At 40.6% G+C, this 71,798-nt stretch overlaps 4 protein-coding genes across 6 annotated transcripts; 2 read left to right on the top strand and 2 right to left on the bottom strand.

The window, feature by feature from the left end:
* The first annotated feature begins 13,560 nt into the window (after nucleotides 1-13,560).
* Nucleotides 13,561-20,002, top strand: LOC121971288 (microtubule-associated protein TORTIFOLIA1-like). The gene is made up of 6 exons (XM_042522473.1): nucleotides 13,561-14,474; nucleotides 15,273-15,464; nucleotides 15,725-15,818; nucleotides 15,919-16,634; nucleotides 18,601-19,482; nucleotides 19,550-20,002. The coding sequence occupies exons 1-6, from the start codon at nucleotides 13,650-13,652 to the stop codon at nucleotides 19,742-19,744; spliced, it is 2,904 nt and encodes a 967-aa protein (XP_042378407.1). The 5' UTR covers nucleotides 13,561-13,649; the 3' UTR covers nucleotides 19,745-20,002.
* A 1,030-nt stretch (nucleotides 20,003-21,032) lies between these two features.
* LOC121971287 (mitochondrial pyruvate carrier 4-like) lies at nucleotides 21,033-30,177 on the bottom strand. 3 transcript variants are annotated; one of them, XM_042522471.1, is made up of 7 exons: nucleotides 30,029-30,167; nucleotides 29,541-29,661; nucleotides 29,075-29,155; nucleotides 28,075-28,173; nucleotides 27,913-27,965; nucleotides 21,653-21,726; nucleotides 21,033-21,297 (listed from the first exon to the last, which is right to left on the bottom strand). In XM_042522471.1, exons 3-7 carry the CDS (start codon nucleotides 29,127-29,129, stop codon nucleotides 21,252-21,254), a joined length of 327 nt encoding a protein of 108 aa, XP_042378405.1. In that variant the 5' UTR covers nucleotides 29,130-29,155; nucleotides 29,541-29,661; nucleotides 30,029-30,167; the 3' UTR covers nucleotides 21,033-21,251. The 3 variants fall into 3 exon arrangements, with proteins under 3 accessions (XP_042378405.1, XP_042378404.1, XP_042378406.1); XM_042522470.1 differs by lacking the exon at nucleotides 29,541-29,661 and having other exon boundaries at nucleotides 30,029-30,177; XM_042522472.1 differs by lacking the exon at nucleotides 29,541-29,661 and having other exon boundaries at nucleotides 29,075-29,158; nucleotides 30,033-30,149.
* A 1,658-nt stretch (nucleotides 30,178-31,835) lies between these two features.
* On the top strand, nucleotides 31,836-33,579 carry LOC121973689 (uncharacterized GPI-anchored protein At4g28100-like). The gene is made up of 2 exons (XM_042525077.1): nucleotides 31,836-32,876; nucleotides 33,119-33,579. Exons 1-2 carry the CDS (start codon nucleotides 32,301-32,303, stop codon nucleotides 33,479-33,481), a joined length of 939 nt encoding a protein of 312 aa, XP_042381011.1. The 5' UTR covers nucleotides 31,836-32,300; the 3' UTR covers nucleotides 33,482-33,579.
* A 234-nt stretch (nucleotides 33,580-33,813) lies between these two features.
* LOC121971286 (pentatricopeptide repeat-containing protein At1g55890, mitochondrial-like) lies at nucleotides 33,814-35,133 on the bottom strand. Its single transcript, XM_042522469.1, has one exon. It carries the CDS (start codon nucleotides 35,115-35,117, stop codon nucleotides 33,909-33,911), a length of 1,209 nt encoding a protein of 402 aa, XP_042378403.1. The 5' UTR covers nucleotides 35,118-35,133; the 3' UTR covers nucleotides 33,814-33,908.
* Nucleotides 35,134-71,798: the final 36,665 nt, after the last annotated feature.

Genomic DNA, 71,798 nt, shown 5'->3' with positions numbered 1-71,798 from the left:
GAGAATTGGGAATGTGTTTGGCTCAATAGGAAATTAGGACCCCATTATGATCAATAAGGACAATTAAAACACCAAGAGAAATTGGGAAATCAATTTGGGCAACTTGGGGACATCTCACACAAACTATAGGATTAACAAATGATTTTTGTTTGCTAGAAATGGGGTGAGATGCTAGGATCAGCCGAATTATTCAAAATGTATCATGCATCCCTTGAATAATTAGGTTGAAGAGACATAAATTGAGTATGGGGAAGACCATTACATAATTCATGTGTATTTGGTTCCTAGATCTTACTCATATATTCTAACCAAGGGAACTTGGTTGGACATTTATCTAGAAATAATGTAACTTTGGTCGATGGACTGTTTGATACATTTGAACGATACTTTTCATGATTTTGATTGAAACTAGGACAAGTCCTTGAAAGAATGATAGCAAGTTGGTTATATTTTGACAAACTTGAAACTGAACATAACATGGTCGAAAATCTCAGTTTTCAGGCCTTAAGTTGCCAGTTTCCTAAATGTCTGAAATTTTAGGGCTATAAACAAGTTCAGACCATAATTTTTAGGTAATCGTTATGCTTGTAGATCCTCCAGGTTCTAGGTTCTGAACTTGGAAGTTTTCCTAGAGAAACTTCCACGACCTATCGAACATCTCTATGAATTTCGATTCAAATTACCGGAGAGATCTAAGTATCGACACCGATCGGTCACGGACCGATCAGGTCACCGCACGCAGAGCCCGCCATCGATCACTTTCGATCGGTCTACGGACCGATCGGGAGTTCCCCGATCGGTCCCGAGACCGATCGATCAATCCGCACGCAAGGCCAGACATTCCTCGATCGGTCTCACCGACCGATCAGTTCCTGATCGGTCCGTGGACCGATCCAGAATCGATCGCCTCCTGATCGGTCTGACCGATCAGATGTTCCCGGATCGGTCCATGGACCGATCGGGGCCTGATACCTCCTGATCGGACAGCCGTCCGATCATTTCATCAATTGTACACCCATCAGAAAACCCTTAAAACTTCCCGATCCTTTCTTTTCCCTCTTCACGCGGAAGCCCTAGCCGACTCTTCTCTACACCTCACCTCTTCTCTTCTCTTTGCACGCCGGAACCCTAGCCAAAGCTCTAGCCAAAACTTCAATGGCACCAAGGTAACTCCTTACTTCTCTAGAACTTGGCATTTCGGTCTCATTTCTCACCTCTGTGGTTTTTGTTTCGGGTGGCTCCGGTGCTCGCTTACTTGCCCCATTATATCACTTTGTTAACTCTTAGAAAGAAACCAGTGGGTGAGGGGACCTCTAAGTCACCTGAGAAGTCGAAGTCTAAGGCTCCTTCCCGACCTCAACCATCTGTTTCCGGGAGATTCCCGAATCACAATTTTGAGGAAGCCTTTAGACAAAGAACCTTTAAATTACTCCCTTGTAGGTCTGTAGATCGTAGATTCATGGACGAATTTTGTCCAACTGTGTCTGAAATCATTGCCTACTACAAACTTGACTCACTTGTCTACTTAGAACGGGATATCAACTATGACTTGGTCTCTGAGTTTTATAACAACCTTCATCAGACTAATGATGTAGGTTATAAAACAAGAGTTGCTAAGCGGACTCTTGATTTCAGTTTCTCATCCTTCTTTGACTTTCTCAGTTGTCGGAGGTGTTCCGGTAATGTCTTTTCGATATTTCCTGATTTACCAGATCCCTTACCTCCACCCTTTGATATCTCATCTGACGATATTTATGAGTACTTCTTCAGACATCCTAGACCGGGTGGCCTTGATGAACTAGATGTTGACTTTCCTACTTTTGCAGCCTTGAGATTATCTCCTCAAGACTACATTCTTTTTAAAATTGTCACAAACTACCTTCTGCCTATCACATCTAAACCATTGTCTGAGATCCGACCATATCATTGCCTGATGCTTTATGGATTGCATCAGTGTCTCGACTTTGACATCATATCTAGCATCTACTCTTCGATCATCTCCTATAGTGAGCCGAGCGGCTACACTGTTTATATGCCTTATGGGCATATAATTACATATTGGCTCGAGACCCTTCAGATTGATGTCTCTAAGGGTAGAATAGTCAAGATGGTCAGACAGGATTGTAGACTTGGGAAGCGGGCATTTTCCAAGTCTGGAATCATAGGACAAAATGGGGATGTTTGGTGGAAGGATGGGAGAGCTCTAGGTGAGTTACCACGGGGACCTCCACGACAGGTTGCAGCTGCTCCTCCTGCTGCTGCCGATGGAGAGGCAGATCGCCGAGCTAGAGAGTCGCTTTGATCGGCACGATGAACTGCTGGTTGCTGAGCTTCACGGGCTGCGCGTCCGGATTGACCAGTGCTACGATGATTTACGCAGTCAGCAGCTGGTGACGCATCAGGCGATTATGGATTGGATGGCTAGATACCCACCTCCGCAGGATTTCCCGGGCTATCCATCCTCGAGCAGCGGCATGCCACCTCAGGAACCCATTCCTCCCGTTGATGATGCTAATGCTCCTCATGATGAGGCTGATTAATATACATTGTTCTATGATGTCATTTTGACTGTCTATGTTTTGGATGTTGGTTGTTGGATATGTATGTCTGTCGTGGATACTTACTGATCTCTTCTATTTATGCTGTTTATTTTCTTTCTTTATGTTTCACTCCTTATTGGTTTTTAATATGCTGTTCATATGTCATGTCTTGTATGTCTCTTATTTCTTTATCACTGTCTTATAATACATTTAGAGGGGGTTCTAGGTGAATTAAGAAAAAGACAGTATGGGTTAAGGGGGAGTTTTTTTTTAAAGTTTTCTTACCTAATTCGCACCTTTTCGGTGTTTGACAAAGGGGGAGAGAATAACTAAGTTTAGAGATAAATGAAAGTTTGGCTTTAGGGGGAGGACCTTGATTCCCCTATCCTTACATGGTGTTGTATCTGTCTTAGGGGGAGGATCTTGATTCCCCTAAAATTAGGGAAATATGGAAATATGAACATTTCTGATCTAAACTTAAATCGTGTTGTCAAACAACAAAAAGGGGGAGATTGTTGATACAGTCTGACCTGGCTGTTGTTTTGATGTTGACACTGATTTAAGTTTGTATCAGATATTAATTAAACTCAGACTGATTGATGATCAAGGATGATCATGAGGAGAGGAAAAGTCCAAGTACGGATACTTGGCACGCAAAGTCAGAGAGAGCTCGGTAGCTCGTTCTCTGAACCGGACAAAGTCGGAGAGGGCTCGGCAGCTCGTTCTCCGGACTAGGTCAGAGAGGGCTCGGTAGCTCGGTCGGAGAGGGCTCGGCAGCTCGTTCTCCGGACTAGGTCAGAGAGGGCTCGGTAGCTCGTTCTCTGGACCGGACGAAGTCGGAGAGGGCTCGGCAGCTCGTTCTCCGGACTAGGTCAGAGAGGGCTCGGTAGCTCGTTCTCTGGACCGGACGAAGTCGGAGAGGGCTCGGCAGCTCGTTCTCCGGACTAGGTCAGAGAGGGCTCGGTAGCTCGTTCTCTGAACCGGACAAAGTCGGAGAGGGCTCGGTAGCTCGTTCTCTGAACCGGACAAAGTCGGAGAGGGCTCGGCAGCTCGTTCTCGAACCGGACAAAGTCGGAGAGGGCTCGACAGCTCGTCCGGACTAGATCGGAGAGGGCTTGGTAGCTCATTCTCGAGGCGTTAGGGTTTAGGGCGGGGAGGCTCTAAAACTAACACAAGACATTGGATCGATCCGCTGACCGATCCAAAGATACCGTTGATCGATCGGCAGCGATCCAGTGATACATGAGTCACCGATCGGTCTCGTGATCGATCGCGACCACGTAAAGTCTCAGGTTATCCGATCGATCGGGGACCGATCGGGAACCTACGTACATTCTCAGGTTATCTGATCGGTCTGCACCGATCGTAAAGAAGCAATCGAAAGACGCCGACTCAAAGCGATAGGGGATCGATGCGTGGACCGATCCACCATAGGCCGATCGGTCCACGCATCGATCAGATTTCTTCGCACCGATCAGGATGAGTCCTGATCGGTCTAGAGAGCTATGGATCGGTCTGTTGACCGATCCACAACATGTCGTTTGTTTCTGCTGCTTCGCTGATTTTTCTGACTCACTTCTGATTCACCTGATCAAATCATCTGCTGTGAGATTTTTAAGTTACAGGTTGCAGGTATCGTGCCATTGGTTAATTTCAAATGAAGCTCCATCAGAAGAATAAGAACAAGTGCCCTTTATGCTGTATTTCACTGCAAGTGATGTAATTCGGGCTTCAACGTTCACTGGCCGCGATTAGTTGGATTCTTGCTCATTGGTTCGAGCTCAGAGACACCAGTGAAGACCATGGATGGTATTGGTGTGAGTTCAGAGAACCAGATGAGAAGGAAGAGTGATTGGCGACACATGAGTTGGTAGCAGCGATTCGACACAGGTGACAGTGATTCGGGACAGTGAGAAAGCAGAATAAGAAGAAGGAAGAAGAGAGGTTTGTGAAGTGACTAAAAAAAACTCTCTGTCGATCAAGAGGCTGTGTTGTTGAGCTCTTGACTGAAGACTTCCTTCTGTCTTTGCATGCGTTTTGCTTCGTGGCTGTAAGTTTCATTTGTTCATTCTGTTAGCCACAAAACTCTGTAAGTCATTGTGCTTTCTTTTCAAATCTATTCTGTGACTTTTGTGGAGAGGTTACTCCACCGAGAAGGAGAAACACTTAGCCGGATTTTGTCCGGAGTGTGATCTACCGAAAGATCAAGGGATCGTCCACCTTACGGACACGCCGAGGAGTAGGGGCAAGTTATCCCCGAACCTCGTACATCGTTTTGTTAGTGGTGGTTTGTTTTTTTCCTTGCATCAGTTTTCATTTTACTTATTTCCGCTGTGCTAACAAACTCTTGTGAGGAAATTGATTGGATTTTTAAAGGAGGCTATTCACACCCCCCTCTCTAGCCATCCGAAGGTCCTAACACCAGAAGCCTCAGTTGCAATATAAAAAGGGATGCTTTGTCCCTTACGCATGTACGCTCACTCGTCATTTCTTACCAGTCTCTCACTTTTCTTTCTGTCCTTTCTCTGTGATTTCTGGGGAAAAAGTACCTGACTTGAGCGTCGGAAGGCCTGACCCGGGGACTTTTTCCCTGATTTTTGGGTCTCTAACGACCGGTGAACTTATCTGAGTGTGTGCAGAGCAATAGCGTCGTCAACCTGATCCTTTCTCTTCGTAGAACCGCCCGCGCGAACCTCTCTAGGGGGGATACCTGGCTGACTCAGCATCTCAACGACTTTCCGTCCATAATTAGCACAGCAAGATCCGCCCTCATTTGACTCAACTTCCGGACGAGATCAATATTAAAAAAAAATCAGTTAATTACTGCAAAAACTAATCATTTAGATTGCCTCAATTGATTATTACATTATTGAAAAAAAATAAAGGGGTGACTTTTATTTTCATTATCTTCTACTCTTTATTTCATTAAATATTAAAAACGTGTTTTTTAAAAAATAATATTATTATAATATTGGCTAAAGTTATTTCGATATACTCAAAATTATTAAGTAATTATAATTAAAATTGATTTAGCTTAATTAAAATTGATAAAGAAAAACATTTTTAATCGAAATTACTATAATTAAAACAGCTTTAATAAAAGCTGCTTTAATTTGAACAGTTGGAATTAGAATATAAGACGTCCTTTTAATATTTTTAGAAAATAAAATATTTTTTTAATGATAATACAAATAAAGTACATCTGTTAGTTGATATTTTGTTATTATTATTTTTTTAATATTATGAATTTTGAAAATCCAATTTCCTCGAAAATAAATGATTTTTTTTCTAAATTATTACGCCTCATTTTACTTTTTAATCAAAATGACTGGTCTAGTTATATACATTTACTCTCCTACCCTCCAGGGTCGTATTCATTATTAACTCCTACTTAAATCTCTATCTAAATTCTGATTCAATTTGACGTGTTATGATAGCTATGAAATCATGATTGTTATATATATTATAGTAGTTATAAATTTGTAACTATTGCAATATAAATATTAAGTGAGTAAGTCAAATTTATATTGTAGTAATTATAAAATCATAATGATTACAATATGAATGTTAGATAACTAAAATGAAATTCACATTATAATAATTACGAAATCGTAGAATGTTTTCAACCTGTTAAATATGAATTGTCTACAATATAAATATTTTTGAACAAATTAAGTATGCATTGTAGTAACTAGTTACTACAACACGTCCAACTAATTTAGAATTTAAATGGAAGATTTAGGTGATAAATAATAATGAGAATAGTACTAGAGAGTAGGAGGATAAATATATACAATTGAATAATAATAAAAAAGGTATCTTGTTTACATGTGCTCATCTAATTTCTATCTTTGTAAAATAGCATAATAGAAAAGGGGGGAAAATACTAAATATAAATATTTTTTAAAAAATAGTTCAATTCAAGAAATAATTTATTAAAGTGACAATAATAATTGAGTTGAGAGAATGATTAAAAACGAGATATGATCTAACTCTTTTGAGAGGGAGTAGTGGAAAATTGTCTACAATATGTGAAAGTTTAATATTATAACAAAAGTTGATTATATTCATATTAAATGTCACTCAGAGTTCATTTATAAATTATCTGAAAGAAGGTAAATACAGGGTTGATTAACTAAAAGGTAAAAAGAATTTTTTGTTTTCTCAAAAAAGATATGTGGTCATCGAAAATTAATGTTTTACCCATTATAGCAAAGTGTGAAAGCCTCATGTTGCAGTGTCGCGTGGGCAGTGATTTTTTGTTTCTCAAAAACAAAAGAAGCGATGATGATATATGTGAATAGGTTATATTCAAATTGGGTCCAGACTGAACATGCGGGTCATATCTAGGTGATCTATCGACGTGGGGCCCACCTCGTACCTAACTTAACCCACAAATTGATCCACCCTCACTTAGTCGTGCAAAGCACATCTCAAATTGGGCCCCAACGTAGGTAATCTTCCCCTATTACCTACCACATAAACTCTCTCAATCTTTATCTATATTTTTCTAAGCCTATAAACAATTTTTTCTAAAAAAAAAAATCCTAAATTATGGCTCGTTAATTACAGTTGTGGTCATACCAGTTCGTAGTATTTTTAGTCAATTACAGGTGTAGCTAATATTGTTTTTTTAATTCCATTAATTCAATAAATGAGAAGTTGACACTTTTGTGCCAAGGTGAAAGTCTGCCTTTATTATTATTAGTTTTTTATAATTCAAGTATTTAAATTTCTTTTGAATCGTTGTCCTATTATGACCTTGTGCGCTAGGCCGACGCCCGATAACAGTATCCTATCAAGTCTCGACCTTCTCTATCTGTGTGTTCCTAGTGGCTCAAGGATAACAAGGAAATTTGGTTGACCGGATTCTCTGATCTTAACCTTTGATAGTCCCTAATGTAAAATTGACTCTAGCAAACGTATCTACTTTGAAAGCGACATCAGACTAACGATCAGACAATATCAAGAGTACCAATGCTATCACCCCTAGAGCAATGGTCTACTCGTGTGGCTAGCCAGCGAAAGGTGCTTTGCTCGTGTGGTCGTCCACGCAGCCCACCTAGGGCTCGTGTGGCATCTTATGTGCACTTTCTACCTCCATAGTTATATAAGGGCCTGCGAAGATAAGTAAAAGTATGATTTTCTTCTCTCACGTAAAGGCTAATCTTCTCCGCCTTTTTCTTTGAGCTCTTTCACTCTCTCATGCATGCGAACCTCCCATCTCATCCCATCATTGACTTAATCGTTAGAAGGGTCATGCTAGCAACTTCGGTCTCCGATTGACGAGCTTTGATCAAGACATTAGAAGTAGACGCACTAATATACCAATATTGACTGCAATTCTGAAAGGAAAGGAGGATCCCGAGTCGATGAAGAAAGACACCATCAATGAAGATATACAATCTTCTCTCCCAATTCATCCATCAAATAAATTCTAAATACAACTTATACACATTTAAACATAGACTTCTAGACAAGTGAATGCATTGTATCTTTTTGAGATGAGCATATATATGGATTTGGGAGGCAGTACATTCGGATTTTTCGCCGATCAAGTGGGTATTGCATATTTGAGACCTCATACTTGCGATTACTAGGTTGGCGGCATGTGCTATACAAAGGTTGGCAGATTGGTTCGAATATGATGGAGGAATGGCTAGGGTATATGATTTTTTTAGGCGTCCTAGTCCTAAAAAACCATGATGGAGGAATGGCTAGGGTATATGACTTTTTTAGGCGTCCCAGTCCTAAAAAACCATGAGTGTAGACAGTATAGAAGTCTTACATACAACCTAGCTATGCTGTTACACTCTAGATGCTAGCTTAGAGACGACTTCCGACTAGAGATAAGAAAATATACTTAGAGGGTCAATGTTATATATTCTATAAGTGAGAGATGGAAACACATATCTATCTATGAAACAGGAGATGTCTATCTATCGGCAGATACTAAGTCAAATCTTGACTAAAACCAAACATCTTATCTATCGGCAGATACTAAGTCAAATCTTGACTAAAACCAAACATCTTGTAATATCAGTTTTAATACACCTTTTATAGAGAGCTATGAAGATTTTATTTTTTCATCTATTAAATAAATCCTAAATACAACTTATATACACTTAAAAATAGACTTCTAGACAACTGAGTACATCATATCTATCTCATTATATCTATCTGAGATGAGCATACATATGGATTTGGGAGGTAGTACTACATTCAGATTTTTCGCCGATCAAGTGGGTATTACATATTCGATTGTGCAAAAAGGCGGGTCCCGCCGCCCAGCGGCCCCCTAGGCCTGGCCCCACAGGAATCCTAGGAGGAAGTAAATCAGCGATGAATGCTGGCCCTGTTAAAGCGTGGTGTCTCCAGAATTTAACGCAGCCGACCCAGATTATTCATCCAGTGCGCGTATGTGGACTTTCGACCCTACAACCCATTGTGCAAGAATGTCATGCCTTAACCGGTTGATCCAGCCCGCGGGGGCGGGTATTACATATTCGAGACCTCATACTAGGTTGGCGGCATGTGCTATATAAAGGTTGGCAGATTGGTTCAAATAGGATGGAGGAATGACCAGGGTATATGACTTTTTTATGCATCCCAGTCTTAAAAAACCATGAGTGTGGACAGTATGGAAGCTTTGCATACAACCTAGCTATGTTATTACACTTTAGATGCTAGCTTAGAGATGACTTCCTACTAGAGATAAGAAAATATACTTAGAGGATCAGTGTTATATATTCTATAAGTGAGAGATGGAAACATAGGTACACCTATTCTTTGGGGTACCCTCTTGTGACAGTATTATGGAGAAGCATTATAGAGTGATTACATATGAGGCAGGAGATGTCTATCTACCGACAGATACTAAGTCAAATCTTGACTAAAGCCAAACATCTTGTAATGTCAGTTTTGATACACCTTTTATAGAGAACTATGAAGATGTTTTTTTTTATCCCGGGATAAGATTGAGTTGGCTAGTATGGAACAGAGTTGTTATTATATTGTTAGTGTTCGAATCTCGGTAAAATTGAGGAAAAAAACTCTTCTCCGCACTAGTCAAATTATAACTCTCTGATTTACCTCCTCACATATAGTTGTTGGGCCAACGATATAAGACTATTGGAATGATAGATACACATCAATATTTATCGCATATTGAAAGTATTATCTGATTAACATTACATAAATTATGAGATGCTATTAATCTCTGAATATTATACTGTGTCTTATTTTGATATATACAGTTTACTCATCCAACAAAAAGACAGACTTCTAGCTAGAATATTCATCTATATTGAAATTCATCTCTATTCTCTTATTTGTTTTCTTATATGTTTTATTATTATACCAGATCTTTTTATTATCATTAAATGCGTGATTTGTTTTTTTAAAATATTAAAAAAAAAATATCTAAAAATATTTTTTATTTCAACATTGTTATAATAGTTTTGATTCAATCTGTTCCATATTTTTAAAATTATTAAGTACATAGCCAAGTGTTTTAAAATTGATTAAAATTATTTAAATATTAATACAAATTATTCTAATTTAATTATGATAAAAAATAATTAAATATTATTTAAAAAATTTTAAATAAAATTATTATAATTGAAATAATTTTATTGTAATATTTTTTGAATAAGGATATTTATTACCAAGTGTATTATATATATATATTTAAAAAATAGAAGTAATTTGAATGATAATAATTTTTGGGTTTTTTTTTTTACTTTTTACTATTATGTATTTAAATTTTAATAAAAAAAGATTAATAGCAAGGTTTAGAGATTTTTTTAATTTAACTCCGTAAATTTACGTATGTTTTTAAAATGCCCTCTATAGTATGAAAATCATCAAAATGCCGCTACCATTTAGATTTTTGTATCATTTTATTTTCACTCAAATATCGCACCACAGCGGCAAACTAAACAATATTAGAATCGGATCTAAGAATATTGATCATTTTGATGAGCCTCTATGCACAGCCATAATTTTCATGAGGTCAGAGAGGCAACCGCCTCATGATCCAGCCCAATGAAGGGCCTTTTTTTTTTTTTTTAATTATACCCCCAAAAAATAAGAGGCAAGGACTTTAAATGGTCGCTAAACCTATTCTCACAACTCCGAGGCACACACCGACACATGACTCTTCTTTACATGTAATTTCTTCTTACGTGTTGCTCTTCTTTACATGTGATTTCTTCTATAGTGTTCTTTCTACCAAGGCATGGATCAACTAAACAAGAGGTCATCCTAATCTTATTCTTCGACCATCTTATTCATCTTGCAATACGTGACACCAATTGTATCCTAATTGTGCAACAATAGTCGTTTGTGCAACATAATCGTGTTGATTCTCACGGTAGTTGTCTCACGCGACGCGGGTCGACGGTTGGCCTCTTCTCGCGTGATCTAATTACGCAGAGCGGTGGCTATCACACACTACCCTAGTCGCTCATACGAACTACGACCTAATTGCATGGTGATTACTGCTTATCACTTTACTACTACTGATACGGATATAATATGAGGGGGTAGAGGAGGAATAAGAAAAGGGAGGCAGGAGCATTCTAGGGATATTACTGTAGTAGTCCTTTTTAGGGTACTGTTCACCCGGAGAGAAAGGGGGGCTGCTGGTTCGTGCAGAGGGGGGCGCCGCCACAGGATTTCCTCCTCCCTCTCGCGCTGTTCGCCGGCGTCGGCCGCCCACCTCGCTTCCTCTCCCTCTTCTCCCCGAGCCGCAACCGGCTTTCTTCCTCCTCTCTTCTCCCGCTGCAAGCGTAGCTAACAGGACCATCTTCTTGTTGGGTCCTCGAGCTCCTCGCCAACGACGCCGCCCGGTGGCGATTCCCCTCCTCTTCATCCGGCGGTCATTGCCTCCTCCTCTCCCTGCTTACACACGCTGCCCCTCCCTCACGCTCTCTCGCCTTCGTCGCCACCCTCGTTCAGCGCCGCCTCGCAGGAGAAGCTCGCAGCCACCTCGCCCTCCTTCTTCCCCTCGCCGGCAACGACCGCCCTTCTTCTTCTTTCTTCTCTTCGCGACGCTGCCACTGAGCAGTAGCACAGCGCCGCCATCCTCCTTTCGCCGTTGCCGCCGGACAGACTGGCCACTGGTCCCCTTGTCCTCCTCACGGTGCCCGTCGCAGCCCCCTCTGCTGTTGGCCATCGTCGGCACAGCGCATGCTGCCGTAGACTCGTACATCTCTTAGCCCCTATGTTGCTGGTCGATGCCATCCACAGCCAGGTGGCACCGTCTCCGACGGTTGACGATGTCCTCCGGACCGTCCTCATCAGTGTGTGTCCCTCCTATCCATCCGGTTATACATGTTTGATTACGATCCAGCATACAGTGTGGTTCCTTTCATTTAGATTGTGTTACTGTGTTCGGGTCTTCGCGCCTATCTAGCTTGTGCACTATGTTGCAGTGTATGTGTTGATCTCGTCTGTGTATCGTTTCCCGGCCTGCCTGCTGATATTATTTCCTGGCCTGCGTGCTGATATTATTTCCCGGCCTGCGTGCCAGTGCTTTATCCCGGTATGCGTGCCGGTGCCCTGTCTCGGTCTGCGTGCCGACATTATATCCCGACCTGCAGCTCGTCTTCCGGGTCTACACCTCGTTCAGCTTCTCGTCGTCAGATCCATCTCTCCATCCTGATTGTGCGTCGTCCACTCTTCCGGGTCCCGACAACTCGCACCGCGTCCCATCCGAGGGCGCCCCCTGGGTCAGGGTACGTTCCTCGTTCATATTTCATATGTATTTTCATTATTTCATGTCTTAGTCTTGTACTCATATATTCGTTGGATCTGCCTCGAACACCGGGGTACCGGGGGCCGGGTCATCCCGGTCGCTGGCTGCAGGTAGCGTTGACCAGAGGACTTCTGAAGACTTGGTCAATACGGGAGCCATCTCAGCACACCCCCTCCGGGACTTCGCGACTTCGTCAACATTCTCTCCACCTCACCCGACAGTCCGTCTGACTCAGCTTTCGGACCGGATCAACTACCTATAGCCACCGCATTGACCTTAGTATCATAGGATACACTAAATGGACTAGCAATGTCATCAATTGAGAAATAAATAGTCTGACAATTGGATTATGTGAATCTGATAATTATTTTTACCTCTAAAACAGCTAAACAAGTAGTGTTTATATAATTATTTTAAATATTTATTAACTTATTATGTAATGTATTATTTTTAGTTTATTTATGTATTTAGTATATATATTATTTGTAAATTAAATTTTATCATTATTAATCATAGTAAAAGAGTACTTTTTAACATGTGCTTCATTCCCGTCAAACATAGGTATGACTATGTCTCTATGAATACTTTTAGATTTATCTTATAGTGGATGAAAAATTATTATAAAATTAGATCGATGATATTCCAAATTAATCAGTTTAAAAATTGAATATTTACGTTAAAAAAAAAAGTTAAGTTGAGGATAAAATGGTAAGAATATTAGCATTTTGACCATTTAAAAATTTGAATGATATTTCTGAAAAATAAAAAAATTCTTAATTGGCTATTAGGAAATTAAAAAAAAACATAATTAAAAAAATAAGATAAAAAATTAAATAGCGAAATGAAAGAGACATCTTTAATTATTAAAATAGTTTAAAAAAAATTAGTCTATAATATATTCTCAAAAAAATTATATATAAAACTTATTTATTTATTATTTACTCATTTTAATTAAAATTATTTAAATTATAAGGGAAATGTATAAGGGTAAAATTATTACCAAATCATGAGTTCGTGGAAAAAACATAACGTTAAAATTGTCAGATAAAAATAGATCTGGATTCAGTTCACCCTTCTTGACACTCCGTGCTAACTAACTTCGTGCACCGAATGGCCGAAATATTTTTTTAATTAAAAATATTTAAATTATAATAACAAAATTACAAGAGTAAATATATGTCAAGAAGATATCTAATTATTAAAATTAAGGTTTTACTTATATTTTTATATCTATACACTGGCCTTCAGCCCTTCACTATTTCTTTTCTTCTAAATCCTCCAAATCCACATTTGTAGATCTCCTCCTGTTCTTCTCGTTCGCTTCTTCAAGATCCAATCTTTGGCCTCCAATGGCCGCATCCAAACCCTCGAAGCTCTCCAAGTCCGCTTCCACAAACCTAAACAGCTCCATTTCCTCCAAAACTCAACCTTCCTCTTCCCTCTCCTCCCATCTCGCAATGGTAGAACTCAAGTCCCGGATCCTGGCGGCGCTCGCCAAGCTCTCTGACCGCGACACCTACCAGATCGCCGTGGAGGACCTTGAGAAGATGATCCGCGGCCTCTCCGCCGACGGCGTGCCGATGGTGCTCAATGCCCTCGTTCACGACTCCTCCTTCCCTTCGCATGGTCTGCAAGATCCCGCCGGCTCGAAGAACGCATCTTTCCTCATCGCCCGCCGCGAGACGCTACGCCTCCTGGCATTCCTTTGCGCCGCCCACACCGACGCGGCGTCTGCCCACCTGCCGAAGATCATCGCCCACATTGCTCGCCGAGTGAAGGATCCGGCTTCCGACTCCTCCGTCCGCGACGCGTGCCGTGATGCTTCCGGCTCGCTCGCCGATCTCTACCTCCGGCCCCTGTTGGCGACGGCTGCGCAGGAGGACGCCGCTGGTGCCACTGGTGGGTCGTCTCCCGTGGTGACGCTGTTCGTAAAACCTCTAATCGAAGCAATGGGGGAACAGAACAAGGCGGTACAGGGAGGGGCGGCAATGTGCCTCGCGAAGGTGGTCGAGTGTGCCCGCTGTGCTGGTGGGGAGGGGGAAGAGGAGGGAATGATTGCGTCGGCAGGCGGTGCGATGTTTCAGAGGTTGTGCCCTAGGATCTGTAAGCTTCTTGGTAGTCAAAGCTTTCTAGCAAAGGGAGCCTTGCTTTCAGTTCTCTCTAGCTTGGCCAAGGTCAGTCTTTGGACTGTTCTGGTTTGTCGGCAGAACACATTCTTGTTGAGTGTTTTGTTTTACAAGGCATCACTCTCCATAAGCCTAATAATCTCATTTAATTGGAGAAGAATCATCACTATACCATCCAAAATGGAGATCAAATCCATGAGATAAACTTTCATCTTTTAGTTTTCTTCTTTTTATCTAACAGAACGTACAATGTTTCTCAGCTCTTAGCTTAGTAGATGAGCAGAAGCTTATATCAGCTATTATAGTAAAATAGTTTCTCAATTAAATCCTAATTAGTTGTATATGGAGAAATCTTCTTTGTAGGTAAGAGTAGTGTGAGTGGGTTTTTATTTAAGCTTATGCACATTGCTCTATTGTTTCTGTTAGTTTTCCTTTTTTTTTTTCCAATAAGGTGTTGTTCAATCCTGCTGCTTGTGTAGTTACTTATATTTTACAGTACGGAGATTCGGATAATCATATATAATTTTTTAGTGCATATTGATGTATATTAAAGTGAGTGATATGTGTTCTTATCTATAAGATTATGGGTTTGGCTATTTGAATATGCCAGTAGAAATCTTTTGCCTGAGCTCTAAGTATATAGTTTGCTGTGACTTTATGTAAATATCTAATTGACTGACACTGGTTGATAGTGTCTGAATTGTATCAATTTCTTTTTTCTTCATTACATAATGAAAGAGTATAACATTTTGGTCAGACAAAAGTCATAACTTTCACTTTGTACATCCGACGAAGAGGCTTGAGTTTAAAATTTTGAAAGGAATATCTAATCAATGTTTTTCTCAGGTTGGGGCAATTAGTATGCAGAGCATGCAACAAGTGCTGCAAAGTGTTTGTGAATGTCTTGAGAGTAGTGATTGGGCTACCCGTAAAGCTGCTGCTGACTGTCTGTGTGTTATAGCCTCACACTCGAGCCATTTGATTTCCGATGGGACTCCAGCAACGATAGCTGTTCTTGAGGCTTGCCGTTTTGATAAGGTTACTTCTCTTAGTTCATTCAAATTTGATCATTTGTGCCTGCCTCTGGCATAACACACAAATATTTAGGTAAATAAAGTATCGAAACATGATCTTCAAGTCAAATATTCATGCTTGGCTGCTATTATCATTGTTTTTGCGTCTGATGAGGCACATACCGAATCGAACAGAGTCAACTCAACATGATCTCTAACAACAAATTGTCAAAGATTATATTGCTTCTTTTGCTAGGTTTGCCAATACATTGGCTCATCTTTCAGGTAAAACCAGTCAGAGATAGTATGACGGAGGCATTACAGGCATGGACGAATATCGCAGGACAAATTGAGAATGTAGTATCAGGAGATGCAAAAGGCATGCGCATTGAACTTCAACTTTTTAACACCGCCATATTTATTAAATTCCCTTACCTTATGACACTAGTTGTACTTTTTGGTGGTGAACATTACTGCAGATTCTAGAAATCCTGATGTATCTGCTAAAGACGAGACAACGTATCATAAAAGGTCCAGCCCTAGAAAAGAATCAGAATCCAAAAGCACATCTGCTGGTTCTCCACCAACTGAAAACGATTCTATATCCAAGGGAAAAAGTACTAACATACCAGAGAAAGCAGTGGTAATGTTGAAGAAAAAGGCACCATCTTTAAGTGATAAAGAATTGAACCCAGAATTCTTCCAAAAGCTCGAGAGAAGGAGTCAAAATGACTTTCCAGTAGAAGTAGTGGTGCCTCGTAAGTTCTTACAATCTTCTGATTCACATAATGAAGACAGGTCAAAAGCAACTTATATTAATCCAATGGGAACGTCTAATGGCACTGGAGCAATGTTTCAGGAATCAGGTGACACTAATGCACATAACAATTTAAATTATCAGAATTCAGTGAAACGTATAAGGGATCACAATAAGTTGCAAGACTTGCTCGATCTTGCTCAAGACACTGGGACAGATCAAAGAGGATTCATTGAAAAAGAATCAAAAGCAAGACCTATCTCTGATGTTGATAGATCAGAAGTTGTTGGGGATCCCTCTCTTGGCCGTGTTAATGTTACAAGACCTGATGTGCATGCTGAAGGATCCTTTATGGGCAACAAATCAAATTGGTCTGCGATACAGAGGCAGCTTACCCAATTAGAGAGGCAACAATCAAGTCTTATGAATATGTTACAGGTTTGTCTGCTGATAAACGATGTTATTCTTTACCTTGCTTCTTTGTCTGAGATGCGATTAAATATTTTTCCTTCTGTCAATGCATACACAAATGTCTTACAGAACCATTCAATTTTTGTTGATTTCTTTTGGCAGGTTGTCAAGTGCATATTCTTTGAGTATCAGTTGCAGTGTTTTTAAGGGTGCTAGGTACAACTACTCACTAAGTGGTCATAGGGTTTAGGGTCAAGGTCCATGCCTGCACCTAAGAGAGGCGAGGCATATATTGTCTAAATATCAAAATTTATCTTGAAAAGGTGATATGACAGCGCTGAGAATGCTAAGATGGATGTGTGAACTTACTAGAAAGGATAAAGTAAAAAAATTCTATTATTTTAGAGTGATATGGGCAACTTCAATAGTTGAAAATAAGAGAAAATAGGTTAACATGGTATGAGCATATTCAAAAATGATTAATAGATGGTATCTACACATGGAATAAGAGTAATAGTATTACATAGAGTAATACAGTTCATGTAACCAATCAAAGCAGTTATTACATACACCGCCGCTTTAAGATGAGATGATGATTTATGCATGTTTAAATATGACGACGCTTCATATAGCACAAATTCACACTAAGTTAACTCATCAATTCATCTATTAGTAAGTAAATAAAAAATCATCCTGAAAAAAATAAAATATATACTGCACTATTGTAAATTTAAGATCATATGCCAGTAAGTAAATTAATCTATAAAAATTCAATTTAATCAAAGTTTATTCTAATAGTATGACTGTGTCCACAAGATATGATATTATATTATTAGTCAAAGTATCAATATCACTATCACCAGCATTCAGGTATATGATATTATAAATTTAAATTATCCAAAGAACACAATTATCATCTTCATCTAGGAAAAGTTTGGAGTCGTTGTTCAAACTTTTTTTCCCCTTTTTTCTTGCTTTTGCTATAGACCATGGAGAACATACCAACTCATTCATACAACAGTGCAGGCAAACATAGAAAAGTTACAAGTTAGTGCCATTTATTACCTTTCACCTAGGTAAGCTCACCTCATATCAACTCCTAAAAGAGCCCAGGGCATGGCATTAGTTTAGTACCTTTGATACTAGGCAGATCTTTTCGTCACTGATATATTAACTCACAAGATCACTCTCCTTTTAAGTTGATTGACTATAAGAGCAGTTTACCATGGATACTGCATATGCTGATATCTTTCTTCTTGCAAACAATTATGATTGTTTCTTCATTAGGGATAATGTTTATCAATTTTTTTTCTCATCTTTAAATATGACTGAAATTTCTTCACTTAATTGCATAGCTTGTGATATGGTATTGTTGCTTCCCCTGAATCAAAGGCTATATCTTTTAGTCTGACATAGTTCTTTCAGCTGTGTATTTTTCTGATGATGCCTTGATTGTTCCTTAATTGTGCCACAATACTCCAAGGTGAGATCTACAAGATGGATCTTTTCCTACAATTTTGTCATGCTGCTTCAGAAAAAATATAGCTCGTCTATTCTCCTGTGAACTCCAAATACTAATTAACTCTGTTCAATCTACTTTTAGTTTGTAATTTTTTTACTATTTTATTTCTTTGACATTGGAAGGACCAAATATGCTGATACACAAGTTGGTATTTTTGGTTGGTTTCTGATTCTCAAGCATCCATTGAATTCCTGTGTGCCGACTGAATTTTAAGCTCAATGTCTTGAAGTAATCTTGGCATCTACACTCCTATGAACGATTTTCTCTGTCTCTTTTTGCATATCGTCGGCTTAATTGGTGGTTTAATTTGCACTTTACAAGCCTGTATACTATTTTGGTTATTTAAACCATATAAGATCCAGACAAAACTATACAAGGATCACCGACTTTAGTAGGGGTCCTACATTCATACTGTTGTATTTGCTTGTCTTTGAGATCGCCCACTTCTCATGCATATCTTCTTTAATGCAGGACTTTATGGGAGGCTCCCATGATAGCATGGTAACTCTGGAAAATCGAGTCAGAGGTCTGGAGCGAGTTGTCGAAGAAATGGCTCGTGATTTGACATTCTCATCTGGAAAAAGAGGTGGAAACATGATGCATGGGTTTGACAGGTCTCCGGGCAGGTCATTGGGCAAGTTCAATGGTCTGTATGATTTTTCCAGCTCAAAGTTTGGCAGGGCTGGCGAGGGGCGCCTTCCTTTCTCCGAACGGTTTTATCAATCAGACAATGTTGCTTCTGGAATGAAGGGAAGAAGTTTCTCATGGAGGTCAGAATCTGAAGCATGGGATTCATATGGTCAGCCGCGAAATGGTCCTATGAACTCTAGAAGAGGTTATGGTACTGCTCCGGGGGATAATCGGGTACCGAGAACTGATCATGAGACGAATCAATTCAGTGGCAGGCGGGGTTGGGAAAAGGGATCTGGGCCATTTAGGCTCGGCGAAGGGCCTTCGGCAAGAAGTGTTTGGCAAGCTTCAAAGGATGAGGCTACTTTAGAAGCTATACGGGTAGCTGGAGAAGACAACGGAACTTCTAGAACTGCAGCAAGAGTAGCTGTTCCGGAACTAGAGGCTGAGGCTTTAACCGATGAAAATCCGGGGCCAGACAAAGGTCCACTTTGGGCATCTTGGACTCAAGCTATGGATTCACTTCATGCTGGTGATGTCGATTCAGCTTATGCAGAGATTTTGTCTACCGACGATGCCTTGCTACTTGTAAAGCTGATGGATAAATCTGGTCCTGTTTTTGATCAGCTCTGTGGTGAAATTGCGATTGAAGTCTTGCACGCAATTGGGCAGTTTATAACAGAAGAAACCTTGTTCGATATTGCTTTAAGCTGGCTCCAACAGGTATTGGTATTCAACACATCTATTACATCAGCTCCACATAGTTAACAATTCTTTGTTTAAGTTGCAGTTACTGGACCTCCTTGTCGAGAACGGAGCTGACTTTCTCAACATTCCTCTCGACTGGAAGAGAGAGATCTTGTTGAATCTCCATGAAGCTTCTGCTCTAGAACCACCAGAGGACTGGGAAGGGGCATCACCAGATCAACTAATGACGCATTTGGCTTCTGTCTGGGGTCTCAACTTGCAACAGCTTATCAAGTAGAGCATGCAAAAGCAGTATGTCAACGTGATCAACAAATCTTTCTTCCAAGTCCTGGCCAGTTTGGTCAAGTACAATCATGTTAAATATGCGATTGAATCTGAAAGAGAAATGTAGCCTTCTATTGCACATAAGCAACAACTTTTCGTAGGATGATGATTGTGCTAGTGTTTTTTTTTTGCCGAGTTCCTACACTTTTTATGTTCAAACAGCAAAGCAAATATATTCTCTAATATGTGAATTTATTAATTTTGTTTTGAATTCCTTATTATTTGAATTCGAAGTAAAGGTATGGAACTCGAGTTGGATATACAAAATCACATTCAGTACAAATAGATTCACAAGAAAGAGTGCAGATGCTATAAATGCAATTGAAATGACAATGTAGTTATGTATTCTCATCTCAGTCTTCCATTGACGGGATAAATACTGTCAAGCTCATTCAACTCTATTCTCTGCTGGATTCTGAATAACTGTCTGAATCAAACAACTCAGTATGATTCATGAGCTTTGCTAGCATTGTCCCTTCCGATGGGTCTAGTGGTTAATACATGAGATGTTGTCATTATGAAATCTGAGGTTTGAATTTCGGTAAAGTAAATATCTCCCTTATGTGCTAGGTACTATTCCAAAGGCTAGTAGCCGTTCATGATTTACCTCCTTCGTATTAGTCTTGGGACGAATTGACAAGGACGCTGGGGGCGAATGTATTCGTCTTTTATCATCATAAACCTTGCTAGCATTTATCACCTTTTGGATAAGTGTAAGAGGAGATTGAGCATTATGGATTTGTATAAACATCTATGCCCACATTGAATTAAAGTTAATGGGAATCATTTTTACCTATTCCATTTGAAATCATTTTAAGGTAGAGCAAAAAAAGAATATTTCAAATATTAGATTACCAATTGAATACTATTTCAATAATCTTTTTTTTTCAATCTTTAATTTTATGCTTATTTTATTTTATTTTAGCAAAAAATTTAAAAAAAACCTAACTATATATTATCAAAAAGGAGTCCCTCATTAAAATTATGAAAGATTCATTTTTATAACATCCCACTATCATGGAGTATATATAGGATTTTAATTAAATTGTACTTTAAACCCTAACCTTGTTTTTGCTTTTAGACAAAGAAATAGAAATAAACATCATGATCGTCTACAAGCATTCGCAGTCCGAACATATAACCAACAGTTACCAAACTCGATGAGTCCAATATTATTATTATCTATAGTTTCCACTGTTTCAAGAACTTGGGTGGTTGGTTATATTGAATTACCCTTAACATGAAGAAGTGAAATCAAACATTGAAAAGTTTGAGACATACTGTTTTTCATGAATCCTTATAGTATTCGAAAATGACCTTATTCAAGAGAGTTCCTCCAAACACATTTATGTGGAAAGACTTCAGAGCTAAAGCATATTTCGATTACAGATCTCCGACGAAACATTGAACTGTCAGTTAATTGCTGTAATAGCAAAGAAAATCTTCTGATCATAATATCTTCATTCCTTGAGAGGTTCCTTTTCTTCCCCAGAGAAGTAATCTTGCCTGAAATGTCAAAAAAAAAAAAAAAAATCTGATTCAGCACTTGTTTGATTGTTTTGACAAGGATAAACTAGATAAAACTAGAATTATATCGACTTAATAATGAAGCTAGCCGAGATAAATTAAGCAGCTAAAGAAAAATATGCTAAATGTGCTCTTTCTTTCCTACTAGAGAACAATGTTAACACAAGTAACGGTTGGTTGGTATAGTGGTAGACGAGCTAGATCCAAAAGAGCGTGGGGGATATATGAGGAATCTAACAGTGTCGCTCTGGCCTGTATAAGAAATAGTCTCAATGTGGTGTGAGACATCTTGTGGTTAAGAAAAAAAAAAGGAGGGAGAAATATGTTAATGTACCTGATTTTGCGAGACAGTTGATAAAGGCCAGTTCCAGCCATTGCGACATTTACACTAAACAAGTTCCAGTTCTTCTGCAATCTCAAGCAAAAAACATAGATCAGCACTAGTTTTTTTCCCCAAATGAAATCGATGTAACAATTTGTATTATTTTTAAGGTTGCTTGGCATGGGAAAAAAGCACAAGTTAATCGACCAATCAACTCAAACTCAGTATATTGTTCCTTGTGAAACAATGATAGATCATGCATATGATAGAATTACATGTTTTGTGTTTGATAATAAATAGATGTTGTCAAGAAGTAATTTCCTTAATGATACGACGAGTAAAGTAGGACCCTCGAAGTTGGGTTCTATGTTAAGTCGGCTGATGTGGTGATCAAAGTCAAGAAGTGGTGAACTCTCGAATCATATTGATGCCATGCCGAAATAAGCCCAGTGTCACCGCCGAGTGCTCTAGATTGGACCAAAAGGTCGGTCGGACACGCTAGGTACATCACTCGGTTGAACCGAACTCTATATTCAAGTATAGCAACCAAGTGCAAAATAAACCCTCGATATAAAGTCTGATCGGACATACTGTCCAAGAGGATTCCAAATCCCCAGTACAAACCCGGTCAGCTCAAATGCTGGTCAGAACTTAAGGTCTTAGCTCCCCACTTCACCAAATGCAAGGTTCTCAACTTATATCCGCTCGATCCCCGAACCGGTCGGACTTCTAGGGCTTAGCTTCCCACTCATGGGCACGACCCTTAGCTTACATCCGCCCGACCCTAGTGTCGATCGGACATTTGGGCCCATTTTCCCACATGAGCATGACTCCTAGTCTACAACCGATCGGCCCAAAGCCGGTGACTCTCTCTAGAGGACATCATTGTCAGAGAATCATAACAACTTGTCAAGAAATATGTCATTACTCTATGTATGCAATGGAGCCTTCCTCTACCTATAGGAAGGCGATCATACATATTCCACCACCCAACATACTCTAACACGACATTCTCTGCCGCCTCATTAATGCGGAGATTATGAGCAGCGGTATAAAAAGGAGTCCGCTTCGTTGGCCAGCTACGCGCATGAATGCATGCGCATCCACACACTCGCGCATTTACATTATTGTTCTACTGTTCATCGTCTTCTCCACTTTTCCTTGGGCTACTATTCTGACTTGAGCGTCGGAGTGCCTGCGTCAGGGACCCTTCCTTGGTTCTCGCTCTAACGTTCCCGTTGGCTTTGTCTGTGTTGTGCGCAGGTTCGCAGCTCTTAGCTCCAAGACCACTTAATGTTGTCTCCTTCTAGCTCAGAGTCTTCTCCCAGTCAGTATAAAAGCCACCTGGATGCTACCCCTAGTCGGCGCACCATTTCCCTCGCTTTTAGACAAAATCAAATTTGGATTCTCCCAGTCAGTATACAAGCCACCTGGATGCTACCCCTAGTCGGCGCACCATTTCCCTCGCTTTCAGACAAGATCAAATTTGGTGCTGTATGTGGGAACTTTGCCTAAATTTGAAACACGGAGATGGAAGAGACTGGAAGACTCACTACCGTTACCTTATCACAAGAAGACTTAGAGCTGTTAATAACAGCCTGAGCACAAAAGTTACTGCAACAGCAACAACAAGTAGTATCTAGGGGGTTCTTTAACGAACGACTCAATTGCATCGATGACGAGCCCTCAAACCGAACGAGCGACCTGAGTAAAATGTTCCGACCGGTTCCTCCACCAATGGCTGGCTTCAGATGAGCACTTGCACAGCTGATCAGTCTTCCGCACATGCCCTCATCTTTGATAGCATACCACTGGGCCATGTTCTGTACGCCTTTTGAGGGTGTGGGTCAAGCAAAGAGGCCCCAAGGATAATCTTCAAAAAATGCATCCACTCGAGACATCCGAAGGGGGAAAGCTCCGATGGCTAGCAGCTCCCCCGAGCGGATAAATGTCATTTTCCCAAGAAATTTTGGGAGATAAGTTACCGAGTCATTTCCGACCATTAGCCATTGGAGAGTATGGAGGAGCGGCCGACCCAAAGGACCATCTACTCAAATTCAAGAACGTATCCATCCTCTAAATGGAGTTAAGTGCCAAGTCTTTCTTACCACCCTTTCTGGCTCGGCACAAAGATGGTTCAGCCGACTCCTGGCTGAGTCTATTTGTTGCTTCAAAGATTTTCGCAAAGCATTCCTGCATCACTTTGCCAGTAGCAGGAGGTATCAAAAGACCAACATGAGTTTGTTCACGCTCAAGCAAGGGGCCAAAAAAATCCATACGAGTATACATCAGGCAATTCAACCAAGTGACGCTAGATCTTCCGTCAGCCACTTCCGAGATATTAATAAGCGTTTTTTCCTAAGGCCTTTTAGAAGGAGAATTTTTCCGAGTCCTCGTCAGAAAGCCTCCAAAGGACTTCGACTATTTGCTGGGGAAAGCGATCAAATACGTTAATATAGAAGAAGCCTAAGCTGCCCGGAAAGAGGTGATTGTCTCAGCTCCGATCGGTCAAGTCGATCGAAAATCACCACCACCTCCGGAAAGTCCCAGATAGAAACTCCCGCCCGAATCTTCTACTAATCCTAGAAGAAAGAGCAATGCGGTCACTGCCTAAAAGGCACAGACATTTTTGTGACTATCATCAATCTCCTCATCATGCTACTAGTGAATGTCATCAGTATGCTAAGAGGCTCCGTCGAATGATTGAGTTAGGAGAAATAAATAAAGGATCATCCTCGCTCTCCTTCCAACGATCTCCTTCAAGAACATAGTAGGGAGGGCCTAGCAGACGCTCAGATCAGACATCCAATCGGCATTTGCATATAAAGTTTGATCGAAATCTCAAGTAGGAGCCGATTGACAATTAAAAGCTGAGTGGCAAATTCAATTGGCAGCTTGGCCACATCGAGCGGTTCATCCATCCCCACGCGGTAGCTTGAGAGTATCCGCTCATACCAGTTTGACAGATAAGTCTAAAATTAGGATTTTATATTTTAAAGTTCAAAATATATCCCTATTTTTAGCAATACAGAAATCTCAGACTCTTGTGTCGACTGATTGAGTTATAAGCGAGTCTGCTCTCGCACTTGTCCCATACTCGTGCCGACTGACCGAGTTATAAATGACAATGCCCTCGCGCTCATGTTCCAAGGCATTCAGGTGGTGCACTGTGCCTCCACTCTCCAAGGCATTCGTATACACTGTGCCTCTAAACTCTCGTGCTGATCGATTGAGTTATAAGTGAGCTTGCTCTCTCGCCTGTTTTAGACTCTCGTGCCGACCGACCGTGTTATAAGCAAGCTTGCACTCACGCCTGTCCCAGACTCTCATGCCAACCGACCGAGTTATAAGTGAACATGACCTCGCGCCCATGTTCGAAGGCATTTAGGTCATATACTATGCTTCCACTCTCTAAGGTATTCGAGTCATACACCGTGCCTCCAGACTCTTGTGTCGACTGGTCGAGTTATAAACGAGTCTGCTCTCGTGCTTGTCCCAAACTCTCGTACCGATCAACTGAGTTATAAGCAAGTCTGCCCTCGCGCCTGCCCCAGACTCTCGGGCTAACTAGCCGAGTTACAAGCGAACATGCTCTCGCGCCGATGTTCCAAGACGTTTAGGTCATACACTGTCTCCACTCTCCAAGGCATTCAGGTCATACACCCTGCCTCCTCAGCTCTCTAAGGCATTCGAGTCATACACCGTGTCTTCCAGACTATCGTGTCATCCAACCGGGTTAAAAGCCAGCCTGCCCTCGCGCTTGTGTTCCAGACTCTCGTGCCGCTAGGCCGAGTTATAAGTGAGTCTACTCTCGCGCCTGTCCCAGACTCTCATGCCGCTCGACCGACTTATAAGCGAGCCTGCTCTTGCACCCAAGTCCCAGACTCTCGTACCGACCGACTGAGTTATAAGCGAGCCTGCCCTCGCGCCTGTGTTCCAGACTCTCGTGCCGCTCGGTCGAGTTATAAGCGAGCATGCTCTCGACTCTATCCCAGACTCTCGTGTCGCTCGGTGAGTTATAAGCGACTCTGCCCTCGCGCCTATCCCAAACTCTCATGCCGCTCGACCGAGTTATAAACGAGTTTGCTCTCGCGCCCAAGTTCTAGACTCTCGTGCCGACTAACCGAGTTATAAGCAAGCTTGCCCTTGCACCCAAGTTTCAAATTCTCGTGCCGCTCAACCGAGTTATAAGCAGGCTTGCTCTCACGTCTGTTCTCAACTCTTACCACAACTGCGAACTATTTGAATGGGCAATGCTCCTAGCATAAAACTCGAACGATAGAAATACAACCAAACGTCCAAGCCAATAACACTAAAGAACACAAGTGTCTAGTCAGTCGAGCTTGCAGCCTCCTTCGACTAGATTTGAAGGGGAGGCTAGTGATACAACGAGTAAGGTAAGACCCCCGAAGTTGGGTTTGACCTTAAGAAAGTTGGTTGATGTGGCAATCAAAGTCAAGAAGGGGTCAACTCTCGGGTCGTATCGATGTCATGTCGAAATAAGTCCAATGTCATCGCCGAGAGCTCGGGCACGCTAGGCACATCGCTCGGCTAAACCGAACTCTATATTCAAGTATAGCGGCCGAGTGCAAAATAAACCCCCCGACATAAGTTCTGACCAGACATACTATCTAAGCGGATTTTGAATCCTTAGCATAAACTCGGTTGACTCAAAGGTCAGTCGAACCTTAAGGGCCCAACTCCCAACTTCTTCAAATGCAAGACTCTCAACTTACATCTGCTCGACCTCAGAGTCGGTCGAACCTTCGGGGCTCAGCTTCCCACTAATGGGCATGACCCTTAGCTTACAACCGCCTGACCCTAGTGTCAGTTGGACATCTGGGGCAGTTTCCCACATGAGCATGACTCTTAGTCTACAGTCGGTTGACCCAGAACCAACCGGACTCTCTCTAGGAGACAACATTGTAAGAATCGTAACAACCTATTAGGGAATATGTCATTACTCTGACATATGCATACAATGGAGCCTTCCTCCGCTTATAAGAAGCTCCACCACCCGACATACTCGGACATCAGACATTCTCTATTGCCTTATTAATACGGAGATTATGAGAGGCAGTATAAAATGGAGGTCCTTTCCGTTGGCCAGGTACGCGCATGAATGCATACGCATTCACACACTCGCGCATGTATATTATTGGCCTACTGTCCATTGTCTTCTCTACTTTTCGCTGGCTACTATTCCCCTTCTCTGGTTCTCGCTCTAACGTTCGTGTTGCCTCTGTCTGTGTTGTGCGCAGGTTCACAACTCTTAGCTCTAGGACCGCTTAGCACCGTCTCCTTCCAAGTCCCAACTCAGAGTCTTCTCCGAGTCAGCATACAAGCCACCTCAACGCCACCCTTAGCTAACGTGCCATCTCCCCCACTTTCAGACAAGATGCAGTAAAACTAATTAGGCAAAAATCAAAGGGCATCCCAAATTTTACAAACCATCAAAAATGATCCCCTTTTTCCAAAACAAAAAAAAAAATAAATAAATAAATCAAATGGGTACTCCTCCCATGATTCCATCCCGAAAACACCTCAGAATCCAATACTGTTATAATTATAGAATTAGAATTTAGGATTTATATCATGTAAAAGTTACTCAGTAGCTACTACAATGTATTTAGTGTGAGTTTAGGGTTTAGGATCTCAGAACACTATTATATCAAAATACTATTTGCCAATTTTTTCAAATTATTTAAACTTCATCAAAATTACTAAAAACAGTTGCTACAATCCTAAATCCTAAACCATAAACTCACCCCAAACATGTTGTAGCAATTACTAAGTAGCTTCTACACGTAACAACTACTTAGTGTAAATCCTAAACCTCAAATCATAAACTCATTTTAAGAAGCTACCAGGTAATTTCTACAACAATGTTGGATGTACGGGTATTTTCGAAATAAAATCATGGGAGGGGCGCCTATTTACTTAATTTGGAGCGCCCTTTTAATTTTTGCCCAAACTAATTAGGCACTAAATTATTTTTTTTCCCTTTTCATAATTGAAATAAATGCGTCAATTTGCAGATTTTCACTGATGCTAAGCCAATGACATTTTGTTGAGCGAAAAAGATGTATTCAACTAGAGGTGCATTTTAGAATTGACCAGAATCATCACAACCATTTACATGTGAATGGACACTATCTTGCTGTATTAGATGTACATTTAATGCAGAAATGAAATTATAATATAGCGATATAGACAAGCTAGAGCGTAAACAAATGGAAAAGTTTTCAGCAGTATAATACAAAAGGGCATACCGGTGTAATGACTGTACTGTATCTGGACCAGATTACACCGGTGCAAGTAACAGCTGAGCACCAACGAAATTTGAGAAGACTATGTTACAATGTAACCATGGAATCGAAGATAAGATATGCATGTTTGAATACAGTACAATTAGTTAAGTGCCTGAGACATACCGGCTTGCTGAGGATAAGAGATCTTTTCAGGTGGCTTGGAGAAGTCAGCAATGTTGGCAATGCTAATGCCCCATTTAAAAGTTGGAGCCCAGAAATGAACTAACAAGAGAATAAGATTAATGATCTGACAAATTTATACTACAAATTATAATAACCAAAGAATTAAACGAAGATCTACTGTATTTTATTGGATCTTTCAAAAATGAAATGCGGATAAGAAATTACTTTTTTATGATATCATTTTTTTTTCTCTTTTTCTGAAGAGGAAAGAAAGGTGAAGACCAGACACGATATGTTAGTAGAACATTAATTATTGAGAGGGACCAGATGTTACAACTCCTACTTTGGTTTTATTGATTCAGACAGTTATCTCACAAACATCTAATGTAGATAAACATTTGCATGGCAATATTCTGATCGGTTTTGATCCCCAATGGTTTACATTCATAAAGACATGGAACTATGAAAGATGTCGCCATGTCCATTCTCATATCTATATCACCAAGTGCTGTGGATTTCACCACGTTCATAATCATATATCTACATGTCCAATCAACATGCTACTATTTCAAACAAATTGAGTTTTTTTTTTAACTTTAATAGCAACACGAAATTGAAACTCAAATGCCCATTTATGCTGCTATTTGTACCTGTCACAAACATGAGTAACTTTTCATATTTCTAGTTTCCGAAACCTAATAAACTAGTTGTCCGGGTGAACTTGTAAGCAGGCTATTTTGAATGCAAATATACTGATAAAATTGTTGGCATCCCTAGGTTAAATTTTGGAAATTCTTCTGCTAGAATTATATCCGGCAACTGAGTTATAATATCAGAACTCAAAACCATCCAGATTCCAACCATTTACTATGATCATCGAGGATTCAATTCTTATATTTACTGGATCAAGCAGTGAGATAAAACAAAAATAAAGAACTGTTTATAAATCTAGAGAACAATATATATAGAGAGAACAGGCAAGAGGAAAATGAAAACTAACTAGTTTTCGGTCCTGCAGGGTGATTCCATAAGGCTTGAATCTTTGAGGCAGCCATAAGATGCTTCCTGCTCCTCCTAGATTCTGCCATCAAGTAAAGGAACGTCAGAATGACATAAAGATGATTTCCAAATTCCAATTATTATCTTGCAAGGAAAAATAGTTTTTTTTAGACCAGCAAGGAGACAATCGATAATAAGGCAGCAAACTTGACCATGGGTATATATCATTCTTGAATGGGAAAAATTATGGAAAGAAGGGGAAAACACCAAAAAGAGATAGACATTCCCAACTCAAATGCTAAAAGGGGAAAAAAATAGTTGAAGATTTAGCATTGTAAGTAGTTAATAATAATCTACAAAAAAAAATTATGACAACAAACACCTCTAAAATTTATAATGTTTTCCTCGACATCGGAAAAATCAAGTTTCTACATAAAGATGCAACAAGCACTAGTCAAACAACTCACTGCTCTATGATTGCAGCTTTACTTTTCCTGAATCTCGCTTAGAGCAACCAAAGGGACAAGATCGAGGTTGTTATTGCCTCAAATTAGGTCATACGCATGACTCCATAACATGGGAAAATATCTGAAACAAGTAAGAGGTTATCACTTGACCTATTTCTTCATTATCATCCTCGTGACTTACAATTTAACTTCCTTTCAATCCAACAAACAAATAACTGTATGAAAGAAGCTTTTTTTTTTCATCCATCGATCCATTTCTTCGAGAAAGTCGATCTTAATCTTGTAATGGATTCAAGTTTATTACAATATAAATCTCAATTTGCTATGGATGAGAAATCAAAAAGGGCCTTGACCGGCGGAATCTGGTAGCATCAAAACGAAGACCGAAACGGAAACCAAAAAACAATAAAAAATAAAAGAGGAATAATACGATTGAAAACGCCTGTCAAGACAGAAGATTGTTACGCAAGGGATTCCAAAGTTAATACCTGAAAAAAAAATGAGAAGCAAAAGATCTGCTTTCCTCCCCGATTCGATGGAAGAAGGAGAAGGCAAAAAGAGGAAGCAAGACGCCGCTGGTCCGTTTCTTAATATAAAACGGAGAGAAGGTGACCGCTTTGATGCTATCCAACCAAAAGCCACGATTAAATATGGAAATGATAAACAGGAATCACAGTTCACTTCGCCCCTCGAAGTTTACTATTCTTCAATTTTACACATGTTCTATCTCAATTGTTTTTGGCTGCTCAATTTATTTGATAGGCTAGAGACATTTGAGTTCGAATTTCAAAATTATATATTCGAATTTAAATTAGAAAATATTTGGTTTTATTTTTATTTTCTGAAAAATATGTATTTTTTTCTTTAGAAAATGACTGGTCTCTTTTTCTTAAAAAAACTAAATGCCTAAATTATCAACCAAATAATATTTTCTTTTTTCTTAAAAAATAAAAATAAAAATAACTAAACCAATTCAATTTGGATGGTTAAAACTTCAATTCAAGTCGAATCTATCATTTAAAATGACTTAAATTTAAATTTGATTCCTATTATTTGAATCTTAATTTAAATATATTTAAATTAAAATAGTATAAAATTAATCAGAGTTTATGAACTCAATCGAATAAAAACATTATGAATTTAAATTTGACTAAAAAAATTATTAAATTCGATAATTTAAAATACGAATGAAATAATTTTTTAAGCCAGTTCGATTTATCTCTACCCCTTACCCTCTGTTTGGATGGAGTGAGGGAAGGTTCATTAACAGAAAGGGAAGGGAGAGGAAGGAAGGGGAAGTAAAGTATTTAACTTCTCCTTGTTTGGGAGGGGTGGAAGGTTCATTATCGTAACATGTGTTACTTTGTTTGGAGGAAAGGAAGGGGAATCAAGATTAAATAGATAAAATTACAAAATACCCTTATTTTTTAAATTAGAAAATTTTCATAATATTATATTTATTTTATAAATATAAATTAGATATTTTTAATAATAAAATTAATTTTTTATATTATTGTTTAAATTAGTTATTTTTTTAATAAAAAATTAATTTTTTATACTATTCATAACAAAACAATGAATTACCCATAATCAAGTAATTAAATAAGAAATAATGAAAATAATGATTTTAGAAATCTTAAATAAAAAAATTTGAAAGATAACGCTGATAAAGAGAATTCCTATTCTTTAAAAACTTATTAAATTTTGATGGAAAAATTAAAAAAATAGTAGATATCCTCTTAAATTTTGACGATAAAAATAATTTCTCCCTTCAATTCAGTTAGAAGATGTGTCGAATCCCCTTCTCTAATAATCTGGTAGCAAGTATGAAGAAGGCAAGGAAATTGAACTCCAGCGACATAGTAAAATTAGAAATTAAAATATTTCTTAAACTATTAAGAACAAGGATAGAATTGAAATAAAAAATATTTTGTTTTCCCTTCTCCTTCCTACTCTTTTCATGGGTAACAAAGGTTAAAGGTTACCTTCCTTATCTTTCCTTTCTTTTCCTCACTCCTTCCCCAACAAGATTCAAAATTTTCCTTTCCCTTACTTTTCTTTCCTTCCTCTTCCCTCATCTCCTCCCAAACAGATCATTAGGAGTAGGCATGTGACAATCTACTCCTCTTATCTTGCACGCGTATCGAATTAGTCAAGCCCACGCTCAACTAGCCCAAAGCTGCTATTGTTTCATTCGAATTATCAATTTGAACCGTTCGATCTAGTTCGACTTTAAAGAAATAGATTCCCATGGTTTGTCCCTATACTCCCCACACTATGCGGTTCCTCCTGTCCCACTCTTCTGTCCTCCTCCTGTCCTTCACCAAGCACGGTGGAATATTGAAGAACAAGACCACAAGAGGATGGAGATGCCCGAAACAAACGTCTTCCACGTGAAAGGCCGTCAAATCTCTCTGCCTCCTTTTGCCAAGTTCGTGTTTTGATCGATCGGCGCAAAAGACCAGAAACCCCAAAGATTCGATCTGAGATCAGAAATGGATCCGTTCGCCAAACTCTCTGCCGGGTGATGCTCTTCCGTTCATCATCTGTTCTGTCGCAGTTTGCAAGCAGAAGGATAAAGGAGGAAGAACAAAATGGCGAAACCAGACAAGGAAGAATGGTCTAAATCGAGGACAGCCCACAAATCGAGCTTTACTCATCTTTTTTCCTACATTTCTTCCACCTGCTCGTCGTTTGTTGGCTATAAAAATCACGCCTTGCGGTCTCTTGGTTCGTAGAAGAGGCAGAGGAGGAAGGAGAATGGAGGCGAGGTCAGTGGATTTGTTGTGCATTGTCGCGTTTGTTGTAGGCGCCGCAATGGTGGACGCCGGAGATGGAGATATGACAGCCTCTCCCGTTCTGAGGGGAAACGGTGGGCAGAGGGGCTGCCGGTTGGATCTGTCGAACGAGCTCTTCGGTGGGGTGGGCGACGCCTGCGTCCGTGGAGGGCTCGACCGGAGCCGGTGCTGCCCGGTGCTGGCCGCCTGGCTCTTCGCCGCGCACGCGCGCTCTGCGCTGGAGATTCCGGCGGAGCAGGAGGAGGACGACGACGGGGCGCCGATGATGCCGGAGGACAACCAGCAGTGCGTGAAGTCGCTGCAGAGCGCTCTGGAGAAGCGCGGCATACGGCTGCCGCAGCCCAACGCCACCTGCGACACCGTGCTCTGCTTCTGCGGCATCCGCCTCCACCGCATCGGCCCACTCCGGTGCCCAGCGGCGTTCAATCTCAGCAGCGGCGCCTCCGCCATTCCAACCGCTGCGGTCCAGCGGCTGGGGCGGGATTGCCGGAACGCGTCGTACGCCGGTTGTTCCCGCTGTCTTCGTTCCCTCGACAAGGTTCAATTTTTTCCTTGCACGATCGATTCTCCATCATGTCGAATTCGTAATTATTCGATTAGATTACAGAATTCTACTCATTTCTTAATTTTTGGATTCGCTAATCAATGATCTGTTCCGAAGCAGAACAAAACAGGCCTCGTCATCTCCCTGTCCAACTTCATTAATGAACACTGCAATCGTTTCCTTTCCGCTTAGTTTAATGCAACAAAGCATAGTACGCTTCAATTACTTCTACGCAGGTGCAGAACGGGAACGGCGGCGGCGTCAGCGACGGCGGTGAACGGGCGGCGAGGATGTTCGCGCGCGACTGTGAGCTGATGGGCCTGACGTGGCTGCTGGTGAGGAACAAGACGGCGTACATACCCACGGTGTCGGCCGTCCTCCGGGCGATGCTCTACACAGCCCGCCCGGCCTCCAGCAGCGGAAGGTGCAGCCGGGACCTGGACAACATGCCGCTCGCCGTCGACTCCATCCAACTCCAACACTTCGGTGGAGACGACGTTATCTCCGCCGCCGCCTTCTCTGCTGGTCGGCCCCTTGACGTCCTCTTACTTACTTCCTTCGCCACGACAATAGCCCTAGCTGGACTACCCTTTCTCTAGGCCGGCGCCGGCGACTCATACCGCCGGTGAATTCTCTAAAGATGACTCATTTTGATAAGACGCAAGAGATTTTGTTAAACTAATTCAGGAGTTCAATACGATTGTTGTTTAGAAAAAAAATTAAATAATGTGGGAAGAGGTGGTTCACTCGGAGTCCCCACCAACCAGTGCCCGCACACCAACTCGTCCTAGGAGGTAAATCAGTCTAAGGTAAGATTAGGAAAAAAAAATAATGAACTAATACAGAGGAAATAATTAAAGTGTTGATCAACATCTCATGTCATAACATCGTATATCTTAATCATCGCATGCATCATCCCGAAGAAAAAAAATAATGAATCATATCTGAGTAACATTTGATGATTTGAATAAGATTGATTATCATAACTTGAGATAGATTATCCAATAGCTTGAGATTTATCTCTAATTATACAACCAAACTCTGACTAGACTCGGGCATCTGGAGACTTTTCTTGGAGTAGTTGTTCCTCCGGCCAGCCTCCACCAGCTTCTTCGCCTCCTCCACCCTCGAGTTCTTCACCAGCGCATCCACCACCCCCTGTAAAAATGACGCTCTCACATAGCACCGCCTGCTCATGCCATCGTAACAGCACCTCACCGCCCAATCGAGCTCACCGGCCTCGGAAAGGTATGGGATAAGAATTTCAAACGTCTGATGATTCGGTGAACACTCGTTCTTTGTGAAATCGAGGAACAGCTTCTCTGCCTCCTCCAAGTTCCCATCTTGGATATGGCCTTTGAGCAAGGCATTGAAGGTGAAAGCATCGGGCTTCGGTCCGTTGCGCTTCATCTGGTCCACGAGCTCGACGGCTTCTTGAGTTCTTCTTTCGGCGACCAGCCAACGCAGCTTCCCGTTGAAGCTCCTTGAATCGGGTTCGATGTTGTTCTCTCGCATCATCGCCCAAATTTTGTCCGCTTCAGAAGGTTTGTTGTTGTAGAAAGAGTGTAGAAGGATGTTGCAGGTGATCAGATCGGGGGAGATTGCGTTCGTGTTCATTAGGTCGACCGTGCGCATAGCCGCCTCAAGGTCGCCCTTTGCACAGAGAGCACCGATGAGGATGTTGTAGGAGATGTAATTAGGGGTGATCGAGGCGGGTATATCGCGGAAGGCCTCATCGAGGCCGTTGAGGTCGCCGGCTTGGGCGTAGGCGGTGAGGAGAGCGTTGAAGGACTTGACGGTGCGGGGGGAGCCCAGATCAGGGAGCTGCCGAAACGTGGCGGCTGCATGAGCGGGCATCCCGGCCTTTCCGTAGAGGGATATGAGGCGGATGGCCAAGCCCTCGCGAGCGAGGTCGGAGGAGAAACTCTTGTGGTGCTCGAGGATGGCCTCCACAGCGTCGAGGCGGCCGTACTTGGCGAGGCGGCGGACGGAGATCTCGTAGATGCGGTGGCTGCAGCGGAAGCGGTAGGAGGAGGAGGCGGCGGCGATGAAGGCGGCGGCAAGCTTGTCGGGGTCGCGCTCGTTGAAGAGCATGTTGATGGTGGTGGAGAGCGGCAAGGAGGGCGTTGGAGGGTTAGTCTTATCGGTAGCTACCGACGAGGTAGCAATGGCGGCGGTGGTGGAGGAGAGGCGGCGGTGGAGGAGGAAGAGACAGCTAATGCGATTGGTCATCATTTTAGAAATCTTCGGTTGCCCTAACGGCGGCGAAGATAGAAGAGGGTTTTATGGAACCATTTGTTTTTGCAATTTGGTACCTCAATTTGTATAAATGATATAAAGAACAAGGGCCTTTATATACACTTTTGAAAAAATGGGCAAAATTCATCTCACTTTAATTCATCATCCAAAAATACTCTTCAAAAATATTAGTCAAAATTACTCAATTAAAATTACGTCTATATTCGTCCAAACTATTCTAGTCAAACTGCCCTAATTTAACTAAAATTATTATTATATAAAATATTTTTAATTAAAATTATTCCAAATCATTAAAATTGGTCCAATTTCACTATTATAGTTTTATAGCCAGACTAATTTTAATTAAAATTAATCTAAACAATTTTAATTATAATTACTCTAATATTAATTAAAAGTATTCTACCATTAATCAAAACTATAAATTTTTAGCATACAACATCATTTTCACGATAAAGCATTCTTTTAATATCTTTTTAACCTATGATACTTTATAATGATAATAAAAACAAAAGGATATGCCTTTAATTTTTACCACCCAAAAATATATTTCACTTCCAAAGCTTTAAATAAAATGGATCGTAAAAATTTAAAAGGATAAAAAAAACCCCTCGATTTTATTATTGGAATTATGAATTATAGCTACTGCTATATAATATAGATGAGGATTGATAAAAAAAAATAAATGGTTTATATTATAGTAATTATGATTCCTAATTATTAGGGCTAGAAGTATTAGTTAATTAAACTGGTTCTTTTGATATTGATAAAGTTTAAAGTTAAGGGTTATTATAATCTAACAAATTCAACTAAGTGTGCAGGAAAATTTTAATTGAGGCTAGATAAAAAGGTCTTAGTCAAGTGAATTGAGCAAGAAGTATTGATCAAGTGGATTGGATAAAGAAGTCTTAGTTAGATGGATTGGACAGAAGTCTTAACAGATCGAAGACATTGGGCAGAAGCCCTAGGGTCACAGATATAGGTAGAAGTCTAAGCAGGTCGAGAATCAGATGTTTAGCGGGAAGTCTCAAAGTCAAGATCGGATGCTGAGTAAAAGTTCAAACAGGTCAGAAAGATCAAATGTTCGGCAACAGGTAAACTCTTCTGAGAGAAGTAGTTGAAGACGTGTTCCCCGTTGAGGGAACAATTTACGTTAATCTGACCTAATGTTTCAACGAAATCCAAAAGTCAGGACCAGACAGTCCCCAGACTATCTAAAATATTTTTATACATATATTATGTATGTTGTGCTAACTCTATGATGCAGAAAATCAAAGTTAGAGTTAAGACATTCTAGACACTCGGAAAAGATCCAAGCGATCGAATGTCCGACGACTAGAGAGGATCCAAGCGCTCAGAATGACCCGAATCTAGCCACGCAAGCATCTGAGTTGGTACACCTTCGTTAGTTGGCACAATTCAGACTCTAGATGACTGGAAGGGATCTAAGCGCCCAGGAATATAGGTTTGTCAAGGTGTAGTCACATCAATAACAAAGCACCCGAAAGGGATCTATACTCCCAGAGACGGATAAACGTCGACAAAGGCGAATCAGATCAGGTCCACCCCAGGAGCTCAGAAGAGATCCAGGTGCCCAGAATGCCCTATAAAAGGAGGCTTCGACTAGAAACTCAATACAATAATTCTCTACAACCTTTGTATTTGCGTGCTACTCCGAAAAGTTCTCTACAATGCTGAAATACTACTCCAACAACCAATGCTCAAGTTTTTACTCTACTCTATTGTTGGTATAATTTTCTTTATTATCAATCACCTTGTATTTAGTTCAATTGTATACTTATTGAGTATTAGTGGATTACCTATCGAAAGCAGTCAACGAGTGTGAGCCTTGGACTAGCAATCGCCAAACTGTGAAATACGTAAAAACAAAGCTTGTAAGCATTGAGTTTATTTCTTTTTCTTTTTCACTGCATTATCTCTCAAAGTTCTAAAGTGAAAAAGCGACGAGCTCTATTCACCCCTCCCCTAATGCTTTCTCCCATCCTACAATTGGTATTAGAACGAGATCGCTCTGAATCGGTGCAACCACCTTTTTGAGCATTTTTTTCTTGTTGTTTTCATTTTTTTGTTAATCAGAATTGGTGCAATCACCCATTCTAATAAATTCTCTTTATCATTCATGGTTTTTCATTTTTCAAAATTGGTGCAACACAACTTAAGTTTAATTTGTTTTTTGCATTACTATTCTTCTGTACTACTAATCCAAGATCTAGTCATGGTACATTCTATTGTCGTTTCTATTTTTATGAGAGTTATTCAAAATGACCCATCAAGTAGGCTACAGTACCGCTCATCCACGTCTCTTCTTTGGCGAGAGCTTCGGCTACTGGAAAGGTCGGATGGAGTACCACCTCAAAACTCAGTAGAGATATGGATCGTGATCAATAACGGATTCACACTCCCCATTAAAAATGGAGTACCCATTCCCTACGATAAATGGGAAGCACTAACGAAGAAGAAGATTGAAGTCGATGTTGGATCGTTGGCGGCCCACTAGAGGGGGGAATAGCCTTGTTAAAAGTTACAACCAATCCTTACTTTTGAACTTGGCAAAAAATGCAATATTATTTAATCAATTATGTTAAAAGTTAAAACGAATCCTTAATTTTGAACTTGACAAAAATGTAATATTATTTAATCAATTAAAGACATAAAATAAAAGTAAGAAGGCTAAAGATTTTTTACTTGGTTACCGTCTATATGGTTATTAATTCAAGGCAGTTAAAAGCTCCACTAAAAAATAACTCCATTGTGAAGGTGGAGTAGCCTCATACAGTCTTTGAAAGTTCAAAAATAGCTAAGAAAATTGATACAGTGATTGTTGTTAAACTCTTAGCTCCAGGGTGCTATTTATAGCATTCTGGGAAAAGTTACTGTTGATGACGTGACTGTAAAATACCGAAAAATAGGCAAATAATCGTAAGAGAATTTTTCAGAATTTTTGAAAATTTTTCGGAGCTTGTACGGGCAAGTTAACGGAGATAAAAAAAAAGGGACCCGGGAAAACCTGTTTAGGTTACCCCGTTTTAGTGAGGAAATGTCTGTTTTCTAAATTCTTTTTCTTTTCTTTTCTTTTTTTTCCTTATTTTCTTTCTTCTCCCGTTTTCTTTTTCCCTCCCGCGAGCCGTGCTGTGCCCTAACCTCCCGACCCCGACGCTTTTCCTCCCAAACCGCCCGACTCCTCCGAGCCCTAACCGCCGGAGCTCTAACCGCCGGCCGCGACGATTTTCCTCCATTCCTCGTGCTTAAGTCGTGACCAAGGGGAGAAGCCGACGCCTTCCTCCTCTCCTCTGCCGCCATTTCGAGCCCTAGGTGCCGAGCGCCACCGACCACCGCAGCACCGCCGCACCTTTTACCCTAGCGTCGACCAGTCGAACCTTAGTTTCCTCGACGCTGATCGCCATAGAGAGACCACCGGCGGCAACTTTTCTTTTTGCTCTAGCTCAGGTATCTTTTCTTCTTACCGTGCCCTAGTTGTGGATTTTGGGCATTTGAGCTCTGTGTGGTGTTGATTTAGGAGTTTTTGGTGTCCGAAGGTAGAAGATTAGCTAGATTACAGCCACCACGACACTGTGGGCTGGAGTTTTCCTTCGCCAGATTGTTCATCATCTCCGACCAGTGGAGAGAAAGAGGTAGGATGAATAGATGTATATGGAATTAGGTTGTCTTGTTGATTCTGGATTTACTTTTCTTGAAGTTGGCCAGCGAAGTGTCCAATAAGGAGGTTGGACTCTGTGGAGGGTTTTGGTTCTGGCAGCTATTCCCCTAGCAGCCCATCTTCTTATCAACAACAACACTTCCTGCTGTGAATCAACAAACAGGGCTGTGATTTGAGGTAAGATGTATAATTTGTTCTGGTCTTAGGAGCATACTTGGGAGAAATCAAGTTTATTTAGGTTTAGACCTAAAGCAAGTTGATTATGTGATGTTGATTAGGGTTCTTGATTTAATAGGAATTTGATTTAGCTACTGAATATATATAGTAATTAGCTAAATCCGGATATGTTTGATACCACAGGATTTTGACGCGAGACGAGCATCTCGATGTCGGATTTGGACATTCCTATTGGAGGCGGGTACTTTTGACTTTATGTCTTTGATATGCATAGTAGTAAATTTAACAAGTAGCAATAATTATGTTCTCTTATTTGTTTCGGTTAATCACTACCCGATACCTGTTACATGATTGGTTGATTGCTTGTTTTACATCTTATGTATTCCTTACCTGTTAATACATGCTTATAGAGGTAGTGATATACCATGCTTCACCATATTCAGGACCTAGGTTGTATACCTTATCTGATCTGTGTACCGTTGTTTGATTCATTGACTTATGGTGCACCTTATGTATGTATATGGATTAGTTCAGGATATTTTGTGGTTGTTGACATGCACCATTTACATGATTGCATGTTGTCCGATAGTCCGCTCCATTATTATTGAGCACATCGCTAGTTACATGGATCTGCACACACCACCACTAATGGCTTAATGATCGATTCAGGCAGTGTGTGTTGCAGCAGGGACTTTGTTTGGCTCCGTTGGTCCGCACATGGGTAGCGTGATGCAACGTGTTAGCCGGCAGAGATTCCTCCCTGTTATCGTGTACCGGGAGTTGAGAGCATTGCGCTCCCCTATTTATGATTTGGGGTAGGAGAATAGGTGTACTCCGACAGCATCCCGTCCACTCGGTCACTCATCAGGAGTAGTGACGACAGAGTGCACGATTGTCACAGCCCTACCCACTCGGCCTCACTATTGTGTGTGAGGTGATCGACTGGCGTCAGGGGTGACCAGGACACATCATTGGCATCATATGCATGATGCATTTATTGTTTGTGTTTGTGCTTGTTGCATTTATATGCTGTATATTGTTTGGACGCCTATGTTTGACATGCATACAGGATTTCTAGGCCACTCGGACTGTTTGTCCTTATACCCAGGTCCTGGTTAGTACAGTTTTTCTCCTGTTTACTTCAGTTGCATTTCATCCTTTTATATCAGGAGACTATACGCATGATTAGTGCTAGATGTTATTTCCCTACTTTGCATATCAGTTGTACCTGCTGAGTGTTGGACTCACCCCGCCTCCATTGTTGTTATTTTTCAGGTTGATGTTGTCAGGAGAGAGTTCCAGTTGCTAGTCCCCTACAGACCACGAGGATTTATTGACCTTTTAGTGTTTCTTTTTATTTGACTATGTTTAGATTGGTTTATTTTGATACTTGGATAATGTATAGATTATATTTGTCGATGGATTTTTTTTATTCGATATGTTTTACTACATACCTTCCTGGACAACAGATGAGGTGAGTTTGTTGGATTTGTGTTTTATGAGTGTAGTGGAGTAGAAAAAATCAGATTTGAGCTTTATGGGTGTAGTGGAGTAGGGTTGTTTTCGAGTCATCTTATTACTGCTCTGTTTGTCTACTATTAAACTGCGTGGGTGATTGTTTATTTACTGTTATTATTCCAGCCGCATGTGACTGAGGTATATGGATATGTAGAAAGTTTCATATTGTCCGCCGTACAGGGGAGATGCTGTCGAAATTTCTTTGGACAGGGACTCCTCCGGGGCGTGACAATTTATTTGGTATCAGAGCCAGGTTGCGAGTTAAACTGGGCATTTCCGGATTTTTGTTATGGTTATGTTTCGGATTTTTGTTTCGGATTTATATGGATTTTCGGCGATTTTCTCGTTCAGAATTTTGAGGTCAAATTGGGGACTGGACAGCGACGGAACATCTCCAGACGACATCAGCTGTACGCGAAGTTCAGCAAGTGTGCATTCTGGTTATCCTCAGTCGGTTTTCTGGGACATGTGGTCTCGAGCAGAGGTATTTCAGTAGATCCTCAGAAGATCGAGGCTGTCACCAGTTGGGAGCAGCAGAAATCAGTACAGGAGATCCGCAGTTTTCTGGGACTAGCAGGATATTACAGACGATTCATCGAGGGTTTCTCGTGTATTGCTATGCCGCTGACACGCCTTACCAGGAAAGGTGTGAAGTTTATATGGTCCGAGGATTGCGAAACCAACTTTCAGGAGCTGAAGCGGAGATTAGTGTCGGCTCCAGTTTTGGTTTTACCTTCTGGAGAGGACAGATTTGTACTCTACACCGATGCGTCTCTTCAGGGTTTGGGCGCTGTTCTGATGCAGCACGGCAGAGTAGTCTCTTATGCTTCTCGTCAGCTGAAGGAGCATGAGAAGAACTACCCAGTTCATGACTTGGAGTTGGCTGCCATCATCTTTGCTCTGAAGCTTTGGCGGCATCATTTATACGGTATTACATTTGAGATTCTCACTGATCATAAGAGTCTCAAATATATTTTCACTCAGAAGGAGCTTAATCTCCGACAGAGGAGATGGATGGAGTTTCTGAAGGACTACGATTGTACCATTAGCTACCACCCGGGGAAAGCTAATGTGGTTGCAGATGCACTCAGCAGGAAGTCCAGAGGGACTTTGGCTTGCCACTGAGTTTCAGTTACAGACTTGATTCAGGGTTTCTCTGAGTTAGATCTCGAGGAGCAGGGATCGACAGAGCAGGGTATTCTAGTTACCATGGTTGCTCAGTCGTCGATTAGGACGAGGATCCAAGAGGCCCAGGCTGGTGATCAACATTTGCAGTTCATTAGCAGTCAGATAGCTTCTAGGCAGCAGACCGAGTTTACACGCGACGAGCAGGGTATTATATACTTCCGAGGCAGATTATGCGTACCTCAGTCTCATCCGGTCTTACAAGAGCTACTCCAGGAGGCACACCGCTCTCGATTTACGATCCATCTAGGCGGGACCCGCATGTATCGAGACTTGAGGCGTTCTTATTGGTGGAACGACATGAAGAAAGACATCGCGAATTTCGTAGCTAGATGTCTTGTTTGTCAGCAGGTGAAGGCTGAGCACCAGAGACCTGCATGATTACTTCAGCGGATTCCTATTCCTGAGAGGAAGTGGGATCACATTACCATGGACTTTGTGGTGGGTTTGCCGAGGACACGACGAGGTCATGACACGATTTGGGTAATCGTTGATCGATTAACCAAATCCACGCACTTTTTAGCGATTCGGAGGACTGATCCCCTGGATTGATTGACAGATCTGTATTGTCGGGAGATCATCAGACTACATGGTGTTCCGTTGAGTATCATTTCGGATAGAGATCCACGGTTCACGTCTCGTTTCTGGCAGAGTCTGCAGTAGGCCTTGGGCACACAACTTCGTTTTAGTACAGCTTTCCATCCACAGACAGATGGACAGTCAGAGCGGACCATTCAGACTTTAGAGGATCTGCTGAGGTCATGTGTTATGGATCTCGGAGGAAGTTGGGAGGACCATCTGCCGTTAGTAGAGTTTGCTTACAACAACAACTTTCATTCGGCTATCCAGATGGCACCGTTTGAGGCGTTGTATGGTAGACCTTGTCGGACACCCGTCCTTTGGGATGAGGTTGGAGAGGCCCAGTTGTTGGGACCTCATAGAGTTCAGCAGGATGCAGAGTTGGTCCGTACTATCAGACGGAGGATGTCAGAGGTGCAGGACCGCCAGAAGAGTTATGCTGATCGGAGACGCAGACCACTAGAGTTCTCTGTTGGCGACCATGTATTTCTACGGGTTTCACCCACGAAAAGGGTGAAGAGATTTGGCCTCAGAGGTAAGTTAGCTCTGTGGTACATTGGCCCTTTCGAGATCTTGGAGAGGATCGGAGCGGTAGCTTACCGACTGGCACTACCACCGTCCCTGTCAGGCGTGCACGATGTATTCCACGTATCTATGCTGAGGAGATACGTACCTGACCCGACACATGTACTGGCAGATATCCCAGTTCTAGTTCAGCCTGACATTACTTATGAGGAGGTTCCGGTACGGATTCTCGACCGGAAGGAGCGTCAGTTGCGGAACAAGACTATCCGGCTGGTTAAAGTTGGATGACAGCATCATTCGGACGAGGAGGCTACTTGGGAGCTCGAGGATACTATCTGAGCTTGATATCCCATCTTTTTACGTGAGGTATGTGATTCAGTTTACCGTTCAACATTTATACTTTCTGTTTGTTATTAGTACTTGTTGATGGTAGATAATGAAATTTGGGGACCAAATTTTTATTAGTGGAGGAGAATGTAAAATACCAAAAAATAGGTAAATAATCGTAAGGAAATTTTTCAGAATTTTTGGGAATTTTTCGGGAATTTTTCGGAGCTCGTACGGACAAGTTAACGGAGATAAAAAAAAGGGACACGGGAAAACCTGTTTAGGTTACCCCGTTTTAGCGAGGAAATGTCTGTTATATAAATTCTTTTTCTTTTCTTTTTCTTTTCCTTATTTTCTTTCTTCTCCCGTTTTCTTTTTCCCTCCCGCGAGCCGTGTCGTGCCCTAACCTCCCGACCCCGACGCCTTTCCTCCCAAACCGCCCGACTCCTCCGAGCCCTAACCGTCGGAGCTCTAACCGTCGGTCGCGACGGTTTTCCTCCATTCCTCGTGCTTAAGTTGTGACCAAGGGGAGAAGCCGACGCCTTCCTCCTCTCCTTTGCCGCCATTTCGAGCCCTAGGTGCCGAGCGCCACCGACCACCGCTGCACCTTTTACCCTAGCGCTGGCCAGTTGAACCTTAGTTGCCTCGACGCTGATCGCCACAGAGAGACCACCGGCGGCAACTTTTCTTTCTGCTCTAGCTCAGGTATCTTTTCTTCTTACCGTGCCCTAGTTGTGGATTTTGGGCATTTGAGCTCTGTGTGGTGTTGATTTAGGAGTTTTTGGTGTCCGAAGGTAGAAGATTAGCTAGATTGCAGCCACCACGACACTGTGGGCTGGAGTTTTCCTTCGCCAGATTGTTCATTATCTCCGACCAGTGGAGAGAAAGAGGTAGGATGAATAGATGTATATGGAATTAGGTTGTCTTGTTGATTCTGGATTTACTTTTCTTGATGTTGGTCAGCGAAGTGTCCAATAAGGAGGTTGGACTCTGTGGAGGGTTTTGGTTATGGCAGCTATTCCCCTAGCAGCCCATCTTCTTATCAACAGCAACACTTCCTGCTGTGAATCAACAAACAGGGCTGTGATTTGAGGTAAGGTGTATAATTTGTTCTGGTCTTAGGAGCATACTTGGGAGAAATCAAGTTTATTTAGGTTTAGACCTAAAGCAAGTTGATTATGTGATGTTGATTAGGGTTCTTGATTTAATAGGAATTTGATTTAGCTACTGAATATATATAGTAATTAGCTAAATCCGGATATGTTTGATACCACAGGATTTTGACGCGAGACGAGCATCTCGATGTCAGATTTGGACATTCCTATTGGAGGCGGGTACTTTTGACTTTATGTCTTTGATATGCATAGTAGTAAATTTAACAAGTAGCAATAATTATGTTCTCTTATTTGTTTCGGTTAATACTACCTGATACCTGTTACATGATTGGTTGATTGCTTGTTTTGCATCTCATGTATTCCTTATCTGTTGATACATGCTTATAGAGGTAGTGATATACCATGCTTCACCATGTTCAGGACCTAGGTTGTATACCTTATCTGATCTGTGTACCGTTGTTTGATTCATTGACTTATGGTGCACCTTATGTATGTATATGGATTAGTTCAGGATATTTTGTGGTTGTTGACATGCATCATTTGCATGATTGCATGCTGTGCGATAGTCCGCTCCATTATTGTTGAGCACATCGCTAGTTACATGGATCTGCACACACCACCACTAATGGCTTTGTGGTCGATTCAGGCAGTGTGTGTTGCAGCAGGAACTTTGTTTGACTCCGTTGGTCCGCACATGGGTAGCGTGATGCAACGTGTTAGCCGGTAGGGATTCCTCCCTGTCATCGTGTACCGGGAGTTGAGAGCATTGCGCTCCCCCATTTATGATTTGGGGTAGGAGGATAGGTGTACTCCGACAACATCCCGTCCACTCGGTCACTCATCAGGAGTAGTGACGACAGAGTACACGGCTGTCACAGCCCTACCCACTCGGCCTCACTATTGTGTGTGAGGTGATCGACTGACGTCAGGGGTGACCAGGGCGCATCATTGGCATCATATCCATGATGCATTTATTGCTTGTATTTGTGCTTGCTGCATTTATATGTTGTATATTGGTTGGACGCCTATGTTTGACATGCATACAGGATTTCTATGCCACTCGGACTGTTTGTCCTTATACCCAGGTCCTGGTTAGTACAGTTTTTCTCCTGTTTACTTCAGTTGCATTTCATCCTTTTATATCAGGAGACTGTACGCATGATTAGTGCTAGATGTTATTTCCCTACTTTGCATATCAGTTGTACCCGCTGAGTGTTGGACTCACCCCACCTCCATTGTTGTTATTTTTCAGGTTGATGCTGTCAGGAGAGAGTTCCAGTTGCTGGTCCCCTGCAGACCACGAGGATTTATTGACCTTTTAGTGTTTCTTTTTATTTGACTATGTTTAGAATTGTTTTATTTTGATATTTGGATAATGTATGGATTGTATTTGTCGATGGATTTTTTTTATTCGATATGTTTTACTACATACCTGCCTGGACGGCAGAAGAGGTGAGTTTGTTGGATTTGTGTTTTATGAGTGTAGTGGAGTAGGAAAAATCGGATTTGAGCTTTATGGGTGTAGTGGAGTAGGGTTGTTTCCGAGTCATCTTATTACTGCTATGTTTGTCTACTATTAAACTGCGTGGGTGATTGTTTATTTTCTGTTATTATTCTAGCCGCATGTGGTTGAGGTATATGGATATGTAGAAAGTTTCAGATTGTCCGCCGTACAGGGGAGATGCTGCCGAAATTTCTTTGGACAGGGACTCCTCCGGGGCGTGACAGTGACATTGGAAGCGCCTCGGATTAATTGGAGGCATCTCCAGCAAGATAAAATTTTATCCACTATGCAATGATCAACAAGATACAACTAAAACAAGAAGTCAATAAACAAGAATACAAATAAAACCTTCTTCTTGCTTGATCTTGTTGATGTAGATTGCCTCTTGATGCTCGAAAATGTAGCAGCACTTTGCTCCAAGCAACTTCAAGAATTGGTCGTAGAATGGGGAAGAAAAGTTGTTTCATTTGAACTCACCATCACCTTTATATTTGTGCTTCTAGGATTCCTAATCGATTGGACTTTTTTCCAATTGATTGCACGTCAGATTCTAACGATCACAGTCGTCTAAAACTCACAATCAGCATAATGATCATATCCAATTAATCGGCTGATTTATTGGGTACAGCTGGAACGATCGGCTGATCGATCCAGAAGCCTTCTCTGCTCTCGTAGAAGACTTCAAAATTGATTGACCAATCGATTCTGGCTACCTCACATCATCGTTAGAAAACCTACTCCAATCAATAGGCTGATCAATTGGAGTAGCCCAATTGATTGACTGATCGATTGGAGTAGCCCAATCAATCAACTGATTAATTGGGGAGTACACTGTGCTCTCGCAATTTCCACCCAGTTGATCAACCATTCGATTGAGCTCCTTGCATCAAAAGCACTACCTAATCGATCAATTGATCAATTGGTGCAACTCTCAATTGATCGCCTGGTCGATTGGGCTACCTTTGCTAGCAGCATTCTCCCAACTGATCAATTGAACTTTGGTTCAATCGATCACCTAATCGATTGGCCAACCCTAACTTATTTTACTCAAGTCTAGGGTTCCCTTGCTTAACATTTGATCAACCATGACCTGTTGGGACTTCCTCATGCATAACATCTAGTCAACCTTAACTTGTTAGAACTTTATCACCAAGTGTCTAGTTAATTTTTTGACCCACTTGAACTTTTCTCCCCGTGCCATGTGTCCGGTCAACCTTGACCCACTTGGACTTATCATCTCATGCCAAGTGTTTGATCCTCTATGATCCACTTGGACTTCCAAACACCATGTATCCGATCAACCTTGACCCACTTAGGTTTTTACATGCTTGCTTCACTCACTAGGACTTCTTCACTGCCTAGTTTCACTCGCTAGGGCTTTCACCTGACTTCATTCACTAGGATTTTCATTTGCCTAGCTTCATTCACTAGGGCTTTCACCTAGCTTCACTCACCAAGATTTTCCAACTGCTTGTTTTCACTCACCAGGACTTTCACATGATTTCACTCACCAGGATTTTCATCTTCGTAGCTTCACTCACTAGGGTTTTCACCTGGCTTCACTCACCAGGATTTTTCAACTTCCTGGCTTTACTCACCTGGACTTTCACACCAAGTGTCTGTAAGTACCCCGAGGTAGTTTTGATATGGTCAATTGAGTTAAGTTAGGTTTTATGTGTGTTTGATACCTTGTGTCTAAGTGTTTAGGAACTTAGGAGGGTAAGAGGTCGAGTGGAATATGTGGATGATGAGAAAGATGACATGAGAATCGAGACGACAGATTCGGTGCATCCGAGGGACGAGGAGCTGCGAAAGAGTATACCGATGGACAAGAAGGACGTGCACAGCGTTCAAAGGATGAGAAACTTGGGAGGAAGTCTGCTCGAGGAGAAGGTTGAAGTTGGGTTTGGGTGAGCTCAACTCCGATTAGATGGAGCATCACCCAAGCGAAGAGATCAGCTACTGAGCTGATTTGCCTTGTGGAAGGCACCTTCAATGCTTTATGGAAGGTGTCTTCCAGCCTATGGAAGACGCTTACACTAGCCATTACCCGAGAATAAAGTTTTATCCTTGACGGATAAAATCTACCCGATGGAAGACGTCTTGGACAACCTTGAAGGCACCTTGAAGTTGCGGATAACATTTTCCAAGAGCTATAAAAAGATCCTTGGACTTAGAAAATAGACAACAACTCCTGTATTCATTGCCTAGCATATTTCTGAGTATTCAACGTGTGTAAGAGACTTCTCCGCCTTTAACAGAGACTTTTTAGTACTTTCATTTCCCTTGGATTAACAACCACCTAAGTTGTAACCAAGTAATTTTCTGCCTCTTTTTATTTTATTAGTTGTTCATTTAAGTTATTATAATTGTGTTACTAATCTGAGTCGAAAGATTAGGAAAAGGTTAATTTTTTACGCAATTCACCCCTCTTGTCGGTCGCACTAGGACTAACAGTGTTTGGTCAACACCGACCCACCTGGATTTTCATCTTCTGCCAACTTTCCTGTTAGACTTTTCCTTACCTAACCTCTAGTTAAGACTTCTCAGTCAAGTATCTGGTCAACCTTGACCTTGACCTACTTAACTCTTCTACACATCAAACTAGTCAACCTTGACCAGAGAGGAATTACACCAACAATCTCTCCAAATGGATAATTGCACCAGCAATCTTCGTAAGCACATCTCGTCAAATATCTGACCAGCTATGACATATTTGACTACTTCCTCTTATATTGTCAAACATTGAAATCCAAGCTCAAGCCAATTTGAGCTTAGTCAATCTGGTCAACATTGACCTAGGGAAATTACACCAACATTCTCGTCCCTCGGATGTGTTGTGCACGTCCTTCTCGTCCACTTATGTATTCTTCCTTAGCCTCTCATCATTCAGATGCACTGAGCCTGTCGACTCGATATCTGAGTCATCATTCTCGCTTGCTACGTCTTCCTAAGGATGACAATGGGACGGGTTACCCGCCTAATTCGGGACATGTTTAAACACAGTCAAACGGGTTACGGAGCGGGTCTAAACCCGTTGACCGAGTTTAGAAGCGGGTTACGAGTTTCAATGAACCCACTCCAGATATATAATAATAATAATAATAATAATAATTTATATTTATATTATATAATATAAAATGAAAAATGGTACGTTAAAGGAAAGAATCTCAATGAAATGCTCAAGGATAGACACATAAAATGATGGAGCCCACAAAAAGTAAAATAATGGGTCATGAATTTATGTGTCTATCCTTAAGCATTTCATTGAGATTTTTCCTTGAACGTATCATAGCTCATATAAAATATACAATAATAATAACTTATTATTGAATTGTATTTTTTTTTTAAAGTTTAGCAGGTTGGCAGGTCCAACCAACTATGGACTCGCGAAGTTTTGAGTGGGGTCGGGCAGGTTGGAAAACTTGGTAGGGTGGGTCGGGATTCAGATCCATTTTTTTTACGAGGAGGGTTCTAGGATTGGCAAAACTCAGCCTGAATCCGTCCCGTTGCCATTTCTACGTCTTCAGCTCGACTTCTTATGTTCATAAGTCTCTACACACTCAGACACAAGACATTAAATACATAGGATCTAACTTAACATAGTTGATTATATCAAAACTATCTCAGGGTATTTACAATCTCCTCATTTTGGATGTACATCGAAGAGTTAAGATTAAGGTAAAGTAAACAATAAAATAATTCATGTTTAAAAAAAGAACATGAAATATTGAAATTTAGTACAAGAAATAAATTTTTAATAAATAAAATAATGTAAACACAAATTTTGCAATCTTAACTAAACTCCTATAATTTCACTTCTTTGATCACATAAAAATAAAAAATAATAGAAGAAAATATGAGAAAATTTTTTAGGGTTTGTTTGCAAAGTATCTAATTTTCTTTATTTCTACTAAATTTTTTTCATTGAAAATATTTTTTAATAAATGATTTTTTTTGTAAAAAAAAATTAAAAATAATTTTTAAGTTATGAAAAATCATGAACTTTCTTTAATATTATACAAAAATATTTGTATCAGAATAAAAATTTTAAATGTAAATACTAATTTTTTTTATTATCAAAATAAATATTTTGAGACAGAAATATAAATTTTTGAAATTCAATGATTAAAAATATATTTTGACTTTGAAAAATCTTGCTAATTTTTTGAGTATATATAAAAAATGTTTATCCATATAAAATTAAGTTTTTCAAAAATAAATATTTAAGAATTTTTAATTTTAAAAATATAATTTTTGTTAATAAATTTATAAAAATAATAGGATGGTCAAAAAAAATTTAAATTTTTGTTTCTATTAGCAGATAATATCTTCATTTTTCATAATTTTTTTTTAAAAAAAAATTGAGTTGAAAGTTTATGAAATAATTACTTTTACTAAAAATATTAATAAATTAAAACAATTCAAATTTCTAAATAACTATATATAAAAATCTAACATGTCAAGATGAATTTTGGAACCCAAAATAAGTTCTTAACTACTTGATTTATAAAGTATTTTCTAGAAATGTAATTGTCACGCCCCGGGGGAGTCCCTGTCTGAAGAAATTTCGACAGCACCTCCCCTGTACGGGTGACAATTTGAAACATTTCTACAGGCACAATATACATCAGCCACATACGGCTGGAACATATACACAACCACGCAGTTTATATCATCAGCCCACTCGGCTGGAACAAAATATACAACAACTACGCAGTTATATATATATTTTACAGCCCACTCGGCTGTACTAAAACCAAAACACAACAGAAACTGATAGAACACCAAACATAAGACTGCTAGCCGGCTAGGCTTACACCACACTACAAAACACCACTCTGGAAACAAAATCAAAACACAAGCTAAATACACAAATACCAAAATATAAATAAACAACAGCGAAGACAGGTCTTCTGATGTGACATGGGGACCAGCAAGTAGGATACTCCAAGCGACTCCATAAACAACCTGGTACCTGAAAAAGATAGTGTCAACGGGGGTGAGTTCAACAACTCAGCGAATACCGATAGACATGTATAGCAAGCTATAGTAGACAACAATAACTATGGAGTACAGTCTCCTGAACAAAAGCTGGAATGCTCAATAGAAAAGGGCTGAAGAGATCTGTACTCACCAGGATCTCCTATCAGAATAGTCGGGGTCATCATACCGAGAATATCATAAATCCTGTATGCATGTCAATCATATGCATACATATAAATGCAGCAAGTAAATGTAGCAAATACAAAAAATAAATGCATAATGCATATGATGTCAATGTCATGGTCACCCCTGACGTCAGTCAGTCATCTCACACACAATGGTGAGACCGAGTGGGTAGGGTTGTGACAACCGTACACTCTGACGTCACTGCTCCTGATGAGTGACCGAGTATACGGGATGCTGTCGGAGTACACCTATCCTCCTACCCCAAATCATAAATGGGGGAGCTCAATGTTCTCATCTCCCGATACACGATGACGGGGAGGAAATCTCTGCCGGCTACCACGCTGCGTCACACTACCCATGAATGGACCAACGGAGCCAAATAGAGTCCAACCGCCTGCCGGCTACCACGCTGCTACACTAAACCAGCGGAGCCAAACAGAGTAGAACTGTCTGCCGGCTACCACGCTGAGTCACCAGACCAACGGAGCCAAACAACAGAACTGTCACACATCTGTCTGATATACCACTAACCCATGAGTGGTGGTGTGTACGAATACATGTAACTGGCGATGTGCTCGACAATAATAGAGCAGACTATCGTACAGCATGCAATCATGTGAGATGATACATGACACTAACTATGGAAATAACCTGATCAGCATAACCATATCCATATATATATAATATGTACCGTAGTATCGATGGTCAAATCTGGAGACCTAAGGTACATAGGTCAGGTAGGGTATAAAACCTAAGTCCTGAGCATAATGAGACATGGTATGTCACTACCATATGAGCATATAACAATAAATGCATAACATGTGAGCAAACAAGCATGTAACAGGTATCCGGTAGTGACATATCGAAACAAGAACGAACATAATTATTACTAAAGGCTATATCCTACTAAACATATCAACATGATATTATCAAAGATAAGTCAAGGTACCCGCCTCAAATAGCAGGTCGTATCCAGTCCAAATCCGATGTTGAGATACTCGTCTCGCGTTAAAGTCCTGCAATACATGGTATCCAGATTTAGCTAATTACATATAAATAAATTAGCTAAATCAAATCCTCGAAAAGCTAACATAAATCCAGATCTAATTATAAACCCTAATTGGATCATCTAACTCCTCAATCGACTGTAACCAATCCTTTCGAATAAGAACTTGAAATAAGCATAATCCATCACAACATCTTAATCCAAATCAATTCATAAGAACCCACCCAAATTCAAGATGGTCGCTGCTGGCTCACGGTCGAAGGGGTTTCCTGCCCAAAACAGAATGACCGGTGCTATGGATCGGCAGTGAACAGTGCTGGCCAAGCTACAAAAGCTGGTAGACAAACAATCACAACCTCCAACTACAAATTAAACTCGCATTACTACCAATCTAATATCATACTTCTTACCTCAACACCAAACACCACTGTAGTGTTAGAGTGTATACTAAAAGCCTAGCTTTTGGTATAAACATTTATCTAGAAATAAGAATCACATTGGTCAAATGTCTACATTTATGATAAATGTAGTTGCTCAATTAATTTATATTGTAGATAACATGGTGTGTGGTGTCACATACAGAAGATCATGTTATCGGTTCCTTATAAATTATAAACAGTAGCTCACGACCAAGATGGAAAGGAACAAACCATTGGAAGGTCGTAGTGTAATTAGGTATTAGTTTATCTTAACTATATAATTACACTAGTACACTTAGAGTGTATTGAGTAGGACCATTTGAGGTCGTTCCTTTTATACTGACTTTATAAAGGAACAAAGACCTCAGTTATTATGGAAGTGTGTGCTCTTAATCCTAATATAATAACAAGCACATATATTTGATATTTATTTCTTTAATTTATCAATGGGTGAGATTTAGTTCGATAAATCAATAAGCCCGATAAGTTGGGAAATGATATCACTTATAGTGTGTGTTGTTGATTATAGAAGGAAACTGTGTCCTAGTGATCTAGGTTGAGAATATCCCCAAGAGGAGCTCATAAGGATTGTCATGTTAAACCCTGCAGGTGGACTTAGTCCGACATGACGATGAAGTTGAGTGGTACTACTCTTGGAGCTAGATATTAATTAAGCGAGTTGCCAGTAACTTACTTAATTAGTGGACATTTGTTATCTTAAACACAGGGAGACTAACATACTCATAATAAGAAGGAGCCCAAAATGTAATTTGGGATTGGTGCGGTAGTTCAATAATAGTTCTTTAGTGGAATGAATTATTATTGATGAAATTAAGTTGTGTGTTCGGGGCGAACACGGGATGCTTAATTTCATCGGGAGACCAAAACCAATTCCTCCTCTCGGTCCCTATCGTAGCCTCTAGTATATAGAGATTTATACCCACCGCATACCCACCTTCTTACCCATCCAATGGAGCCAGCCAAGACCAAGTGGATGAGCCATGTAGGTGGCCGGCCAAAGCTTGGGTCCCAAGCTTAGGTGGCCGACCACTAGAATATTAAAAAGGATTTTTATTAAAATTATTTCTTATGTGGATATCATGATTTTAAAAGAGAGTTTAAAAATTAAAAATTTCCTTTTATAGTTTTCTACAAAAGATTAAGAGAAGAGATTAATCTCTTTCCTTATTTGTAGTTTAAAAGGATGGTTTTAATTTTTGGTAAAAACTTTCCTTATTTGTAAATCATTTACATGTTTAAAAGAGAGTTTAAAATTTGAAATCTTTCCTTATTTGTTGATTAAAGGAGGATTTTAAATTTTAAGAAAACTTTCCTTTTTAACCATGTTCATGATTTAAAAGAAAGTTTAAAAATTAATAATTCTCTTTTATTAGTTTCTACAAAAGATTGAGAAAAGATTTGATATCTTTCCTTATTTGTAGATTAAAAGAAATTTTAATTTTTAGAGATAACTTTCTTTTTATCCACATGTTTAAAAGAAATATTTTAATTTATTAAATTTCCTTTTTATAAACCAATCATGAAGGGATTAAATTATTGGAGAAATTTTATAAATTTCTGGAGACAAATTAGGAAGTTTTAATTAATTAAAACTCTCCTTGTTTGTAGCTTTTATGTGGCCGACCAAATAAAATTGAGAAAGAAAATTATTTTAATTAAATAATTTTTCCTTTTCAATGGAAAAAAGAATTAAGGAAATTTTTATTAAATTTTCGTTATTTGCCAGGATCAAGGATTATAAAAGAGGGGGTAGAGGAGGCTTCAAGGCGAACGATTCTATTCTATTTTTCTCCCTCTTTTCCTTGGTGGTGTGGCCGGCCCTATTTCTCTCCTCTCCTCTTGTTGGCCGAAACTTATCTCTTGGTGGAGCTTTTGTTAGTGGCCGGATCAAGGAAGGAGAAGAAGGAGAGAAAGCAAGCCTCGTTTCTAGCATCCCTTGGAGCATGGTGGTGGTGGCCGAACCTCTTCATCCTAGAAGATGTTTTGATGGCCGAAACTTGCAAGGAAGAAGAAGGTGATTGGTGGTTTCTCATCTCGGAAGAACGTTGCCCACACAACGTCCGAGGTTAGAAGAGGAATACGGTAGAAGATCAAGAGGTCTTTCTAGAAGGTATAACTAGTAATTTTTCCTTTCCGCATCATGCTAGTTATTTATGGAAATAATACCAAATATAAGAGACTTACGATTCTAGTGTTTCGAATATGTTTTTCGAAGTTGTGTTCTTTTGTTTTATTTTTCCTTGTGATTTGATTGTTCTTTTCGGTTAACCTAAAGTTATTTTAGGAAATTAAATATTAGATTTCTATAAAAGGTTTTGTTTAGTCGGTGGTGGTTGCTCCCATATCCAAGAAGGTCATGTGCCTCGCCACGTCAGTACTGGGAACCAATTATGGAAATTAATATTTAATGGAATTAATAACTTAAAGTGATTTGGGTCGAACGTGTTAAGTTCCGCAGGAGATTCAAGTCAAAACCCAAAAGAACAAATAGATTAAGTTTTGGATCAAACGTGTTAAGTTCCGCAGGCGATCCAAAATTTAATTTAAAAGAACACATGGTAGCTAGGAAAAGGTTCAGACCTTTGTACAAAATTTTTGTACAGTGGAACCTCTAAGTTTTCCGAGTAGCAACCAACATGTAGGTATGTCAACTCTCCACTCACGGCTTAAGCAAGTACCTCCTATGTGGCTGGTAGAGTCAAGAGGCCCAAATTTGAATGCCCGAGTTGTTGAGTCACTGCCGAAAGTGCCTGCTGTCAGAAAGCATCGGAAACCAATGGTTGGAGCAAAGTGGAGTCACTAATCTCCACACAAGTACCCTTCAATCGATCCTTTACAGCGAGACGAAGCCGAAATGTCTGGGAGGCCCAGGTTGGAATCTTCTTGCCAGACCAGGAGGTGAGACCCAGCGCTGACCCGGGAGGTAGATGAGTACCCGGTCGGTAGTGAATCGGAAGCTAGGGCATGTCTCCATAGACCCCCAGCAACGGCGACAGCTTCGGCATAGCCGGTAGGGTGGCGCTGGCATCGACCGGTGCCATCTAGCAGAGACACAAGGGATTGGAAATGGTGTCGGAACAGCGGTGGCACGCGTGAGGAGCAAGATGGCCGGCGCTCGTGTGGTGTCGTCGGAAGAGAAGGGAGATCGGCAGAGGGCAATCGGGGTAGAGATAATCGTGAGGAGGATCGACAACCTCGCTTGTGGCTATCGGTCGTGCTGCCAAGTCGTAGCAGAGGGGGCGACCATCGCCGGCTAGGGCAGAGAAGAGAGGAAGAGGAAGGTGTTGGTTGCTACTCGGAAAACCTAGAGGTTCCACTGTACAAAAATTTTGTACAAAGGTCTGAACCTTTTCCTAGCTACCATGTGTTCTTTTAAATTAAATTTTGGATCGCCTGCGGAACTTAACACGTTTGATCCAAAACTTAATCTATTTGTTCTTTTAGGTTTAACTTGGATCTCCTGCGGAACTTAACACGTTCGATCCAAATCACCTAAGTTATTAATTCCTTAAATATTAATTTCCATAATTGGTTCCCAGTACTGACGTGGCGAGGCACATGGCATTCTTGGATATGAGAACAACCACCACCGACTAGACAAAACCTTTTAAGGAAAGCTAATATTTAATTTCCTAAAATAACTTTAGGTTAACTGAAAGGAACAATCAAATCACAAGGAAAAGAAGAAAACATAAGAACACTACATCGAAAATAAATTCGAAATACTAGAATCGTAAGTCTCTTGTATTTGGTATTATTTCCAAAAATAACTAGTATAATGCGGAAAGGAAAAATTACTAGTTATACCTTTTAGAAAGACCTCTTGATCTTCTACCGTATTCCTCTTCTAACCTCGGATGTTGTGTGGGCAACGATCTTCCAAGATGAGAAACCACCTAAGCACCTTCTTCTCCTCCTTGCTAGGTTCGGCCAAAACAAAAGCTTCACCAAGGATGAAGAATAACACCAACCAAGCTCCAAGGGATGCAAGCTTTCTCTCCTCCTTCTTCTTCTTCTCCAAGTAGTATCCGGCCACCACAAAAGCTCCAAGCAAGAGATAGGTTTCGGCCACCACAAAGAGGAAGAGAGGAAGGGAGGATGGCCGGCCACAACACCAAGGAAAAGAGGGAGAAAATAATAGAAGTTGTAACCCATGAAGGCATCCCAACCCCTTCTTTTATATTCCTTGGCTTTGGCAAATAAGGAAATTTATTTATAATAAAATTTCCTTAACTTTTCTTGACAATAATTAATTAAGAAAAATTAAATAAAATTTCCTAATTAATTGTATATGGCCGGCCACCTCATATAGAGCAAATAAGATAATTTTAAATCAACAATTAAAACTTCCTTATTTGTCTTTGGAAATTTAAAAAAATAAAATTTCCCTTTAAAATCCCTTTACGGTTGATAAAAAGAAATTTCTATAATTTTAATTTTTCAACATGTGAATAATTTTCAAAGAGAAAAAATAAAATATCTTTCCAATCTACAAATAAGGAAAGAGATCTAATCTCTTTTTTTAATCTTTTGTAGATCCTTTTTAAGAGAGATATTTTAATTTTAATTCTAATTCTCTTTAATAAATTATTGTTAGGATCGATGGTCGCGGCTAGAGAGAGGGGGTGTGAATAGCCGCCCCAAATCGTTCGTTTCTTTCTACAAATCAAGGTTAGCGCAGCGGAAATAAACAATAGGAACGACAACGGAGAATAGCAAACCTCAAACTCGTCAATGTAACGAGGTTCGGAGATGAAACTCCTACTCCTCGGCGTGTCCGTAAGGTGGACGAAGCCTATTAATCTGTCGGTGGATGAGTCCCCGGAAAACCGGCTAATAAGAACACTCCTTCTGGGTGGAGAAACCTCGCCACAGAAACTTCTTGCAACAGCAAGAAAGGTGTACAAAAATACAGCACAAAACAGAAGACAATATGAATGTACAAAACAAAGCTTGCCTACTGTTCTTGTCGACTAGAATCCGAAGCAGCAACTTCAGGAAACTCACAGCAGCAGCTGATCAGTCGAGGAAAGCTCACCCGAAGCTTCAAGAAGGAGCTCACACAAAGCTCAGTAAGCTACGAGCTCAGCAAAGCTCGATCACAGTTAGGAGTAGGAAGAAGAAGAGAAGCCTTAACCCACTGTAGAAGCCCTCGAACTCCTTTTATAACCTGCACTCAACCTGCGAAGAACAGAAGACAGAAGACTAGCCGTTGTGAGCCAACGGCTAGGGCTGGACCGATCAGAACATCTCCTGATCGGTCCAGGAGGACCCTGATCGGTCTTGGGGACCGATCAGAGCTTCCTCTGATCGGTCCAGGGATCGATCAGCATGCATGTCCCTTCCTTTTCTCCCGAACTTCTTGCCTTCTGATCGTTGTTTCCTGATCGATCTGCAGACCGATCAGATAACACTCAGTAGGCTACTGTTTGGTTACTGATCGGTCACCAGACCGATCCAGATACCCAGTGTATCACTGGATCGATCCACTGATCGATCCAGAGCTTGGTTTTTGTCCAAACCAAGTCCCAAACCTTCTAAATCAACATCCGGTCAACCTTGACCTGTTGGTACATCATGCTTAGCATCCGGTCACTCCCTTGACCTGCTAAGACTCCCCACCAAGTGTCCGGTCAATCCCTTTGACCCACTTGGACTTTTCTCTTCGTGTCAAGTATCCGGTCACTCCCTTGACCTACTTGACCTTCTCAACACCAGATGTCCGATCACCGTTGATCCATCTGGATTTTCCCTTACCCGGCTTCACTCACCAGGACTTTCACCTAGCTTCACTCACTAGGGTTTTCACCTGGCTTCACTCACCAGGATTTCTAATCTGCCCGGCTTCACTCACCAGGACTTTCCAACTGCCTGGCTTCACTCACCAGGACTTTCTCCAACTGCCTGGCTTCACTTACCAGGACTTTCACTTTCACCTAGCTTCACTCACTAGGATTTTCACCTGGCTTCACTCACCAGGATTTCCCTTTCACCTAGCTTCACTCACTAGGATTTTCACCTGGCTTCACTCACCAGGATTTCTAATCTGCCCGGCTTCACTCACCAGGACTTTCCAACTGCCTGGCTTCACTCACCAGGACTTTCTCCAACTGCCTGGCTTCACTTACCAGGACTTTCACTTTCACCTAGCTTCACTCAATAGGATTTTCACCTGGCTTCACTCACCAGGATTTCCCTTTCACCTAGCTTCACTCACTAGGATTTTCACCTGGCTTCACTCACCAGGATTTCCCGACTGCCTGGCTTCACTCACCAGGACTTTCCGAACTGCCTAACATCCCAGTTAGGACTTCCCAGTCAAGTATCTGGTCAACCTTGACCTACTTGACTCTTCTTCATCCAACCTGATCAGACCCTGATCAGTATCTCTCCGCATGGACAACTGCACCTGCATTGTCCATGTCTACATGTCTTTCTGTATTGTCAAACATCGAAACCATGACCAAGGTTTACGCTTGGTCAACTAGGTCAACCTTGACCTACTGGAAATTGCACCAACAATTATATCTTCCACATAATAAAAATTAAAAATTAAAATTCTTTTTAATTTAATGGGGGCCGACCACCTAAGCTTGGGTTCAAGCTAGGGTCGGCCACCCATGAATCAAGGCTTGGCCGGCCCTAGCTTGAACCACAAGCTAGCTTGGCCGGCCCCCTTATCATGGGTATGAAGGTGGGTATAGGTGGGTATAGTACTCTATAAATAAGAGGCTACGATAGGGACCGAGAGGAGGAATTGGTTTTGGTCTCCCGATAAAATTAAGCATCCCGTGTTCGCCCCGAACACACAACTTAATTTTATCAATAATAATTCATTCCACTAGAGAACTATTATTGAACTACCGCACCAATCCCAAATTATATTTTTGGGCTCCTTCTTATTATGAGTGTGTTAGTCTCCCTGTGTTTAACATAACAAATGTCCACTAATTAAGTAAGTTACTGACAACTCACTTAATTAATATCTAGCTTCAAGAGTAGTACCACTCAACTTCATCGTCATGTCGGACTAAGTCCACCTGCAGGGTTTAACATGACAATCCTTATGAGCTCCTCTAGGGGACATTCTCAACCTAGATCACTAGGACACAGTTTTCTTCTATAATCAACAACACACACTATAAGTGATATCATTTCCCAACTTATCGGGCTTATTGATTTATCGAACTAAATCTCACCCATTGATAAATTAAAGAAATAAATATCAAATATATGTGCTTGTTATTATATTGGGATTAAGAGCACACACTTCCATAATAACTGAGGTATTTGTTCCTTTATAAAGTCAGTATAAAAGAAACGACCTCAAATGGTCCTACTCAATACACTCTAAGTGTACTAGTGTAATTATATAGTTAAGATAAACTAATACCTAATTACACTACGACATTCCAATCATTTGTTCCTTTCCATCTTGGTCGTGAGCTACTGTTTATAATTTATAAGGAACCGATAACATGATCTTCTGTGTGTGACACCACACACAATGTTATCTACAATATAAATTAATTGAACAATTACATGTATCATAAATGTAGACATTTGACCAATGTGATTCTTATTTCTAGATAAATATTTTATATCAAAAGCTAGACTTTTAGTATACATCCTAACAGAAGGGAACCATCGTAGCGCCGGTTAGGGCACGGGAGGAGAAGGCATCGCGAGGTTTAGGGTAAGGGACGGGCTCGCGGGGAAGAAAACGGGAAAAAGGAAAAATAAGGAAAAGGAAAAAGAAAACAAAAACAAATAAATAAATTCAACTTTTCCTCATTTAAATGGGGTAGTCAAAACAGGCTTTTCCGGACCCCATTTCTATCCCTATAACCTGAGCCATACGAGCTCCGAAAAAATTCAGAAAAATTTCTAAAAATTCTGAGAAATTCCCTTACCATTATTCGCCATTTTTCGATATTTTACAGTAATTTCTAGCAACTTTTATAATTTAACCCCTATATTTTCTTAAATACCAATTTAGTCTTTTATAACTTTTAAAATTTGAATTACTAACATGTTGTTAGAACCCCAAGGTTGTTTTTGGTGTGATCAATAAGTTAAGTTAGGTCCTGTCGATTTTTAAACTTGTGTCTAAGTGTGCAGGAGCTTAGGAGCACAGGTAGTAGAGCGGAAGACGCGGCTAGCGAGAAGGACGACACGTGGTGCGTCCAAGGGACGAGCAACTGCGGAAGAGTACACCGGCGGATGAGAAGGAAGAGTGCGGTGGTTCCGAGGGACGAGAAGCCGGAGCGGAAGACTGCTCGGGGAGCAAGAGACGCAGTTAGTGAGAAGGACGAAACGTGGTGCGTCCGAGGGATGAAGACTGCGGATGAGTACGCTAGCGGACGAGAAGGAAGCACACGACGATTCCGAGGGACGAGAAGTCGGAGCGGAAGTCTGCTCGAGAAGACTGGAAGTTGGGTTCGGGTGAGGCATATTCCGGATGACAAAGATCACCTAAGCGAGCGGAGCTGGAGCAGAAAACCCAGACCAAGGAGAACCGAGCCGGAGCAGAAGACCCGGGCTGAAAAGTCAACGAGGTTGACTTTCCCACCCGGGGTGCTCGGAACTGTCCAGGGCGCCCGGAACAGTCCGGGGCGCCCAAAACCCTTCCAGGCGCCCGGACTGAAAGTATATCCAGATCTCGGTCAAACCGAGATTTGTGCATTGGGGATAAAGTTTTATCCCCCCAGGGCGCCTGGAGCACTTCGGGGCACTCCGACCAAGGCTATAAATACAGTATTAGTCCAGAAGCTTTCAATCAACTCAAGCAATTCATTCCCAACACATGTACGCTTCATTTCTAGATTAGCTTCTTTGTTTGTGGGCTTCATTGTTGTAAGAGACTTTTCAGCCTGAAGGAGTATTTAGTGCTACACTTTTCTTGGATTAACAGCCTCCCCGATTATAACCAAATAAATATCCTTGTGCTTCTTTCTTTAGTTTCTTTCTGTTTAATTTTTATATGCAAATGTTAGTTTAAGAAGTCTGAGAAGGGTTGTGCTTTTTGTTTTTGCAGGCTATTCAACCCCCCTTCTAGCCGATCGCCACGATCCAACAAGTGGTATCAGAGCCAAGGCGCTTTAGGAGGACTAACCGTCGATCGAAGCAAAGACGATGGCCGGACCAAGCATCTACCCGCCGAAGTTCGAAGAGGAATTCACTACCTGGAAAAAGCCAATGCAAGTATTGTTTAAAACTGATTTTGATTTAATGTTAATTATGGAATTCAGTTTTACAGCATCGAAAGGTAAGGAGAAATACCACTGGACGAAAAAGAAGCAGGTCGACTATGTGGCAAACGACAAAGCAGAGTACCATCTGCTAAGCGTTCTTCCGCCACAAGAAGTCAACCAAATCGGCAACTACGACTCCGAAAAGAACTTTGGGAGAAGTTCCTTGAGCTGCACGAAGGAACGTCCAAAGCCAAGCTCGCAAGATGGGATCTACTCAACAACCAGCTCACCAGCCTGCGACTTGGGGAAGACGAGGCAGTTGCGCATATGCACTCGAGAATTAAGGAAATCATCACCGGACTCTCGAATCTTTGAGAAAAAGTAAGAACCGAGATTCGCTAAGGTACGCACTCAATTATTTTTCTAGAAATACAAAATGGGCATCACTAGTAGATGCCTTTTATATTTCGAAAGATTTAGAAAAAATTACATTAGAAGAATTCTTTTCCACATTTGAAGTGCATGAATCAAGATGTGCAGGTACGAAGGAGCCCAAGCACAACATCGCCCTCAAAGCATCGAGAGATGAACCTGAATCAGAGTCTTCTCTCGACGATGAGGAAATGATAATGATGGTAAGGCGATTTAAGAAGTTGTGTAATTCTAGAAAAACTAATCATCCGCAGGGTAGAAAGAAAAGTACGATCCGCTGCTACCACTGCAACGAAGAAGGGCACGTCAAGGACAACTGCCCCAAGCTAAGGAACAAGGACAAGGACAAAGGTAAGAAGCCTGTCCAAAAACGAAAGGTCTTAAAGGCGACGTGAGACGATACGTCGTCTGAATTAGAAGTCAAGGCATTCTCCGGACTTACACTAATGGCAAGTCATCAAAACGACGACTGCGAGTCAAGCTCTTCCGAAATGAGCATCGAGAGCATCGATGAAGGGAGAGCCACGTCGGAAGATAGCATCAGTTCAGGGGGAGAAACGGACAACGAGATCGACAAGGTAAGTCAAGTACGATCTCTTCCTCCCGATAAACTATTTAAGTTTATTAAATTCTTAACTAAGGATTGCTGCAAATTAGAAAAAGGAATTAATAATTTAAAAATAATATTAGCTAAATCTTGCCCAATAGAAGAATTCGACAGAATTAAATTAGAAAATGAAAAATTAAAATTAGAAAATGACAATTTAAAAGTACAAGTAAATAACATGAAAAACCATGCATGCTCATCTAATACCAATGTTAGAAAATTTAATAATTTAAATTGGTATTTTAGATTTCATAAGGGATAAATCAGGAACATTTCAAAAAGGTATGTTCCTAAGAAATTTTTAATTAATCCAGTAGGTTGGAACCTATATTGGGTTCCTAAGTCTTACTTAATCTAAATTTTAATCGGATTTAGTGCTTTCAGTAATAAAATTAAAAAGTGAGTTATTTATGAGGCTTTGTCTAATGAAGTGGTTGTTGTTCCAATAACCAAGAAGGTCTAGTGCCTCGCCATGACCTGGAAGTCAAAATATTGAAATAAAATGTTTAATTAACTTCTGATAAAGCATTAAGGTTGAAATTTAATAATGCTTTAAAACGTCTTTTAAACATTTTTCTTATAATTTTTTTTTGCGTAAAACTTTTACTTAGAAAAATTCAAAGCCTAAGTTAAAAGTTCTTCTGAAATTAGAAATTTCTGCTTAAACTTTTACTTAGAAAAATTTTCAACAATATTTCTGCAAAATTTCCTATGTCAGAATTTTTTGAAAATTCTCTTACTTAGAGTTTTTACTTAGAATTTTTTTTAAAGTGTTACTTAGATATTTTTTAACTTAGAACGTTTTTTTTTCGCTGAAAATTATTGTAAAATTTTTCAAAGTGTTAAATTGTTCACTTTAGAGTTTTTCTTTGAACCCCATTTTTTTATGTGATCAAAGGGAGAGAAGGAAAAGTATAAGTCTAGGGGGAGGTAGACCAAAATTAAAATTCTATCTTTTTCTATCTTTTTGCACTTAATTGTAAAATTAATTAGTTTATCTTTATGTCTATTTACCCTAGCTTAATTTGAGTTGCTCACATCAAAAAGGGGGAGATTGTTGGAACCCCAAGGTTGTTTTTGGTGTGATCAACAAGTTAAGTTAGGTCATGTCAGTTTTTAACCTTGTGTCTAAGTGTGCAAGAGTTTAGGAGCACAAGTAGTCGAGTGGAAGACGTAGCTAGCGAGAAGGACGCCACGTGGTGCGTCCGAGGGACGAGCAATTGCAGAAGAGTACACCGGCGGACAAGAACGAAGCGTGCGGTGGTTCTGAGGGACGAGAAGTCGGAGCGGAAGACTGCTCGGGGAGCAAGAGACGCAGCTAGCAAGAAGGACGGCACGTGGTGCGCCCGAGGGACGAAGACTGCGGATGAGTACGCTAATGGACGAGAAGGAAGCACGCGACGATTCCGAGCGATGAGAAGCCGGAGCGGAAGCCCGGAAGTTGGGTTCAGGTGAGCCCTATTCTGGATGAGAGAGATCACATATGCGAGCGGAGCCGGAGCCGGAGCAGAAGACCTGGACCAAGGAGAACGGAACCGGAGCAGAAGATCCGGGCTAAAAAAATCAACGAGATTGACTTTCCCACCCGGGGTGCCCGGAACTGTCCGGGGTGCCCGGAACAGTCCGGGGCGGCCAGAACCCTTTCGAGCGCTCGGACCGAAAGTATATCCAAATCTCGGTCAAACCAAGATCTGTACGTTGGGGGTAAAGTTTTATCCCCCCAGGGCGCCCGGAGCACTTCGGGATGCCCCGACTAAGGTTATAAATACAGCCTTAGTCCAGAAGCTTTCAATCAACTCAAGCAATTCATTCCCAACACTTGTACGCTTCATTTATAGATTAGCTTCTTTGTTTGTGCGCTTCATTGTTGTAAGAGACTTCTCCGCCTGAAGGAGTATTTAGTGCTACACTTTCCTTGGATTAACAACCTCCCCAGTTGTAACAAAGTAAATATCCTTGTGCCTCTTTCTTTAGTTTCTTTCTGTTTAATTTTTATATGCAAGTGTTAGTTTAAGAAGTCCAAGAAGGGTTGTGCTTTTTGTTTTTGCAGGCTATTCAACCCCCCTTCTAGCCGACCGCCATGATCCAACACTAACATGATTTGAGCATGCAGAATTCTTTTCTAATAATTTTATTTTTTTTTTCTTTTAACTTTGCATGTTCAATTTTGAACTTATCAAAATATTTTAAAGGACATGCATTTGTTAAGTTAATTTTCAAATTGATGTTATCCTTTTTAATTCTATATACTTAGATATGAGTTTGCACATTGATTTAGATAACAATTTAATACCTTCATATAATTGGTTAAGAGGTAAAAGACGTAACTCACTTACCGTGCCAAAGTCGTAGTTTGATGCTTCGCTTTCATTGAGCTTTCGTTGCCTTATGCTTCTTGGTGACTTGCTATTAGTGCAAGTTTAGCGTATGTCTTGTTCTCAAACTCTGATGATGATTCATCTCACGTAGCTTTTAGGTCTTGTACTTCAATCGTCTTGGCCCTTTGTCTTTTTCCTTTTCTTTACTTTTCAGTTTTAGACAGTTGTCCTTGATATGTCCTTCTTGGCAGTTGTAGCATCTGACCATCCTCTTTCCCCGAAAAATCTTGTTGGCATGTTTCTTATCAAAATTGTTAGACTTAAAGAATTTTTAAATTTCCTTGCTATATGCTTATTTGTTTTCGTCGAGCAATGATTCAAAATCGACTCAATCTTGTTGGCTTGTAGTGTTAAACCTTGATTCAACTTCTTTCTTTATCCTGCACATCGAGATTCGTGTAATTCAAAAGTATAGAATAAATTTTCTAATTACTTACCTTTAGGTCTTGGAGATGTAATAGGAGTTTACTATAGACGTCCATTCTGTTGTTCTCAGGAACACATTTAATGCATACCTTAGTGAATCCTGATTCGTTACCATTTCTCCAAGGTTCGTGAGTCCAATGATCAACTCTTTAATCCTTGTGTGTAGATGAGCTATTGTTTCTTCCTTTTCCATTATGAGATTGCTGTACAGGTCTCGTCTTGTGAGTTTAGCCTCCGAGATTCCTTCATGTAATTATAGGAATTTCTCCTAGAGCTTTTTGGCAGAGTTGTAGGCACTGATCCACTTGATTTTTTGGGATGGAAGTATGCTAAGTAAATGAAACTCTACTTTGTCGTTAGCTACGAAGTCATTCTGCTCCCTTTTTTCCCCAAAGATGCTCTTCTTTTGCTTCTCAGTGTTGATCTCTAGGTACTTCAAAATCATATTTTTACTGTTAGTAAAATATCGAAATTGATTTTAAAGTATACTTCTGTTTTGCGCTTCCAAAGTATGAACTCCCTCTTGAATTTTGGTGGGAGAATGCTCCATCTGGCGATCGTCTTCTTGCTTTAGCTAGTGGTTAGTCTTTCTAAATCAACCTTGCTCTAATACCAATTGTTGGATTGTTGATGATCGACTAAAGGGGGTGAATAGTTTTATTAAAAGTCAGAACCAATCTCTTTATTTTGAACTTGACAAGTATTCAATATTAGTTAATCGATTAAAGACAAAAATAAAAGGTATAAAATAAAAGTAAGAAGTCTAAAGATTTTTTATTTTGTTATAACTAGGTGGTTGTTAATCCAAGACAGTTAAAATCTCCACTAGAAAATAATTCCTTCGTTAAGGTGGAGTAGCTTCTTACAGTCTTTGAAAGCTCAGCAATAGTTAAGAAGATTGATATAGTGATTGTTGTTGAACTCCTAGCTCTAAGATGTTATTTATAGTATTCTAGGAAAAGTTATAGTTTGCTGATGTGGCATTGGAGGCGCCTTCAACTGGATAAAGTTTTATCCACTGTGCAATGGTTAGCCAACGATTTTGTTCGAATGGAGGCGCCTCGACTACTATTCATTCGAGGCGCCTCCAGACAACTGAGGCACCTTGGGTATTGTTCATCCGAGGCACCTTAGACCCATCAGAGGCACCTCGAGTCCCAAAATTAGTAGAAGCGCTGCTAGTACTCGAGACATCTTCAATCAACTTCGAGGCGCCTCGATCACTGTTCATCCGAATGGTAAATCACAGTGTTGATCATTCTTTCTTCATACCAGTCATCCATAGTTGAGCTCAACTGAACTCAATTATGACCTTCTCCTCGAGCAAGCTTCCTTCCAGGCTTCTCATTCCTCGGCATAATAGGCAAGTTGCTATCATCTAAGCTGCATCCGCTTGTAAAGTATGCTAAAAATATCTGGCTAACAAGATTTTTTGGACTAACAAACAATCACCTGGGTGACTACCGTAGGAGCCTTGGTGTATTTCTTATAAAATATATTGAATATCTTCTAATCCGATGCATTTGAGTCATGGCCTTGAGAAGACTCTTTTGTACAAGTGGTCTCTTATCAGTGTGAACCGCCCGACCCTTTTTCTTATTAGCCGAGCTTGCTCTTGGTCGGTTGGTACGTTGCCCGATCGGATGAACTCAATCAAAGGTATCCTCTAGTCACTCAGCCTTACTCTTTGGAGGGTGTTCAAAACAACGTTGTATGGTATGGGATTGGTGCATTTGGCACCGTCGACAATTTGATCCGCCAAGTAGGTGCTTGGTGGAAGGCACTTAGTGGTTGGTGGCTTGGCTTATGAGCCACAAGATCCTCTTCTTGAGCTCCGTGCTTGGCTTGCTGTCTAGTGGCAAAAACTGAGGGGTCATTCAACATTCGGCACTCTGCTGCCGCTTATTGTTGTTGTTCCAACATCTTCACCGCTTGGGTATTTATCAACAATTCCAAATCGTCTGATGTGAGGGTCACAGTCGTGAGCCATCTAGCGTTCTCAATCCTCATGTCTTAGATGAAAGTGAAAATCCCATAGACGGTGCCAAAATATGATACTATCTGAAACCGATGAGAGCGGTGAGCTGGCAACGAGATTCCGCTATTGACTCCTTGAAGACTCCTCGTTGTCCTGTAAAATAGTGAACGTTAGTGCCAGGTTAGAGAAAGGGTCCCCGGTGTTGATCCTCCGACATTCAAGTAAATTTGTAGCTCGGATGTAGAAAATAGTAGCACAGTGAGAGAGCACAGCAGCAAAAATTGTGCCTCTAAGATAAGCGTCGCATACCTCTGCCTTTAAATGAAGACCCCTTTATATAGTGTCACTATAGTGTCTATGCACATATCCCAAGGTGCATGCACATTTTTCCCCAGTGTCATATGAAAAGACGAGTCAAAAAGTGTCTCTGACATATTTCTTTAAGCGGGCATGCAAATCTATGATGTGACAGACGAATCTTCTAAAACATGATTTGCCTGGGTATGTTTCTTGTCCTTTCTCGTACGAACCTCTGGAAGAGTACAAATTTGTCGATCCATGGGACCCACGTTGGTCCACCTGGCCATTCCTGTGGTGACTGTTCGATCAACCCGATGGGGATCCCGCCGTGACTTGGTGCTCATTCGGCTTCTTCCTTAGACATTTCTTAGGCGCATAATGTTCAGTTGGCTGACCCTCCCATCTGACCGAACGGGCTTGCGTGAGCCTATCTACACCTCTTGAGTGGTGACTCTGACCGAACGGGCTTGTGCACATGCCATGCTAAGAAGATTGCCAAGTCTACCTCTAACATGACTTGGACTTGGGCAGCACCACGCACACTGCCGTATCTGCTACTTGACATGTTTTGCACACATGTTACGCTTGCTTGTTTGCCAAATCTGACTCCTACATGACTTGGGGCTTGGATAGTGCCCTGCGTACTGTCGTAATCCTTCCCATTGATTGGCATGTCTTGCGCACATGCTCAGTTTGGATGATTGTCAAGTCTATGTCCTGCATGATTTGAACTTGGGCAACACCCCACGCACTGCTTGAATCTATTTCTTATCATGTCTTGCACACATACATGTCCGGATAATTGCCAAATCTGCCCTTGCATGACTTGGGCTTACAACAGCACCTGTGCGTGGTCACAAACACCACTTAGCCTGTGACATTCCCTACACATCTTTCCAATAGGTTGGATGTTTGCCAACTCTACCTCCTACATAACCTGGGCTTGAGTAGCAACCCGAGCACTGTCATATGTTAGAGTGTATACTAAAAGCCTAGTTTTTGTAAACATTTATTTTTGAAATAAAGAATCACATTAGTCAAAAATATTTACATTTATGTTAAGTGTAGTTGTTCAATTAATTTATATTGTAGATAACATAGTGTGTGGTGTCACACACAGAAGATAATGTTATCAGTTCTTTATAAATTATAAACAGTTGCTCACGACTAAGATGGAAAGGAACAAACCATTGGAATAGTCATAGTGTAATTAGGTATTAGTTTATCTTGACTAATAAATTACACTAGTACACTCTAAGTGTATTGAGTAGGACCATTTAAGGTAAGTTCTTTTTATACTGACTTAATAAAAGAACAAGATCTTAGTTATTATGGAAGTGTGTGCTCTTAATCCTAATATAATAACAAGCACATATATTTAGTATTTATTTTTTTGACTTATCAAAGGGTGAGATTTAGCTCGATAAATCAATAGGCCCGATAAGTTGGAAATGATATTACTTATAGTGTGTGTTGTTGATTATAAAAGGAAACTGTGTCCTAGTAATCTAGGTTGATAATGCCCCCAAGAGGAGCTCATAAGGATTGTCATGTTAAACCCTGTAGGTGGACTTAGTTCGACATGACGATAAGGTTGAGTGGTACTACTCTTGGACTAAGATATTAATTAAATGAGTTGTCAGTAATTCATTAAATTAATGGACATTCGATATCTTAAACACAGGGAGATTAACACCCTCATGATAAGAAGGAACCCATAATGTAATTTGGGATTGGTGGGGTAGTGCAATAATAACTCTCTAGTGGAATGAGTTATTGTTGATGAACTTGAGTTGTGTGTTCGGGGCGAACATGGGATACTCAAACTCGTCAGGAGGTCAAAACCAATTTCTCCTCTAGGTCCCTGTCGTAGCCTCATTAATGCCTCATATCCATCCATGAAAAACCCATCTTGGTGTCCAAGAGGGGGCCGACCCAAGGCTTGGTGACTAAGCCGAGGGCCGGCCACTACTTTCTCAAAGGGGGCCGACCACAAGCAATATGAAGGGGCTGACCACATAATTCAAAGTATGAGGGGTGTTTTGAATTTTTAAAATCTTCTCTTTGTAGATATCTACAAGTTTTGAAAGAGAGATTTTAAAATTATAAAACTTTTCTTATTTGAATTAGGCCACACGGTTTAACAGAAAGTTTAAAAATTTTAAAACTTTCCTTTTTTAACCATTCTCATGGTTTTTTTTAAAAAAGGGAGTTTTAAATTTGAAACTTTCCTTTTTTGTAACCATGTTTAAAAAGGAAATTTTAAATGAGAAGTTTTAAATCTTAAAACTTGTTTTAAAATTTTCCTTTTTTGAAACATCCATGTTAGGAAATTAAAAGAGAGCTTCTAAAATTTTATAAGAGTTTTCCTTCTTTGGTTATAAAATTTTTACAAAGTTTTTCTTCTTTTAAGGCCCGACCACCCTTGCTTGGTGTCCAAGCAAAGGGACGACCATTGAATCAATTAAGAGGAGAAAAAAGGAATTAAAAAAGAGGAAGATTTTAATTTTTTGTAAAAATGTTTCCTTATTTGCCTTGGGCAAATATTATAAAAGAATGAGAGGAGAGGCCTCATGAGGTATCAATTCTTATTTTCTTGCTTGTGCTCTCTCTTGTGGCCATCCCTCTCCCCTTTCCTTTCCCCTTGCTCTCTTTTGTTCCTTGGTGGTGGTTGTGGTCGAATCTTAGAGAAGGAGGAGGAGATTTTGAGTGGTGTTCATCTGGGAGGATCATCACCCACACGACGTCCAAGAGGAGGCGAGGAATACGGCAGAAAATCAAGAGGTCGTTGTATACAAAGAAAGATATAACTAGTAATTATTTTCCGCATCATGTTAGTTTTTTCTTTGTATGAATTCCAAATACAAGAGACATATGATTTTAGTTTTTCGAATTTGTAATTCGAGTTTGTTAACATATGACTTGGGCTTGGATAGTGACCCATGCACTGCCACATCCTTGTCTTTGCTTGGCATTGTTTGCACCCATGCCTAACTTGGATGATTGCCAAGTATGCCTCCTATATGACTTAACCTTTGGATAGCACCCCGCGCGTTGTTTGAATCCTCACCGTTACTTAGCTTGCCTTGCGTACATGGTCGGCTCAGATATTTGTTAAGTATACCTTCTATATTACTTGGGATTAGGCAGCACCCTGCACACTACCGCATCTGCTGCTTAACATGTTACGCGTTCTATGCACATACCCAATAAACTAGATCAAGGAACGGAGCCACCAAATTAGGGGTGTAACACTTAGCTAAGTGGCAGCGAAGAGTTGGGTTTTGTTATTTACTTCATCCGCTCCAAGCAGGTCCATTTACGGACAAGAATATTCCAATTTTACTATTGGCTAAGCCTAAGCAGTAACGAAGGGTTGGGTTTTGTTATTAACAATCCGGTTGCACCCGGTCCATTTACAGGCTCAGCGACCCAGTTCATTTACATAAACGCTTGATCGTATCTAAGGTTGCAAACGAATTAAGCTACTCATGAGCCACTTGTGATCCACTCGGTCAAAGCTTGGCTAGAGCTTGATTTTAACCTACTCGAGTCGAGCTTGTGCCGGCTCGTTTAATACTCAAGTTGAGTTTGAGCTTCTCTATCTCCAAAATCGCCTGTCCTTGTGTCCCACTCGTCACCCTAGCTCACCGTCGGCGACCTTCGACCGCTGTCCCGATAGACACTATAATCCTTGAGAAAGGTAAACTGGTTTCGTCATCTGCACGATTGGCGTCGGAATCCGATCGAAACTGAGAGGGGCTCAGATCGACGGTGGAGGAAAGTTTACTCAGATCCAGCCGGATTTCGGCGTTGATCGTGTCGATGGCAACCTCCTGGATTCACCTTCTCCAAAGGTTATAATACTGATCTGGACGGCGGCCGGAAGCCATCGGTGATGGGCTGGAGCAACGAGTAAAACACAGGGATAGAGGATTCAATTTCCTATTTTTGAGTATTTTTTTTAGATTGATTCTTATGCATATTATTGCTCGATAATAAATATTGAAAATTTGAAACCAACCAACAGTGTCAATCCACCATCAAATTTTCTCTCGTGCTATCAAAGTGATACCGATTTTAATTTAAAGTTGGCTGCTATGGTCATGCATTAATTT

Source organism: Zingiber officinale, chromosome 4A (genome assembly GCF_018446385.1).
Source record: "Zingiber officinale cultivar Zhangliang chromosome 4A, Zo_v1.1, whole genome shotgun sequence".
Taxonomy (NCBI): domain Eukaryota; kingdom Viridiplantae; phylum Streptophyta; class Magnoliopsida; order Zingiberales; family Zingiberaceae; genus Zingiber; species Zingiber officinale.
The sequence above is the reverse complement of the archived record's forward strand: the minus strand, read 5'-3'. Positions and strand labels throughout refer to the sequence as shown.

Bases quoted from the DNA above. Each gene is read 5' to 3' on its own strand.
- LOC121971288 (XM_042522473.1), top strand. From the start codon at position 13,650: ATGGCCGCATCCAAACCCTCGAAGCTCTCCAAGTCCGCTTCCACAAAC. The intron at 14,475-15,272 runs GTCAGTCTTTGG...TGTTTTTCTCAG, and splicing joins TTCTCTCTAGCTTGGCCAAG to GTTGGGGCAATTAGTATGCA. The intron at 15,465-15,724 runs GTTACTTCTCTT...CTCATCTTTCAG, and splicing joins AGGCTTGCCGTTTTGATAAG to GTAAAACCAGTCAGAGATAG.
- LOC121971287 (XM_042522470.1), bottom strand. From the start codon at position 29,129: ATGGCTGCCTCAAAGATTCAAGCCTTATGGAATCACCCTGCAGGACCG. The intron at 27,966-28,074 runs GTATGTCTCAGG...GTTGGTGCTCAG, and splicing joins CTCTTATCCTCAGCAAGCCG to CTGTTACTTGCACCGGTGTA. The intron at 21,727-27,912 runs GTATGCCCTTTT...TTGAGATTGCAG, and splicing joins ACAGTACAGTCATTACACCG to AAGAACTGGAACTTGTTTAG.
- LOC121973689 (XM_042525077.1), top strand. From the start codon at position 32,301: ATGGAGGCGAGGTCAGTGGATTTGTTGTGCATTGTCGCGTTTGTTGTA. The intron at 32,877-33,118 runs GTTCAATTTTTT...ACTTCTACGCAG, and splicing joins GTCTTCGTTCCCTCGACAAG to GTGCAGAACGGGAACGGCGG.
- LOC121971286 (XM_042522469.1), bottom strand. From the start codon at position 35,117: ATGATGACCAATCGCATTAGCTGTCTCTTCCTCCTCCACCGCCGCCTC.